At 33.5% G+C, this 72,089-nt stretch overlaps 4 protein-coding genes across 5 annotated transcripts; 3 read left to right on the top strand and 1 right to left on the bottom strand.

The window, feature by feature from the left end:
• Window positions 1–14,214: 14,214 nt before the first annotated feature.
• LOC133201324 (transmembrane protein 145-like) lies at window positions 14,215–40,799 on the top strand. 2 transcript variants are annotated; one of them, XM_061337124.1, is made up of 13 exons: window positions 14,215–14,444; window positions 14,556–14,630; window positions 16,748–16,822; window positions 21,231–21,431; window positions 24,204–24,297; window positions 24,429–24,500; window positions 24,972–25,121; window positions 25,616–25,788; window positions 25,883–26,055; window positions 28,469–28,589; window positions 29,085–29,144; window positions 39,440–39,682; window positions 39,831–40,799. In XM_061337124.1, the coding sequence occupies exons 1-13, from the start codon at window positions 14,343–14,345 to the stop codon at window positions 39,993–39,995; spliced, it is 1,704 nt and encodes a 567-aa protein (XP_061193108.1). In that variant the 5' UTR covers window positions 14,215–14,342; the 3' UTR covers window positions 39,996–40,799. The 2 variants fall into 2 exon arrangements, with proteins under 2 accessions (XP_061193108.1, XP_061193107.1); XM_061337123.1 differs by lacking the exon at window positions 28,469–28,589 and adding an exon at window positions 26,300–26,420.
• A 1,290-nt stretch (window positions 40,800–42,089) lies between these two features.
• On the top strand, window positions 42,090–58,181 carry LOC133201323 (transmembrane protein 145-like). The gene is made up of 13 exons (XM_061337122.1): window positions 42,090–42,315; window positions 47,852–47,926; window positions 48,032–48,106; window positions 49,320–49,526; window positions 49,736–49,823; window positions 50,127–50,198; window positions 50,782–50,931; window positions 51,371–51,543; window positions 51,786–51,958; window positions 52,095–52,215; window positions 54,856–54,915; window positions 55,033–55,341; window positions 55,730–58,181. Exons 1-13 carry the CDS (start codon window positions 42,208–42,210, stop codon window positions 55,877–55,879), a joined length of 1,761 nt encoding a protein of 586 aa, XP_061193106.1. The 5' UTR covers window positions 42,090–42,207; the 3' UTR covers window positions 55,880–58,181.
• A 2,631-nt stretch (window positions 58,182–60,812) lies between these two features.
• On the top strand, window positions 60,813–64,880 carry LOC133201262 (carbohydrate sulfotransferase 15-like). Its single transcript, XM_061337058.1, has 7 exons — window positions 60,813–61,094; window positions 62,570–62,846; window positions 63,186–63,308; window positions 63,483–63,639; window positions 63,955–64,111; window positions 64,308–64,455; window positions 64,575–64,880. Exons 1-7 carry the CDS (start codon window positions 60,813–60,815, stop codon window positions 64,754–64,756), a joined length of 1,326 nt encoding a protein of 441 aa, XP_061193042.1. The 3' UTR covers window positions 64,757–64,880.
• A 1,008-nt stretch (window positions 64,881–65,888) lies between these two features.
• LOC133201261 (transmembrane protein 79-like) lies at window positions 65,889–66,653 on the bottom strand. The gene has a single exon (XM_061337057.1). It carries the CDS (start codon window positions 66,647–66,649, stop codon window positions 66,086–66,088), a length of 564 nt encoding a protein of 187 aa, XP_061193041.1. The 5' UTR covers window positions 66,650–66,653; the 3' UTR covers window positions 65,889–66,085.
• Between the last annotated feature and the right edge of the window lie 5,436 nt (window positions 66,654–72,089).

The raw sequence follows: 72,089 nt of genomic DNA, 5'->3' as shown, positions 1-72,089 counted from the left end.
TTGTCTCTTGTCTAATGTAGATATTCACACAGAAAAGTGCTTTAGTTTTAAGAACCCTCTATACACTGCACAATAAAGAGTTCTGATTCTGTGGTATTTTTATGAAGTTAGAGTAATCTGCCCTTAGATCTAAAATGAAATAAATTGAAATCTACAGTTTATCAATCAATTTCTAATCAATTCAAGCATTCTTAACATTTTGATAGGCCATGATAAATTAATTGAACACCTCATCTGCATGCTTTTTCCTAACTTAAGTAAACAACAGTGATTTCTGTTCATCAAAACTTTGTTGCCTTTGAACATTTCTCCTGGGGGTAAAAGCCAGGCACCCAATGTTGAAAACGATATAAATAAGCTCAATATTTACACCTTTATACAATATAATTTTTTCAATGTCCAAAAAACATTTTCGTTTAGTGTAGAGAGGGTCCTTAAGTCAAATTTTATGATAATTGTCATCTCGCTAGACTTTTAAGTTCACTTGAAACAAATTTTTGAAAACCCCCTGTCAGTGGTCTCTCTGTTAACTTTTCTGATTCTCGTCATTTCAAGAACCAGTGGACCAATTTTAACCAAGGACCATGGACCATTTTAAACCAAACTTGCCACAAAGCATCCTTGGGTAAAAGGTAATCAATTTTGATTAAAAGAAGGACCATGGTCCTTCCCAAGGGAAGATAATAAAGAAAAGGACATGAATAAGTGTTGTCATTTCAAAAACCCCAGCTCAAGAGCCACTAAGCCAGAAAAAGATAAAACTAATGTGAAAACTTTCTGATAAAGTATAAATTCAAAATTGTACAAATCTATCCCCCTCCCCCCGATCTGGTGATAGGGTGGAGATACAATGAGGAATAACGTTGAAAGGGGATTTTATAGGAAAAATCTTCGAATTTCCTTTTCCTCATAATAAAGGCAGGGCAATTATCAATTAACAAGCGGCCCAAGGGCCTTGAATCGCTCTTCTGATAAATTGACAACCTGTCACTTCTATTTGAAGCCTCCATGTATCTAGTATATTTAGATCAAACCTTAACAATCCAAAAATAGGTCACCATGACCTACATTTTGGCTAAAACACTTTAAGAACTCAAGATAAATCAACTGACAAAAAGTGATGATTCTAAGACAATTAGCATCTGAAATATTGAATTACATGTATCATCATAAAATTGAAAAGGTAAGTCACAATGACCTACTTTTCATTGACCTACTCTGAGGATCCAAAATGCATCAACAGACAAAGTTTGATGATTCTAAGCCATTTAGTACCTGAAATATTTATTTCTATCCATAAAATATCAAAAGTAGGTCACGGTGACCTACTTTCAGTTGACATTCTCCGAGAACTCAAGATGCATCAGCTGACAAAGTTTGATGATTCTAAGCCAGTTAGTACATGAAAATATTTTAATATAGCCATAGAATATCAAAAGTAGGTCACGGAGATCTACTTTTCAGTTGACATTCTCTGAGGACTCATGATGCCTGAAAAATTCAAAAAGTATGTCACTGTGACCTACTTTTTTTATAAATATGTTATAAGGTTCCAAGATGCATCAACTAACCATGTTTGATGATTCTAAACCTAAAAGTATCAGAAATAATGACCTTAAATGTTTTGGAAAAGATTAGTCGTAAAATTCAAGAAGAAGGTCAAGGTGACCTACTTTTCAGTTGACGTACCCCGTGACCTACTTTTGATATTTTATGACCTACTTTTGATATTTTATGGCTATATAGTTATTATTTTTAGACAGGTTATCTTTTTATTCTTGTTTGATATCTGCAAATAATCATCATTAGTCCCCAAGCGGTGAAACCGGTGGTTTCCCCCTCGTCTGTCTGTCTGTCTGTCCCACATATGTTTACTCACTGTTTTTGCTACACGCTTGCAGATATTGAGTTGGTTTTTGGTAAGTGAGTCTATTTTGATGAGTTACAAATCACCTGTATTTCGTTCCGCTTTGGTGATTTGTAAGGTGAACCAGATTACACTTGCTGGTAGGGAACTAGTATTGCTTATGCAATACTCTCAGAATAATTGTCAGTCCATGATTACACGTGAAACCGGAGGGGACCATAGGTGTTCTACTCGTCTGTCTGTCCGTCCCTTTGTCTGTCTGTCAGATTGTCCCACTTGGTTTTCCGCAATTTTTTCTATACGCTTGCAGATATTGAGTTGATTTTTCGTATATAAGTGTACCATGATGAGTTTTGCATTTAATTCCGCTTTGATGGTTTTGGGCAGAATTTTAGCCTTTTTGGGGCAGTATTGGCCATTTAAGTAAACATAAAATTATGCAATGCTGAAATATGTATTTGATATGTAAAGAACACTAATCAATTCATCATCCATTATGAAATTAAGAACAATGTAACGTTACATCATGCATAGTAGAAGTCTGACGGTCATTCTTAGATTTTCATATCACAATGTTGTTAAATTTAAAAAAAAATCTGTTAGAACTACGTTTGTTTTCCTTAAGTAAATAAGGAGCTTTGAAGGCTATTGATAACGAATTCGAGTTTGTTGACTTTGTCCTGGTGTCAGCCTATCTTATACTCGAGACCATATACATATAACTCCTCCAGTGCAAGCAACCTAAAGGTGTTGAGAACCGGAATTAAGGAATGGAATAGTTTTGAAAGCTGGACAGAGTTCAAACCAGGCATTTGAAGGTTCAAACCAGGAAATATATAGCCATTTGAAGGTACTAGTAATCTTTTGATAGTGTACATCTCCTTTTCATAAATCTATATAAGATACTTGTATCGCCTCCCTATACGGTGCATATCAGTATTATTCAATGTATACAAGAGTGACAGGGACGGAAGATCTTTTGAGTACAATTTACAAACTTCTTTGCTGGATAAAAAATGTTCTAAATCGTAGTAAAGACATTTAAAGTTTGAAACTTTTCATTGAAAGCTCGAAAGTGTAAATATTTATGGTTAAATCAATTTCGAATAAAAAAATAATTTCAACATATCAACAATATTTTTATCATGAAGGTTACAGTAAAAATGTCGGAGAAATCAGCATCTAGACAAGCTCCAAAAGAGAGCCAGAATTGGATCAGCAAACAAATCATGGCAGGTTTCGCATTGTGCACCACTCTCTTCCTAGGGGCCTACTTCTTACTGCCAATACCAGAGATACACATCCAGACCCCCGTGGACAGATTTGTTTTAACAATCCGGTGTCTCTTTGTGTCCTCACTTCCAATTTTGCTACTTATTCGATCCATTGGAAACGCACGTTTCAGCACTAGAGCAATTGACCCTGTCAAAGGTGGCGGGGAGGATATTGTGGATGTACCAAACAGAATCCTTAGAAACACCATAGAGCAGTATATAATGCACGCAGTGTCTATGTTGACCCTTTGTACATTTCTAGACGAAGCTTCTCTCAAAATCATTCCAATCTTGTCGGTGAACTTTGTAATATTCCGCTTGCTGTTTTGGTGGGGGTATCTCAACTCCCCTTTGAATAGAGCCGTAGGCATGAGTGGGACAGGGTTACCTATGATTTTAACCTATTTTTATTGTTTGTATTGCATCATCAAAAATCTAGTTTTTTGATTTTCGGTTTATGTTGCGAATATACACATGTATTGAGACTCATTTCATGTATTATTGTCTGAATGTATCTACAGTATTAGTTAAATGTACAATATTTTCTAGAATTTTTATGAAATTCATCTGAATTGTAAACATACATGTGTATTTAGTTTAGACGCGATTATAATTTACTGATGTTTAAATGTACACGTTAAATTGAATGTCACCGATGATTGGAACCTGATCTTCCCCACTAAAGAAACACTCAAGTAGTCCCTGCTGTAGGCCCCAGTCCGGTCCTTCTGTAAATACCTTTGTCACTCAGGTATAACATGTTATATTTAGATTAAGAATCCCCCCAAAACAAACAGAGCGTATATAGTGGAAATGGATTAACATACTTTGATTGCAATACTGGTACATTCTTGAAGCCTGAATGTCATTGTGATTTAAGAAAAAATGACATATTAAGAACATTTAATCAAAATGAAATATTTTTAACAAAAGCTAAATTTCTCAAGGGACTGAAAGAAAATGACCTGACCGATCGTGATCCACGTGGGGAGATGCGTTCTTTTCCGGAAGATCGTCAGTTTGTGGTCAGGGCAGGTTTGGCGGGGGTGATCTTTACGATTTTGTTTAGTTCCATTGGATACCTTGTGCTTCCATTCTCTACACCCTCTGCAGACTCTGTTCTTGTGAAGCTGGTGTACACTCTACGATGGCAAATGTTCCCTGCTTTCATGCTTCTATTTGGTGTGTTGTCTGTTATGTATCTGCGGTTTCAAAGTTCTGCAATAAACCCAGTGTTGGGACGGGGTGAGCACATTGTCGAGACACATCAGAGGTACCTTCGGAACACCACCGAACAACTGGGTCTTCATGTGATTGGACAGCTCGTGCTCTGTACTTATCTGACGTCACAATCACTTGCCATTATCCCAGTGTGTTCCACTTTATTTGTGATTGGACGTATTGCATTCTGGGTAGGCTATGTCAGAGAGCCTCTAAAACGAATGTTTGGCTTTATGGTAACCTTTTCTGTGACTTTAGGAAGTCTTTTATATTGTTTGTTTTGTTTTGTAATGTCCGGGCCAACATTTGCTCTACATGATTAATGTTATATTTATACCATTAATCGATCATAATCATGTATTAATACCTTAGGTCACAATTGTAATTGATATTTCTATGATCACATGTTTTATATTCTGAAATTTGTATACACAGGTTGAAAAAATAAATATCCATTCTTCGTGTGAAAAAAATTGTGTCTTATATTTCCAAGTGGGTCTTTAAAATGTTTTCTGATCAACAATACATTGGTGGAGGAGAGGGGGGTGGGTATCAGTTGGGTGCATTTAAGTTTGATTTAACCTATGATAATGATAATCTGTTTTCTCGTGTAGTCGTATAAAAAGCATACTCAGAACAGATGTAGAATGATTGTTACTCTGCAATACTTTTAATATGTGCACAAAATGTTCTTATAAAGCATATTCTTAGTACAATCAATTTTTAAACCAAGACACACTACTGATAAATAAATTGATGTTACAGGGCTTTCAGCAATCCTCATTTTATCATGTTGTAAATTTTGAATTTACTAGGTGTAAGTAAATGCAAAATTTACAGCATGATAACTATAATGTTGTATATTTTGCGTTTACCTTCACCTAGCATATTCAAACTTTACTACATTATTATCATTAGTTCTTATGATATCGTGATACTGAATTGAAATACACTTTAGTTAACTCTTCAATTGATCCTTAAATACTGAACTGCATAATTAGCTAAGCTTACAGAGTATTCCACATAATCAAGCATGTATATGTACGTCTAGCGACCCGTTATCAGAAACGAATTCGAATTCTCAAATGAGATGAATCCCTTGTCATGATAGATGTTTACCAAAACAAAAATACAATTTATAAATTCTAATGACACAGTTTAAACTTTTTGTCTACCTTTTTTTGGCTTGTGTCAAAACAATTTCTATAAAATATTGCGAATTTAAATCTTTCTTCCAGATGTCACAACGATGGGCCTTCTTTTGGTTACAATCTTACGATGGATGTATAGAACTACATGACAGACAAATGACGTGTGATTACCTTTTTATTATCATTAAGTAAAGTTATATATAATCCCACTGATATACATGTGTATTATGAAATAGAAAGGGTTAAGAAGATATCACAAAGTCGGAAGACGTTATGATATAAACCCTTATATGATGCTCGACTTCAGTGAGTTTACGAATGAGTTAACAACATTGTACACGAACTTCGTTCTTCAATTACAATCCTCCTCAATATTTTGGTTTAGTTTAAGTTTCCATACAGTGACCATAGTTTGGTTTATATTTCAGAGCCTCCTGTGATCTGAAAGCTCAATTTATACCTAAAACGCATTATTATATTATAATTTATTTCTAATTACTGAACATAACAGTTGTTTTGAAAGAGAAATACTACATGGGAGAGAATTCATCATACACTCATTACATGTTTATAGGACAGTATATATTTAATTGACCATGACTTACTTGGGTAAGTTTTCTGTAATTCGTCCCTTTGGTTTTTTCGTTGATCTTGAGACATTGCTGATGCTTTGGGGTCATCTGTGACTGTGGGTTTCGCAGATGCAGCATACTTCACACACAGCACAAACGTTACTATAAATGCACACTGCACCAAAATTAGAACGAATATGAATATTCTTTTGCCTTTCAGTTGCATTTTGTAGAATTTTTGGAGTAGATTCCAAATGAAGTGTGGACAGCTAGACAGTATTTGGGTGCTTGCTCCAGCGACGCGACCCAAGTTAATGCTAGTGAAAAATGGTGATCAGGCATGCAATAAGTTGTGATCGTGAAGAGTTATAGTAACTAAATGTTTGTGAAATATAACCAATCTAGTTAACATCTTCTTATCATGACAACTTAATATGATTTGGTTGAATGTTTTTCAGTTATTTCTTATAACGTTTTGTTGCATCCTTCTCCATAAATTAAATAGAGCGGGAAATTTTACTTTTTCATCTTTTACTGAGAAAGGCAATACCACAGATTAAAAAATTCCTCATGATTTTTTTTATGGTCAAAAGCGAAATTTACTCTTTTTCATTCAAATTGTCCCAGAATCATTTGTGAAAATCTGTGAAAAGGGTATAAAACGCAGACCCCTGGAAACATTCCGTAGTCAACTGAATTTAGTTTTAAAAAAAATAGAGGAACTGTAAGCACTGAGCTCACAAAATAATACCTCTGCCTCCGATATGTTTATAATAATTATGGCAATTCCATGTTTTGCTCGCAGGTGTTTGTGGACAGGACCCTGCTTTTACCTTTAACGAATGCCCCCCCCCCTCCCCTCTTTTAATGATTATTTCATAATTATTTTTTTTCATATAACTTTATTTTTTTTTTATCTCTTTCTACTTCATCTATATGTTCCTAATTAAAAACCATTGAAATTCCGACGCAAATGCAAATTCGCTCTTTATATATATACAGAGGTAACGAATGTTATTAGAATTTGCATCTGCGTCGTAATTTTGATGTGATTTTTTTTATCAGGAACATGTAGATGAAGTAGTGAGAGATAAAAAATAAAGAAAATTATATAATATAAATAATTATAAAAAAAATCATTAAAAAGGGGGGATGCATCGTAAAAGCAGGGTCCTGTCTACAAGCTTAGCACCTGTGGTTTTGCTATGGGATACCCGAAAAAAGGATCCGATCGAAAAGAAAAATAAAAGATGCACAAAGGCAGTATGTAACAAATATTCTGTAAAAGTCTCAATAGATTTTATTCAGTGGTATTAGATGAGTTGCAGATAAGAGATGTGTACCCTAAAGCATAACAGACGGACACACCCATCACTATACACTCCCTGCTTTTCAAGCGGGAGGGGGGGGGTGGATAAAAATAAAATTAAAAATAAATTTAAAAATTGAATAATTGAAGTAATATTGCTTCAAGCTATTTTGTTTGCTTCATTTGTAAAGAAAGGATTTCAATGATGCACCAGAACTATTTTGAAGAAAAAAATTCTGGCTCTGAGAGGGGGATACCTAGATAGTTCTATCGTTAATACAGTGTTTACGGTAGTTCCGGATCAGTTTTCATTTATACATTGGTAGTGAAAATCAATAACGAGATTAATATAAATATTTACGTACTTTAAGAGCCCCATTCTCGTACCTTTCATATAAAATGAGATTTATTAATTTATTACTCTGCTTTCATAAGTAACCGATGTGTATTCAACACCTAAAATTACGACAGTTTCGGATCACTTACGACAGTTGCGGATCACGCTAATTACCATTAGGTTCTCCCCAGCTTGATTGTTTAAAATATATATATTACTATACTATATAGTATAGTAGATATATATATTTTAAACAATTAAGCTGGGTAGTGTCTATTCTTATTACCAGTAACGGAATGTTTCGCACCGGTGCATGGTTTGCTACATGATGGTTTGCGCCGATTCTCTTTTGCGCTGATATTGTTTCGTTCCGAATACATTGATATGCTTTTTATGTTAAAGTTTATTACAAGTTTAGCTTTTAAAAAAAGCTTAGAGAGTCAGCCAGTGGATTTTTCTTTTTAGTGATAATGTTTAAAGCTTTAGGAAACCGAAATTTTGAATAAGAAAAAATGATTTCAGCATTATCTGTAGCCGATTTAGCCAGTTGATCCTTAAGTCTTGATAGTTTTTACGCATGGGAGCGGAGAGTTTGGGGTTAAAACGACCCCATGCATGCAGGTTCTCGTATTATTTTGTGAATTAAATACAAAAATCGAAAAGTTTAATTATTTATTTTCAAATATACATAGCATTATTTCATTAAAAGTCAGTAGCCGCTCACATCAGGCTGATCTAGAATTTTATGAAAAGGGAGGGGGGGAGGGTTTCGCCACAAAGACTTTTAGGCAGCTTCCAAAACCCCATACACTAACCTCGGACCCCATTTACATTACTTTTGCTTTAATACGTAACATTCTGTAGCCAGTTTTACAATTAATTTTCTATTTAATTTTTTTTGACAACTTTCATTAATTTTAAGACTTTCATTAGTCTGAACCCCCGGTACCACCAACCCTCTGGATCCGCCCTCTAATCTTGACAAAGTTGTTTACTCAAACTTTATTATTACATTAATATTTAGGGAAAAAGAGCGTTGAATTATTCCCTTTGTCATTTTCTTCTAGAAGGAGCTTTGCAAACTTCACTAACGGGTGTTAGTGAAACTTGCAAAGTGCTCTCTGGTAGAGATTGTCTCGGTAAACTTCACCCAGATAAAGGACATACGGAACCCCCTTATTAAGATTATAAATTAATGACAATTGCAAAATAGTGTTGTAACTTTTAGAATATAAAAAATAAATATTTACTGAACAACACAGGCATCATGCATGAAACATCATAAACGTCATAAACATGTAAGCTTTTAGAGCCTGTACTTTGCGTTTTATTTTATATTTTAGTCTATCGACTTTTCTTATTTTACCTAATTAAATTTAATGTTTTACTTGACATTTGAAATAATGTAGAATTTTGAAAATGAAATAAAACACTTTTACAAATTTATTACCAATCTTTTCATGCTTGCCAACCTGAATTTCCACAGTTTAATTTAATGATAGAAAGACGAAGAGACCCATGGGTCACAACGCTCACCTGAGTAACTTTAGCCCTCCTGTTCTTCACCAGGTTTTCCTCTTTGTAATACCTATTGTGGCCCCATCCTTTCCCCTGGGGGTCATGATTTGAATAAGATTCTACACTACCCCACGATGCTTCGACACAAGTTTAAGTTTTTCTGGCCAAGTGGTTGTTGAGAAGAAGTATTTTAATGATTTTTTCTATATATTTCAATGTAAAACTTGGGTTGCCTATTGTGGCCCCACCCGATCTCTGGGGGGTCATGATTTGAACAAATTAGATTCTACACTTCCCCAGAGTGCTTCCACATAAGTTTCAACTTTTCTGGCCCAGTGGTTCTTGAGAAGAAGGTTTTTAAAGATTTATTTCTATATATTTCAAAGTAAAATTTGGATTCCCTATTGTGGCCCCACCCTACCTCCGGGGGTCATGATTTGAACAATGTAGAATCTACACTGCCCCAGAATGCTTTCACATAAGTTGCAGCTTTTCTGGCCCAGTGGTTCTTCAGAAGAAGATTTTTAAAGATTTATTTCTTTATATTTCAATGTAAAATTTGGATTCCCTATTGTGGCCCCACCCTGCCCCCGGGGTCATGTTTTTAACAACGTAGAATTTACACCACCTCAGAATGCTTCCACATAAGTTTCAGCTTTTCTGGCCCAGTGGTTCTTCAGAAGAAGATTTTTTAAGATTTATTTTTATATATATTTCAATGTCAAATTTGAATTCCCTTTTGTTGGCCCACCCTATCCCCGGGGGTCCTGATTTGAACAATGTAGAATCTACACTGCCCAGAATGCTTCCACATAAGTTTCAGCTTTTCTGGCCCAGTGGTTCTTGAGAAAAAATTTTTTAATGACCCAACCCTATTTTTGTCTTTTCTTGATTATCTCCCCTTGTAAGAGGGCTTGGCATTTCACTTTAATAATTTCAACTCCCCTTCAGCCAAGGATGCTTTGTACCAACTTTGGTTAAAATTGGCCCAGTGGTTCTTGAGAAGAAGTTGAAAATGTGAAAAATTTTATAGACGGACGGACAGGTAGACAGACGGACGGACGACGGATAACGGGTGATCAGAAAAGCTCACTTGAGCTTTCAGCTCTAGTGAGCTAAAAAAAGAATGTAGCAGGCGAAGCCAGTGTGTCTCTCCCGATCTATCCATTGCATGCCTTTACAAATTATATTTGGTCAATTTGATACTTAACATCGGGATCGTATGCTTTAAATGAAAACAAAAATTAAACCAATAAAACTGAAAAGCTTCAAAATCTGAAATAATAAAATATTTATGCTGCAGAATTGAATACACATGTAAAATTGATTTAAGATACTTTTCAAAAGAGTTTTAACTGACGCGAAACTCTGAGTAAAATGAATTTATACAATTTTATGCTTTCTTGCGTAGAACACACGTTTTATGAATAGATGCGAACCTGAGTTACTGTTGAAAATGCCAGTGGCGGATTTAAGGGGGGCGCACCCGGCGCGCGCCCCCCTAAAATTGTCAAAGTTAGCGTAAATCATAGTTTCGTCGAGAAAATGTAAAAATTTCTACTTGGTAGACCTCATTTTTACCCTACAAAACCTCTAGAATCCAGGAGCTTCCTGGGGGCTTCGCCCCCTGGACCCACACCAGGGCTCCGCCCTGGACCCACTGGGGGCCTCAAGGCGGCCCCCAGACCCCCTGCCTACTTTTTGCGCCCCCTCTAACTTCAAATCCTGGATCCGCGCCTGAATGCAAACTACAAAACCCCAATATAGGGCGTTTTTCCAAAGAAATCAGCGCCAAACGCCTTTACTGTTTTAACCTGTATTTACATTTTATAGGTATATGGTGTTAAAATAGGGATTTCGTTGTTTAATCCATATTGATTTTACCGAATTAAGCGAAATCAACAGGAGTGACTTACTCTACGTCAATGATGACAATCTCCCAGAATCGCTTGCGCTACTTAGATTAACCAATGTCAGGGTACCAGTCTACCTCCCAGAATTCCAGGACACGCAAGCGCAATTGAAGTTCTTCGTATGATAACTAGTCAGCCCGTGGGCTGACTAATAATATATGTAAATAAATATAATTTTTTTTCACAGATTGGAATAGAAATTAAACTCTTTATCTAGGCCTTATTTAGAAAGATGAAGAAATAGAAAGTAAATTTCCACTGTTATATCAATTTGTTTTTTTTTTATGGGAAATATTTCAATAATTTGTCATTATGTATAATTATGAATATGAATTATGCAGTAAACGTGTGATAATCATTCATCTTTTAGGAAAAAAAAGTTAAATTAATTTAATATCGAACACCTGATCAGATTCCAACGAACATGACGAACCAGGCCATATTTTAAGTTTTGAAGCTGGTGATATAAAAAAAAGATATATATTGGTGAATTTATTTTAACAGAAGTAAATGTGATTTAAATTAAAATAAATATCAGACATGCATGTTTTTCGAAAAATAGATTGAAGTATAGATCGAGGCATCCATGCAATTCTAATGAATTAAGATTTTAAAAAAATCATTTATTAGTTGAATATCACCAACAATTTACAGTGGATTATAGAGGTTTAAAAAACAACATACAAAATGATAATTACGGAGTTTACTTTTTCTTTAAGACATAAGAAAATTATATAATAAATTTTTCTACATTGCAAATCCTTTAAAATACGCAGCTCTGATATGTACGTGACTGTGTTTGTTGTTAGTATTCTGTGCTGGAATGAGATTAAATAACAAAAGAAAATAAATATTTTATTTTAATTTTATTTTGATAACGTGTTCACCACATAAAAGTGACCATACAAAATAATACAGTTAACGTGATTAAACGATGTTTGAGACAATCCTTCTTGCGGAGTGAGGTGATCCGGAACTGCAGTAACGGTGGGTTCACAGTGTTTATTTGTTTTAAATATAAGGTTTAATTGATATAAGTTTCTTATATATGGTGAAGTAGAGTATATAACAAGTAAACATTTTATGAGGTTCAATCAATTCCTTACTCGTCTAATGTATAACAAAAAGAACAACTCTTCTTAAAAAGCACGTGTAAAACTGTCAAAACAACGATCTTTGTCTTTGGGGCGCTTTATTTCTGACGCAACTAATTAGGGCGAATTTGTTGCGCCTAAACTAGTTCAGGTTTTGGTTTAAGGTTTAAAACTAGTTTTCAAACTGGTTATAAGTTTCGATCCGGTTTACCTCGGTAAAACAAATGAACAGTTTATACAAGATGGCGTCTAAAAGATCCATGCATGATTAATTTCACAGGGACTTGAGACAATCTTAGCAAAATTGGGTATATAGTATAATATTATTATATATTAATACTATTATACTATATACCCGATTTTGCTAAGATTGTCTCAAGTCCCTGTGATTAATTATATTAATATTAATCATGTTAATTGGAAATTTAACGCGGAAATAATGCTGTTGATGAAAAAAGAGATAGAATTGCAATAATTTTATGACGTTTTTCATGTGCATTTACAATGTAGGAACTTTAATATGAAGAGCTAGAACAACATATTAACCAAATTACACATGCAAATAAAGTTAAAATCTTTTTCTTAATAAAAGAATCCAAGAAATTGTATTTTTTTTGTTCCTTGTTTATCTTACTTAAAAATGTAGTATTTACATTTATAATGCCTCAAAGATTCATCAAATGATCAATTTCTACATTTTTAACACATGGAAAGATAAAAACTTGGGTATTTATAATTATACTCTTTAGATTTCCAACATTAAAACTGTTTTTATAGTATGTTCTACAATTTACCATACATGTTAAAGTTTGTTCAAATGAATCAGAACTAATTTTTGAAAATTATCATTCAACAAACACCATTACAATATGCAGCATATATCTATTCTCTGAAGCTTTATATAAAACATCAGAATGTGTCATTAAAGTCAAAAAGATTTGTTTGTCCTCGAAAAAACAATCATCTATAACTTTTTTCTTTATTAAAATAGTCACCATCTTTCATCACCGCCATACTGGAATACTTCCCGCTCTTTCGTAAACCGAATAAACCACCATCGGAGGTGGTTTGGTTGGTTTAACGAACTGGTTTCAGTTACAGCAAAAACAAATGGAAAACCGGTTCTGGGTTTAAACTAGTTTAAAACCAGTTTGTGGAACAAATGAACAGTTTACAAAACTAGTTCAAAACTAAAACCAGTTTTTGAGAAACAAATTCGCCCTTAGTATCAAAATCGTGCATTGTAAAGTTGAACTGTTCGATTTTTTATTGGAAGTAGTAATGCCCCCTATTCTTCGCATGTGATATATTGATAATAATTTTTCTTCAACAATTATTTTTAAAAGAATTATTACACAGAAAAGTGATCCGGAACTACCGATGATCCGGAACTACCGTAAGCACTGTAATTGTCCTACGGACCCTGTTTAAGGGCTTGTCCCAAGACACAGTTAGATTATTGTAACTAAGGGATACCCCTCCCCTCACACCCATTTTCAGAAACCTGGCGACGACCCTTAAGCTTAGGACTAATTATACATGTACTAAAGCCTAATCTGGTGACAAACACGGGGACTGGAAGTAATGTAAATATTGAGTATGTGCATGTATTAAAAAATGTCCTTTTTATACACACACATTACTCAATATCTTCCAGTGCCCGTGGTGACAAAGGGGCTGGGGGATACGTCCCCTTCCAGCTGAATTTTTCACTGGACATGCTACTGGCTTCATAGTACCAGAGTACTGTGTATCGGGACAAGCCCTCGGTCCGTAAGACAATATCATTTTAACGATAGAACGTTCTATCCACTGGCTTCTTCACAAAATTGGAAATGTGGTCATTAATTAAAAGAAAAATATGCTTTCTATAGCTTATAATCTGAATACGTGCTCTTTATAACTTGTTGAATATCGTTGCTTAACGAATGTTTAGACGTACAACTTACTCTAACTTTTTTTTAAACTTACCTGCGTCATGCTTCATTAATTCTTCTCTACGCGACGAAGCGTGTAAATACCCAGCAAGTAAGACACGGATGGCGGTCGACAGAAGATAGGGTTGTTAGATCACAGGACTGTCATCATGACTATGGATCTTCTGCTGTTACTAATAGCCTGTCTATTGTCGCTAACGATTTTTCCCGCCAAGTGTCTGAGGCTGGATGGAACACTTTCAACCAAAGAGGTTTGGAAAATATTTATATTTGTTTACATAAACCTTCACTGTCGTTAGCTTTTGTAAAAATTAAAAGTGAATAGTTTGGAGATACTCAAAATAATTTTGTTCTCGTTGTAGGACTGGGAATTTTTAGCAAGATTTTGTTTTCTTTCAAATAAAGGGTCTCTAAGATTTGAGTTTGAATACCCAGTGGTAAGTTCAATGTTTGAATTTAAATACAAATAACTTAAATCTTAAAAATAATGTTAAAAACTGAATTTAAAAGAATTGGTGTTTTTTGTTTATTTTGTAAATTAGTATTTTTGTTTAATAGTTTAGAACCACAATGATTTATAATATGTGTAGAATCATATACTTTATTCCATTTTTTTCTATGAACTGAATGTACCTGAATATATGTCTTTTTGTAATTATAATAATTAAGTTTACTCATCTATGATTGTATTAAGTTGTTCATTCTGTTACCACTTTATACAACTTGGATGACCAAAATCTTATTGAAATGTTTCAAGTATACCTGTACTAAGGACAAAATTACAAAATAATCATTCAATGGTGTATTAAGTCTTTTTCCATAAATAAGTTTGATCTCGGTGTGCTATATTGCTCAGGTTAAACAGCTTTATAGAATTCAATAGTTATGCTTCACCTGATGAGAGGATTAAGTTTTCATTCTTTATTAAGAAGATTATTATATAGATTGACACACTGCTCTTAGATGGCATATTTTACCATTCCTTATAATGTTCTCAATGTTAAAGAACTGTGTATTGATAATTGCTTGAATTCTCTGGGGAAAAGGTTAATCCTGGGTTTTTTTTCCATTTTGTTTTCAAATTAAATTTTGGGTCATTCTTAAGAGGAACTGAAAATTGAATGTTGTAAACAAAATTATACCAAAATTACACAGGAATTAGATGATTAAATATTATTAGGCCAAACAAAAAAATATGTGTGGTTCCGGTTACACTTCCAAAAAAAATTAGGGTAGGTAGGTAGGGATTTTTTTTTTTTTTTTTTTTTTTAACAAAATGATTTTCTTAATTTTTCTAAATAATACCTATCACTGCTTTGCAAATGGCATTTAGATGTGATGTTATAATATACTAGTCAATATTGGTAGGGGACACCTACATGCTAGCTTGCTTTGGACTTAATACTATTAAACACTTGCACTATGTTTTGCAAGGAGGCCGTCATTGCTGAAACTAAAACTTAAACCGGAGCCATTGATGGAAATCGGGGAAAATTCCAGAAAAAATATGAAAATTGCCAAAAAAAAGTTTAGGGTCGGGGGTATAAAATAGGGAAGGTCGGGTAACCGGAACCACACATATTTTTTTATTTGGCCTTAACTAAAACTTTAAAAAATTATGTGCCTGAAAAAGTTTTTTAAAGATAATCTTAAAATTAGTGTGTCTTAAAAACAGTTATGTGCCTTGTGTTTTCTACTCACAGATTTTGAGTATAAAAGTTTATACTATGCTGTCCAACATCTTCATTTCTTTAATGCGGATATTGGATTATTAAAGATAGAAAGATTGATTGATTGTATGTTGTTTTATGTCCCGTCGAGAATTTTTCACTCGACATATAGAGATGTCACCATATACTGGTGAAGGGCTTCAAATTTTGACCTTAACTTGGCACTCAGGGCCATTGAGCAATGAGGGATCTTTATTGTGCCAACGCCTACCGTGACACGGGGCCTCGGTTTTTAAGGTCTCATCCAAAGGACCTGCAACTTTCACTACAAAGTGCCAAGCGCTTGGCAAAAGAACAGTTGCTACCAATTTTTTTTATCCACTTAGGTCAGTCACGGCCGTGATTTGAACACATAACCTTCTAATCACGGAGCGAGCGCTCTACCGACTGAGCTACCGTGAGGGTTAGATAGAAAAAATAAACAGACACCATGTACTTCTAGCAATATTTGCTCATTTTTGGGAATTTGCAAAGATGATGCATCTAAGGATGCATGTCACTGCCATATTACATTTAATGCTAAATTTTCCAGAGGATAAGGATACCTAATAGGTATGTATGTAGGCACATACTTTTTATTCAGGCAAGTGAAATAGTCCCTAAATCATGTAAATTAAGCACATACTTTGAAAACATATAATATTGATCTCTGTGCCAATTTAAATGAAACTTGGCACAGGGCATCCTTGAGTGAAGGGAATTCAAATTTGCATGTTCAAATGAAGGGTAACTCTTTCAAGTGGAGGTCTAATCATAGATATTAACAAAAGCTTTTTCCATTTAATACTTTTGTAATTTACATGTATAACTTTATAATTTAACAGGAATATAAAACACAGAATGTATTGCTGTACTTTGATGAAGCTAGTCAGTGGGAATCTGTATATAAAAAATCTTTGGTAAGTATACTCAAGTGTCAGTTATGGACTGAGGCCATCAATATCATTACAATTTTTTGTTTAATGTACATTACTCTTATGTATATTTTCAAGATAGGTTGGAAGGAAAGTGTGTTTGTTTGTTTGTTTGTTTTTTTTTATTATTAAATTATGAATCAGCTAACAAATTGATAAAAGTTATATACAAATTAACAAATTTATTCCTCCATAGTTCTTACCTAAACTTCATTAAGAAGGTAGATAAGATTCTGATTGTGGATGGATTTAAAATGAAAATGTAACTATGGTTATTAAAAAAAAGAATAATCCATAGGTGAGAATCTTTCAAAATGCTTCAGTTGTACAGTTTTGGTTTTTTTTTTTTTTTTTAAGAAAACATTTACATTCATAATTCTGACAATCTAAAGATAAGTGTTTCAAGTCCAGATGCATCTTTTTTGTTTCATACCTAATTACAGACCAGTAGAGCAACAGTCTCATCAGAGACATTTTGTTCAGATAAGTTTCATGTCTGCTTGTACCTATTCATTGTCTCAAGCCACGATCCGGAGTCCGCATATAGCTCTCTCCTAGCCGTGACTGCTTGATCACAAAAAGTGTCGTAATCTTGAATATTTATGCCTCTGTATTGTGACGTCATGTTCAGCCAATGACAATATTTGTTTCCATCGCAATTGAAATCAACAATTGACATCAATAGTATACAAGAAATGTTTCCTATACTGTGATTGGATATTGATAGGTCACGTCAAAGTTCATTATCCGACTATGTTTTACTCGCACTGGTCAATATTTTAATGAGCTATGAAATATTCTCTTCTCATTCAACCATGGACAGAATGGGAGAGGATCGTACATTTTGGCCGTGGTTTGCGACGATGGTACCTATTGTTTAGGTACCTTAGTATATAAACCATTTTTGTAAAACACTGGTGCTATTTTGGGAACCAACCAATCGAAAGTTGACCAATAAATCTATGCATGATTAATTGTAAGAATTTGTTTATTACAAAATTGCTTGCTGAGCTCATTGACACAAATTGTTAAATGTTCTTCTACATTGATTGTAAAGAGAACCTATTCTTGAGTTCAGTCTAACCATGCATTTATCAATCATGGCAGCTCTGCTGGCATTACGTCTTTTATGATGCAGTTTGTAAGTTTCATCTTTTAGGATATACAGTTACCGGTATGTTTATCATTGGCGTATATTCCTTACTGTCCATGTATAGGATAATGCGATGTCGGAGACTTAATAATTCACCTGAGGGGTGAAATGCCAGGTATGGGTTTATGTGTGCAAGAAGGGGTATCCCCCAAGAGGGTGACCAGTGAATATAATTATATAAACTTGTGTACTTTAAGAAACCAACATGAACATAATTTACAACTTTGAGAAAATTTTATTCCCGTTCAATTAAACCATTTACAGATATGGGGTTTAATTACCGGTATATGTGCAAGAAGGGCATGGGTATCCCCCCAGAGAGGAGGGGGTGGAGGTACTACCCAAGAAAAAGATTGAAAAAGGGTTATATCAGGGTAGATATTCCTCTCCAAGCACCACAAGAAAAAAAAAAAGTATTTCCTTCATCGATAGAAATTCTCAATGGACTTGCATGAGGACATCCATAATTGTAATTTGACCAGTGAATATACATGTAATTAATATATAAACATATTATAATACTTTCAGAAACCATCATGAAAATTTTACAACTTTGAGAAATTTTACTCCCGTTCAATTAAACCATTTTCAGTGCTATAATTGGTAAATAGGGAAACTTCCATATAGAATAATCCAAATTTGAACAAAACTTTTTTTTTTGATTTCCAAATACACAAAAACATCTTTTTTTTTTAATTTCTGTTCAGTTTTTATAATGGTCGGATAAGTAAAATGCCGTTTGCTAAGAATATGTGCGTCATAATACAAAATGACAGTATTGACTTCTCCCCCTTTTTTTATCCATATACAACAGTATTTGATTTTAACACCTTGAAAAAATTATGTGTAGACTACAGCGCCATTTTGCCTGGATATGGATTTACACCACTGTTTATAAAACTGTGTGTTCAAGTGGCCTGTTTACAATTGGGCTGTGGGTTATTTCTTTTATTTCATGGACAGTTAATATCCAGATACTAGACCACTGATCTAACAGCTAAACCCTAATAAACACATTTCATAATTGTACTTACTTAAGGGATTAGAAATCTTAAATCTTAACAATGAAGTTGTTTCGTTAACTTAACGTGATCAGCTGGTCTGAGTTTGTGAAAATCATGTCATTGAAGTGAAGAGAATGCCAGATAATCAATTCACTACAGTTTAAACCATCAACAGTCATGAATATGTATACACACAGGTACCATGCACCCCCTTGACAATTTCTTTGATTGTATATATACATGTATCATAGTGTACTGTCCACAACAGTTTTTGGTTTTGATTTGATCCTCGGTTGATATCAAAGCAGGAATAGAGCTAGTGACATTTAAGGGTGTATGCACATTCAAGAGGTGGATGTATTTGCTACATGTATATATATGTATATAAATTGATTTGATTGCATTTGTTGGAAGGTTTTTCCACCCTCTTACCTTAAAAAAAAAGAAAACGAAAAATGGTATTTTGCCTTATATTGATGATTATTTCCCAATGATAATTAATGTAAAAATCATTTTATATTTTTCGACTTTTGTTGTTGTTGCATAAATAAATTAGTTTACTTGTTTGATGATACAATTACTGATATGCTACACATATTAAAATATTGATTGCTTTGAAATAATAGTGTTTAATAATAGTACCTCTCCATGCAGAGTTTTCATTCCCAAAACTTAACGAAACTGAATGCAATAGATATTAAACATTGAGGATATGGGTAAAATCAAAGTTACATTATAGACATAATGGAACAAAAATGTAAAATTAAATAAAATTTATCTTTCTTGTAATTCATTTGTGTTCATATAAACTTTAATTGCTATGAAAATGCACTGTGTCTAATTTAATATCTATTTTTTTTTTTTTACCTATATTACTAATCTTTGGCAAGTTTTGTTCCACTAATTATATGTATATTCTCCATAAGGCCAAACAAAAAAATATGTTTGTTTACTATTACATGCTGAAATAAAATAGGGTTGGTAGGTAGGATTTTTTATTTATTTTATTGAAATTTTTTATACACAAATTCACATGAATTGGTTGAAATACAAAATAGTTTTACCATTATGTGGTGCTTTTTGATTCTAGTACTTTCAGTTTCGATTTCAAATGCTTGATCGATTAAGATGCATGTAAAAGTTAAACTGTCCGGCGAGTGACTTTGGAAAAAATTTGAGTCGGCGATTAAATATAGGGTCGGTTGGGTAACTGTAAACAAACATATTTTTTTTATTACGCCTAAGACATTATTCCTTTTGAAATTGACTGTCTACATATGTATGTTGTTATTTTAGAATACCAAACTCTTGCTTTAATTACTGAGTGCACCATTAAATTCAGCTTGCTGACCAAAGAAAGCAGAGATGTGTAGATAAATATAGTAATATGTATAGTATACAGTAAAACTCAGATACAAAGAATTCACTTATAAGGAAATCTTGGTTATGAGGAAACTTTTTTGAATTCCATAGAAAACCTTTCACAGTGTTTTCCATACTGATATAAAGGATCTTGATTATAAGGACACAACATTTTAGGTCCTAGTGACTTCCTGATGACCAAGTTTTACCTACATATCAGGACAGTTGTAGAATAAAATGTATTCATACACTTCATTGGCCTATTCTTGAGACGTGCATAATATTATATTCATAAGTCCTTAGACCAACCTGTTTACATTAAGCAAGGACTTAAATATACTCTGCATTTAAAGATGGTAAAGTTGACTGGAAGTGCTTGCATTAGGTTCCTTGGAAGTATTTCGTGTCACTGAAATGGAAAATATTACTCTCTATCATTGGAAATATTAAACTCTTAGGTTAGAATATTTGTAGAGATATTTAAAAATGACAAGTATATTTTATTTATCTTCATCTGGTAACCCCAGAGTCATATAATATTTGTCCTTTTTGTCAGCATGTTCAAGGTTTTACTTGAGAGGGAAATGGAAAGATATGAATACAACGAAAAAATGTGTGGAGATAAGAACCATATTGAATATTGATCCTCATAGTTAAATTTAAGACATCAGCAAATTTAATTTTATTGTACAAACACCCAGCTTCACCCCACCCATATATGGCCAATACATTTTTTTAGGTACCCCATTTCATACCCTTTCTACGAGTGACTGTATTTCTATTAGAATTGATTATATTTAAGTGATTGTTTTTAAATATGTATTTATTATGATGAGGAAAATGTGATATAATAATTCAATGATTAATCTTGCAGTCATGTGATCAAAAAGTTGCCGTATTAAATCCTGCTAATAACCAGATCATAGCTCTCTCAACGCTTTACACCTGGTCTGGGTGCAAAGAGGTCACAGAGAATGGGGTCACAAAGGTCAAATGTACTGGAGGTCGAACATTCAGGTCATCAAGGGAACGGTGGTGGTTCATTGCCATAAGTCGCTGTGACCCAGGAACGACGGTAAGTACTGATATACCAGTGTTTCTGCTACTTTTGAAAACCAAAGGTCATTTATAACCCTTAATTTTTGGGAGTCAAAGAGAATTTTTTCAAAATGTATTCTGGTTTTGCCTTCAGTTCTTATAAGAGATATGCTTGCTTACATCATAATTTGATGTTTAAAAAAATGAACATTTATTTACACATTTTACCAATTCCGCCATTTGGGATTCTTGGAATACACGTTAATCAAGAGCAATATATATACATATATACCTGAAAGTTGTTTGAATGTTTTACAAAACTGTTCCTCAATGATTTAAGCTTTGCTGACCTTTCTACTAAAAATATCAGCCTTTTTGACAAAGCCAAACTGAAATTAACATGTCGATTTAAGAAGCAATAATTTTTATTTGGACTTCTGGTTTAATAGATCGTTCGAAAATTTAGACAGATTGTTGTCATTTAAATGTCATTCCGATCACTGCCGATTTATTCCTAGAAACTTTGGGCAACAATTTATTCCTAGAAACTACGAATGTATTAAGTTAATAAACTGGTTCAATCCAGGCAAAAACATTGAAAAATTTGTTATTGTATTTTTTCTGTGTCATGATGACCTTTAGATGAATTTTAGTGGGTAACAAGTGTTTTTTGTGCTTAAAATACCCAGAAATTTGTGTTAACAGAAACAGAAAACACTGTATACATTCATTCTGTTTGTATGATTTTAATGGGATATGAACAAAAAGTCCTGTACTAAACTGTACTAAACTAAACGTGACACAGGACAAAAGTTCCAGTCCTAAATGGTGTGAGTTGGACAAAGGCATATCTTAAGAAACTGATGGTACTCAGGTAACTGCCAGGACTTGAATTCATTCATCATATAAGGATGTGAATGCAATAGCAGAAGGCTCAAGTGAGCATTTCTGATCGAAATTTGTCTGTTGTTGTCATTGTTGTCATTGGCATTGTCGTTGTAAACTTTTCACATTTTCATCTTCTTCTTAAGAACCACTGGGCCAATTTCAACCCAACTTGCCACAAAGTATCCTTGGGTAAAGGGGATTGTTCAAATGAAGGGCCACGCCTTCTAGGGAAGATAATTATGAATTTGTGAAAAATTAATGGCATCATTTAAAAATCTTCTTCTCAAGAACCACTATGAAAGTATGAAACTTGTGTGGAATCAATGGAGGTAGTGTAGATTCAAGTTTGTTCAAATCATGACACCCCCCCCCCCCCCCCTTAAAAATCTTCTTCTAAAGAACAGCAAAGCCATGATTGGTAATATCTATATGCAAGCATCCTCATTTTATGTAGATTCGAGTTGGTTCAAATCATAACCCCTGGGGGTAGGTTGGGGCCACAATGGGTGATCAAAGTTTTACATAGGAATACATAATGTACATAGGAAAATTCTTTAAAAATCTTCTTCTCAAGAATAGCAAAGCCACGATTGGTCATATTTATATGCAAGCATCCTAAGGTAGTGTTACAGTAGATTTAAGTTTGTTCAAATCATGACCCCCGGGGGTAGGGTGGGGCCACAATGGGCAATCAAAGTTTTATCTACAGTAGGAATACATAGGAAAAAAATCTTTAAAAATCTTTTTCTCAAGAACAGCAAAGCCATGATTAGTCATATTTAAATGGAAGGATCCTCAGATAGTGTAGATTCAGGTTTGTTCAAATCTTGACCCCTGGGGGTAGGGTGGGGCCACAGTAGGGGGATCAAAGTCTAACATAGGAATACGTAGGAAGAATCTTTAAAATTCTTCTCAAGAACAGCAAAGCCATGATTTGTCATAATAATATTAAAGCATCTTCAGGTAATGTAGATTCAAATTTGTTCAAATCATGAGAATAGAGGGACCATACAGCGTTTTTTTTTCCTTACATAACTGGTATTGATAAACGGTACCATTCCCAATGCCAAAAAACGTTAATTTTTCCCAATTTTGAGACTAAAAATTCCCAATTCAACGGCCAAGCAACAGACTACGATGACATCATATTTCTTTTTATATGAAACATTGTACAATTTGACTAATTGTTCCACTTCCGCTTAAATCGAAAGTAGAGATTAGTCGTGGTGTAGACAGCATAGTGTCTTACATTTTGACAAATTGAAAGCATGAAAATGCGAAAACAAGGGACATTGTAATTAAAAAACAATAAATACTTGTTGTTTATTCATTTAAACACGGAGTAATAGGTAATGAGGTTGGAATAGACGCAAAATATGTTTCATATGTTTTTATGACAGAAAATTTTTCTTTGTTCTACTTTGATGCTATTTTTCCCAATTGAACCGGTACCAGACCCTTTCCCAATGGGTAGAAAAAAATCGCTGCCATAACAGGGGATCATTATAAGTTATACAAAGGAATATAAAGGATATATCAATAAATATTTTCCTCTTAAGAACAGCAAAGCCATTTTGTGTCATATTAAATAAATTCAAAAGCATCCCTAGGAAGTGTAGATTCAAGTTAGTTCAAATCATACCCCCACACCTGACCACTTTTATATTTAAACTTCTCAAGATTGAACTGATTTCTGCTTTTCCCAAGCCAAAGTGTTCAGGTAAGCAATGTGGCCCCTGGGCCTCTTGTTCACAGTATACTGTTGATTCTCATAACTTCATAGGCAGGGGCCTACACATGGTCCCTAAATTTCAACTCTACCTTTACACATGGTCAAGGTTAGAGGGGAAAAAGAATGAATAGCAGCATACTTGTATCCTTTTTTGAGCTCACACAGTCTCTAGTTTTGTTTCTCTTTCAGGGAACTGTTGGTTTGAACCTAAAATACTCACTACATATGACCAATGCTAAATCTGATGATATCCTAAGGCATGAATTCTCAGCTGATGAATTTTGTATGTACTCTTCTGGTTCATTTATTGATTTTCAGAACTTTGAGATTTTTATTAAATTCACTCAGTTGTTGATTTCCACTCCATACCCCCTTGATACAAATCCTGTAAAGAGTGTATTGTTTGTTTTGTAGATATCCTGCCCATTGATATTTCCTTTACCATTATGTATGCTTTAGTTTTGGGTGTGTCCATATTGTTTGCACGTAAGTAGAAATATTGTACTGATGAATATTTAAAGCACCTGACAAGTTTGAAAAGAAAATGTTCAAGTTACAAATGCACATCATAATAAACTCTCTTGGAAAATCTGTTGTACATTGATTTTCAAAACTTCAAAAATACTGGACCATGCAGTGATTTTTACTTATACTCATTCACTTATTTAAACATATAAAGTGTTCATTGAAAATCAATTTGTATAAGTTAATGCATGTAAAAAAAGTACTTCCAAGTTCAATAAAGACATCATTTCAAGTTACAAATTATGCGTCAAAATTATTTATTTGTTCTTGCAATGTATTGTTCTTTTTAATACGTACATATATTAATATTCTTGCTAGAGTTTTTTAATTTTTGGCAAAACAAAACCAAAAAGACAGCTAGTGTAACATTCTATAAAGAGGGTGTCTGAGGAATGTTGATTTAAGTAGATGATGAATGTAACCTTTTGACAGACTTGCTGAGACAGAGACAGTTGTTCCACACGACGTACAAGATGTACATGGTGTCCCTGGGACTCTGGACCTTCAGTCTTATGTTATACAGTATAGCTTATGGAAAGTACGCCAACACTGGTTATAAAGAGTCAGGAACGGAATATGCAGGTAGGTTAGAAATCAGTCTTGTACAGTATAGTTTATGGAGAGTACGCCAACACTGGTTATAAATAGTGACAGAAACGGAATACACAGGTAGGCTAGAAATCAGTCTAATGTTATATAGTATAGCTTACGGAAAATATGCCAACACTGGCTATAAAGAGTCAGGAACAGAATACGCAGGTAGGCTAGAAATAACTCTTATACAGTATAGCTTATGGAAAGTACGCCAACACTGCTTACAAGAGACTGGAACAGAAATCATACAAGTGAGCTGGAAATCATACATTTGAATTACAAATTCTAAAGTAAAAGTTATTTCATAATTGTCATAGTCTGTATGAAATGATTCATCAAATGATAATGTGTCTAATTTAATCAAGAAATTATCTCCCAATTAACTCTTTTAAGGTATGTAATCAATGAAGTATACAGCTGTAAGTTTTAGTATGAATGTATTTTAAAGGGGAACAACTCTTACTTCCTTGTTTTCTTTCCAGCTCGAGGCTTTGGGACTCTGAGTTACCTGACCTTTATATTGCTGTTGATTCTGATGGCCAAGGGTTACACAATCACCAGAGGAAAGCTAACATCAGCCAGTACAATAAAAATCTCTGTCTTCTTTACCCTGTATTTTGTCACCTTTGTGATCCTGTTTATCTATGAGGCTTTGGTAAGTGGAAAATTAATTAACCTTTTCAGAGACTGATTTCCATTGGAAACATGAGTTTACACTCAGTCTTATTTTCTCCCATTATACCTTGCAGGTGTTTGACCCAGGTGAGGTGCTGTACCTGTATGAGAGCCCCCCTGGGTATGGACTGATCACTATGCGCCTGCTGGGCTGGGCCTGGTTCTGTTATTCTGTGTTCTTCACCCTCAAACATTACAAGTCAAAAGCCATGTTCTACTATCCATTCTTCATCTTCTACACTGTCTGGTAAGTGATTAATTTTGTATCTCTGTATTTATCTTAAATTCATTGTTATTTTTTTTTATTATAATATTGCTTAAAGCTTTTTAATTCATTTGAAGATATTTTGAGTAAGGAAAATAACATTAACTCCAGTACTAGTTTGAATTGCATTTAGATTTGTTTGTATTTACCGGGTAAAATTTGAAGTTGCTGACTTATTTCAGTGGGAGTGTCTACCTTCTAAATTAAAATATGGATTTTTTTAAAGGTTTTGGGCTAGTCCCATTGTAGCTATAATAGCTCTAACTGTCATGGATCTCTGGGTCAGAGAAAAGACTGTTGTAGGGGTAGAAAATCTTGTCGCATTTTGTGGACACATGTTCTTTTTGGTAAGAGCTTAGTCAAGTCTAGCATGCCTCTCTGTATAGAGCTTGGTCAAATATAGCATGCCTCTTTGTATAGAGCTTGGTCAGGTCTAGTATGCCTCTTTGTATAGAGCTTGGTCAAGTCTAGCATGCCTCTTTGTATAGAGCTTGGTCAAGTTTAACACGCCTCTGTAGAGCTTGGTCAAGTTTAACATGTCTCTTTGTATAGATCTTAGTCAAGTCTAGCATGCCTCTCTGTATAGAGCTAACTCTATGGTAGATCTAGACGTTTAATTTTAAAAACAAGGAGAGTTTTGCATACAGAAATGATCAAACTCCATCATGGTAGATGTACACATTGTAGTTTAAATGTTCTCTCTTCTCTTTTTAATGTGAAAGCTTTGTTATAAAAATGCTTTTTAATTTTTTAAACAGTTTGTCATTTTAACGTATTATACATGTTCCCATGAGTTTTGTATAATATGTGATTTTAGACTTGTACAAACTTGAGTAATTAGTTAATTAGTAGCTTAATTCCTTTATTATTTATTCAGTTTACTACAGTTTATTACAATAATATTGTAAAAATTGTTTAGTTCATCTGTTATAACTTTATTTTTTATTTTACATTTAAAGACAGAGATTTTTTACCGGGTGGTAAATTCCAGGTGAGGGAGGGGCTTATTTTGTACAGGTGTGAATGCCCTGAGGGCTAGCAGTCTACCTGCGGCCATTTGTCTCCTAATCCCTATACACAGGAAGTGATTTAATACACAGCAGAGTACCCAAGAAGTCAAACTTTACCTGTGTTGGGATTTTGAGATGATTTTAAAATAGAAATAAAAAGTTGTAAATAAATTTTAATCTCAATAATTTTTATTAATTTGTAATTGAATATGTGTCAAAGTATCCCCGCCCATTAAAAAATATTATTATTCAAAGTATTTGTTGAGCTATGAAAAAAAAAGTTATACCAAATTTTAAAGAAAATCATAATTATTTCAAATATTAAAGGTGTGTATGTATATATATTATCACGCTAAAAATTTCATAGTAATACAGCTTCTCCATTGTTTATACCATGTGTGGTAAATATCAAAGAATCAAAAGTAAATTTGATGGACACCAGGAGTGTCAAACAAGGTGTACAGGGTATACACAGGGACTAGTAAGTAAATGTCAATCAAGTTCTAGCACCCAATGATGTACCTTAACGTACTTGATTGACAGGGGTACACAGACCAGGTATTTTTGAAGGCGGTGCTTAAAATCTCTGCCTTTAAGGGAGCTCTAAACACTTATGAAAAATCTTTTTTGGACTTTGAGGAAATTTTATCATATAAATGTATACATACTAAATTTGACTTTAGTTTATTTCAACACAAAGTACCTGCAATATTTCTCAGGAAAATTCTTCAAAGAGAGTGAAGTATTAAAGAATGGATATCCTTGTCTGTTACTTACATTGGGAAAATACATGCATATTAAATTATGTTTTTAGTTCCTTTATCTTGGTCGAATATAATGTTAAGAATACTTTATTCTTTTTCAAGATGTATCATGTACTTCTGGATTCCCATTTAATTCATTTCACATCAAAGGGTAGATCACTCTAACTGCATTAAACTAAAGTGAGCAGGTTCCGAGCTTCCTTAACTCTATGAATTCGAGAAAATCTGAAAAAAATGAAGAATGTAAATCATGAATGCTCATCATGCAGTTTGCATCCATAATTTTTTGTTAAGTAACTACCCATCTTTTCTGTGTAAATGCTACTTTAAGCTCCTACAGAATATTGCAGTATGCAAAAACCCAAATCATTCACTTGCATTCCTCATAAACTGGGGTTTATTTTTTTTTCAATATTTGTACTTTGTTTAATGCTAATGAGGACATGTTAACATATTTCAGCTTATTTATTTATTTATTTTTTTTTTTTAGATATTAGTTTGTAAATACTGATTAGCTAATTGCTAACATCTTAGTATATATGTAACTTAGATTTTAGTTAATAGATAGACAACATTAATGCTTTATAACTCACTAAACCCTGCTTACCTCCCCTGATTAAGGTTCTGGCTTGGGCCCATCACATCACTGTGTGCTGCTTTTGCCATAGATAAGTGGATCCGAGCTAAGACCATTCATAGTGTAAATCTCTTTGTCGAACTTCTTAGCCACTTGTTCTTTTTAGTAAGTATAAACTCATGTATGTTTAGTTTATTTTATGTATAAAACTAACAGCTTGACTATTGCTTAATTTAAAGAAGTGCTTTTTAAAATCCATTCTTCAATATTAATCTATTTACATCAAAAGTTATTTTACGAACATTAGATTGATTTTCTTCATTATGATTTTCATGCATTTTTTATGAAACAAAAAAGTTCAAACTCTGTAATTTTTGTCATGAATATACATGAATATGTAACATATATAAATTATGTAGTGAAATTGTGGATTTTATGCTGTAAGTAATTCAGTTTAACAAATCCCGGGCAGTGATGTAGACACCTAACAAATTGTGATTCAGAGGAAAATATTTTTGAAAATTGAATTATTTTTCATGATATACATAATATTATTAAATTAATGATTTTTTTTTCATAAGAAAAACTTGATCATTTCTTTGTGGATTTTATGATAATTATAGTTATTTTCCATTATACAATTTGTAATTGTTCCAATAGATACTGACAAGGCCACAAGCTGCCAACAAGAACTTCCCTTACCATGTCAGAACAACACAGGTGAGCTAAGTGTGAAAACAAACACAGGTGAGCTAAGTGTGAGAACAATTAACACAGGTGAGTTCAGTGTGAGAACAATTTACAGTCACAAAGCACACTGTGCTTTCACAAAGCACAGTGTGAGAACAATTTATACAGGTGAGTTCATTGTGAAAACAATACAGGTGAGCTGAATGTCATAAAACTATATGTTAGCTAAAACCACCAGAATAGCACAGGTTAGCTTAACATCAAAATTAAAACAATTAAGGGCACCGCAAAGCGGAGCATCCCCTCACAAAAGAGTATATCAATCCTGATATGAATTGTTACTTGCTAAACTTTTGCTACACACCCACTCACTCCCAATCCCCCAACCCCACCCCAACACACACACAACACACGAGCGTTGCAACATCCTCTCCAACTTTATTGTGAGGGGATAAATTTATTTACCGTTTTTTTTTTTTTTTTTTTTTGCAAGGGAAATACAATTTTACTTTTTATATTTTCCTTGGAGAATACTTTTATAATTGCAAGTAGATAAAAAGTTGACACTAAGTTTTGAATATTGAGCATGCTGAGTTTTGATGTTCCATGTCATGAGGAATGTGGACCGCTGCTACAATTTAATTTATGAATCAGTGTTAATTTATTTTAGCAGTGATCATTATAAATGATTTCTGAGTAAGTGCCATACTCTGCAGCTATTATTGTTTAACTAAAACTTTTGCCTTGCTGCAGGAATAAAAACATTAATATTGATTTTCGAAATTTTGTACTGATTACAGACAGAACAATCAATTCCAATCTGATTAAAATCAGAGATCCATTGATCCGCTCACATAGATCGCTACACCAGGATCTGAAGAAACCCCATTCAGGGTCATCTCCTGGTGACGTTTCTAATAAAAATATTCATTAAAATTTTGACCAGTCAGAGAGATCGTACTTAAGCGACATTCGGAAAAATGAATGTAGAAGTGAAAGTAGCTGTGGAGAAGATCTTACCATTTCGAACAAAACAAAGAGCTAAAAAACAAGGCAAAAGCAAGTACTAAATATATTTCTTTTGACAGGCTACCGATAACTAAATTCCGAGATACTTCTAAATTCTTACAAGCAAATGTTTGATTGGATAACTGAAAGGTCACCGGGAGATGACTCTGAATGGGGTTTCTTCAGATCCTTGTGTAGCGATCTATGTGAGCGGATCAAAGGATCTGATTTTAATCAGATTGAATCAATTCTTAACCAGTGTGTTTATTAATTTTTCTGTGCTTCAATTTAAACAATATGGCATAAAATACATACAATAAATCAGAACTGAGACAACCCGTAATTGGCGACTTCACTGTGCATAGGCAAGCTACATGTATGTAGCTAAATAAATAGTGATTTAAAGCTGTTAAGAAGTAAATGTTTACATGCGTAAAAAATACCAACAATAATCGTGGATACGTAAACCTGTTATTGACCACTTCACTGTACGTAGGTAATTTAAGCTAAGTAGCTATATATGATGTTAACAAAAATTCAAACCAGATTGCACACAACTCAATTATAATTATTTACACTTGGAAAAGCAAAATGCTGTATGTTATATTTTATTATCCCCCTCGTTTAGTTTTAGTTATGCAGGGGCTGACAAAAAGATTTTTAAAGCACTTGCCCACGGGCAAGTGCATGGTCAAATTTCACTTGCCCTACTTCAATTTTTACTTGCCCCACCGTAAACTATAAATTAAAGATCACACTTATGACAAAATAATTTCGATTTCATTTAAAACAACAAAACATACTTCCTTTAATTCTTTTATTGTTGTGTACTATCCAGCACTTTATATTCATCATTATGAATTAATTCATCACCAAATCGAACAATTTTGCAACTTCGAATGTGTTGTTTTGAATATTAATTGGCGACATTTAAAACCACCTGCCAGTAAATTTGTACTAAGTACCATACAATCTGCTGATTGATTGATTGTATGTTGTTTTACGTCCCATTCAAGAATTTTCCACTCATATAGAGACGTACAATATGTGTCACTATCATATTTCAGCTAAAGTCTTGATACCTGCTATTTGTTAAAAATAATTGTTTCCGACCGTTGTTTTTCTTTTTTCATACTTGGTACATGTATGCCTAGACGGTAGTTATGGACGATGTACTTATCATCAGCTTTTGATCGTTTTCTGCCTCATAACTGTTAAAACATTCTCCATTTCTCCAATGCCAATTTATCTCTTTCAATTAAGTACAAATACATGTACCAAAAACTTGTAATGGTATGATGACACAATTAAATTGGTTTGCATACATGTACGAAGTGTGATAAGCAAAGGAAGATAACTCTCACAACAAAATAATTTCAATTTTGTGTAAAACTATAACGTTTTTAAAAATATTTATTGATTGGTTTTATTAAAGTCACTTGCCTACAGACAAGTGCTTGTTAAAAATTCACTTGCCCGCCTCTAAAATTCACTAGCCCCGGGCGTCGGGCAATGGGATTTGTCAGCCCCTGGTTATGTGATTGGAATATTAAAAGGTCAGACAATAGATGAATAAATTAAAAATATTCATACGTGTACATCAAGGCAACATTCGATCATGGCCGGTGCAAATTCACTTCTGTTTCGCACAGGAAAACTAACCCACCCACAAACAAAGACACACAATTGCATTACTACACTGTATATCCCTTCCAACTCCGTTGCGAGGGGATAACAAGCTTAAAGTCAGAAGAACATGGGTAAGCTTAATAACAGAACAACATAAGTATCTTTATTATTCATTGGTAATGATTGTGGGTGCAGGAATTGCTGAAATGAATGTTAGAACAATACAACACATATTATCATTCATTGATAACCAGGTCACAGGGGAGTAGAGATTTGTGAAATCCTTACCATGTTAGAACAACACAGATGAGCTAAAGAAGATGGGTGAACAAGGCATGCAGAATGCCTTTAGCTTCAGATTTTAAAAAAAAATCATATTCAATTTGTGAAATAGATATTTAAAGTAAAGTTCTCATTATTGAAATTTATGAAATTATGATCAACAAAACTTTTCTGAGAAAAAAAGATCTCAAAAAAATTTATTCTTTTATTAAAAAAATAAAATGGTATTTGTGGGATTCGAACCCCTAACAATAAAAATCTGGAGTATCATATTGCTTTGAGACTAACGTGCTAACCACTACGCCACACAGCTCCTGATTAATAGTGGCATTTAAATCATGTTTGTGATATGACGCTTGAACCCTTGACTCAATGGACTTAAGTATTTCTTGGAAAGATGCGAATGCTTTTTCATAAAAGTGTACTTTTAAGGTATAGTGGGTCTTTGCTCCATGTTTTTGTAAACCAAAAAATGTATATTTTATGCAAACTTTTAGGATTAACTTTCAAAAAAATGGAGCGAAGACCCACTCATATCTAAAAATTTTGTTAAAGTGTGAGAAAATGATCCTTTTTGTCTTCTTTAGTGCGTGTATGCAATTTCGTAGGCAAATAATTATACCCCCGCTCCGAAGGAGAGGGGGGTATACTGTTTTACTCTTGTGTGTCTGTCCGTCTGTCTGTCTGTCCGTCTGTGTGTCTGTCTGTCCCTAACAAATTTTGGTCGCAGTTTTCTCAGCAACTACTCATTGCAGATGCTTGAAATTTTAGCACAATCTTTGTTTAGGCATGCCATATGGTGGGATTCATTTTTGTATGAATCCGATGTCAACTTCCTGTTTATCTGTGCGTCTGTCCGTATCATACCTAACAAATTTTGGTCGTAGTTTTCTCAGCAAATCAGTGATTATTTTTGGGTCAAAATGCTACCGATATTCGGCTGTTTCCCCTCATAAAAATTAGCTATTTTTTCCCAATTATTAGTATATTTTTCCCAATTTCAAACATACGGAAATTACGTTTTAATTTTGAACAGAAGTCGCTAAATTTGCTGACAGAGTAAATACGTTTTTAGCCGGGCTTTGCTGAAAGCAAAGTCCTGGCTGTAGGCATCGTGATCGACTGCCTTACTATAAATAGCACATGTTCAGAAAAGTAAACAAAAAGCCTAACAGCGTCAAAGCAGACGCTTCCGATAAACAAAATAGTCACATTGAAAGACGATACTTAAACAAATATATTTTACATCTCAATCTACGGAATTGTTAATTGATCAATATTTTTGTTTGAGAATTAAATTGTATTTACTTTATTAGGGTAATCGTGATATAACAATTTGTGCACATACGCTACTGAATGCAGATTGTAAGCGAACTATTTTCAATAAGCGCGGGCTTTTCGACAGGTTGCCTATATTTCATATCGTTTTCGTCGATGTTAAGTGAGTGGTTATATTCTCTGTTTTGTCTTTCAGCAAATAAATAGATAAGTAAATTGGAGTTTAAAGAATTAATTAATGTGCGTTATGCCTGAATTAGGTCGCCTGGCAATTGTACATGGTGTATCTGGTGTATCTAGTCGGCGATAAAAGGACTTTGTTTGAAACTTTAAGAATATCTCTAAAAATATGTGCATTTCTTTAATTATGAATTACATAAATTATTAAACCAATATGAATATAATTTTTTAAAATTAAATTCTAATTCAAATATATCTAAAGAAAAATCAGCAAACCATATGGTTCAACAATCTTTTAAAAAAAAGTTTGGCAATTGACAGACAAACATTTTTTGTAAAAAATTAATTGTTTTCTTAAAAGTTAAAGTAAGTGACCTTAAATGTTTAAATTAGTGACATTAAATAAAACAAATGACTTATATATTCTCCTCACTAGCCATATGTTATTGGTAGAATTAAAAAAAATTGTATGACATTTATTGTTCGTTTACTGATATTATAGTACATTGTATAATTAGTCTGAATTTACGTCCGTGAAGCATGTATAAACAGTAAGCTCACTGACAATGTCGTGATATCTGTAATTGTTTTTTAAAGATCAGTATAGCATTAAGGTGTCTTGAATGGCAAGAAATTTAATGTAATAATGAATTTTAAAAACATCGGTGGTCATTTATCAGATGTAATTTGGTACGATACCGTGTTAATTCCTGCTGATATTTTCAGGGTTGATCTTGTGAAAACGGCTTAACAGGAGACAATTTATTAAATTTTTCCTTTCAAAATAATTGCAAAAAGATGATGATTTTATGATTATATTAACGGCATAAAATAACAGCGAACACCGACTACTTGCAGCAAACAAGTGCGCCGCCATTACGAATTCGTAAAACAAAGAGACAGTTACGGATACTCGTAATTTTCTGAAAAAAAAAATGTGTAGGAGGTCAGTCGGGTATAACCGGAAACAAACAAATTTTTTTTAGCCTAATGATATATGTATGTAAAAATCTTACAGTTGTAATACTAGTAATGCTGTAATATTTTCAATATATTACTACTCAAATAAAAAAGTTAAAATTTGAATGCGTTTAAAGAAAAGGGTTTGAAAATACGGTATTACTTCGATAACCCTGAATGCAATTAAAATAACTTTCTCCTTTCTAATAAATAATTTCGAACAAAAATCTTTATGATGGTTAAGATCTTGTGTTTGTTTGTTTGTATGTTGTTTAACGTCCTCTCGAGAATTTTTTCACTCATATGGAGACACTACCACTTGCCGGTGGAGAGCTCCAAATTTTGTCCTATACTCGGCACTTATGGCCATTGAGCAGTGAGGGATCTTTTTCGTGCAATTACCTATTGCGACACGGGACCTCGGTTTATACGGTCTCAACGGAAGGACCGGTCTCCACGTCCCACAGTGGGATTCGAACCCGCAACATAAGGATTAACTCCTTACTTCGCGACTCTAGAGCAGACGTTCTTACCACTGCGCCACGCGAGCGACTAAGATCTTGTGTAAAGGTGATGTAAATGAAGTTCAAAACTATTTGTTTTCTTTCATAATATGAAATAAACAATGCGATTCCATTTGGTTAATATTTTAATTTAATAGTATTAATTTAAATGACTGGGATAAAGATTTATATTCTGTGAAGCATGGAATATAAATAAATAAAAATGTAAACTTTAAGATAGAAATTTCATGTGAATATGTTTATGTATAATATATAAATTATTTATACCCATTTAACAATCAATTTAGCGTCGAAAAAAAATTTTATGCTTACAAATTCAGATCAAATTTTTAGTGAAAAGTCAATGGTATGTTTTGAATGTGAAAATTTTGTTCGAGACTTCTCACCTTGGATTCATCTCGCATGTGCTCCCAAAGCGCTTTACAGTATATTGAGCGTGCGCGCGCATTCCAAAAAAAAAGTCTTAAAACACATGCAAGCTGTCAAGGGTGCTGGGAAATAAAAATCGTTTATGTTAATATATAATTAAAAGAAAACAACATATAAAAATGTTCATTAGTCTTTATCTAAATACAACACATTATAATTTTTCAGAAAAAGTTGGTTAGTCTTTGCTTCAAAACTTCCTGTTCAGAATGAAGAGCCATCTATGTACGAGCCATAAAGACCTGAATACATCATGATTTTCTCAGGCAATGACCATTATGGCCGAACCTGGAACTAGAACTCTAGAGACTCATATTCATGTCATAAAGATTAGGTAATTGTAATTTTCGTGCAGCTGGTTTCCTAGAGGACCAAAAATAAAGAATATTTCTTTTCTGATTAATACAGGCATGTAGTATCATTATCAGAAAAAAGGAGAATTGTCCAAACCCGAAAATCCTATTCCGTTGGAGAAGGAGTAGGGGTGGGCTACGACTTACTTTCACATTTCGAATTTCATTAATTCATTACCCAATTGCCGTACTTTTAATATGCTACAATAAAATGATGGTACAATCTAATTAAAATTAGATTATCCATTTTGCTTTTAGTAAATCTGTTCGTCGCTCGTGATAAATACCTGGTTTATATTACGAAGAGTGAGATGAAGGTTCCAATTTAAATTTGATTGCGAAGAGTCAATCAACCTAATAATTCAATGAACATTGTCCATAGTAAAAGTTTATGTTTGAAAAATGGTGACACCCCTAGCTCCTCCAATACTATATATGTGCCTGTATGAATCAGCAAAACCACTCAAAGTGCACTGTTACCATGCATAACCATTGTGAGCTTAATGTTTAGAAAGGTATAAATGTATTTTCATTAAAAATATCACCAAGTCCTATCCTGGGGTCTTAACGTTGGGTTCTGGAACGTAAATTATTGGTAGATGGGTTATTGTTAATCATAATCATACAAACTCTACCTGTTAAATATCAATGGTCAGAAAGAAAGATTTTCAAATATGTACTTATTTAGGATTAGACAATACACTCGAACATATTAAAGCCCGGACCGTTGACGGTAGCTCAGTCGGTAGAGCGCTCGCTCCGTGATCGGGAGGTCGTGAGTTCGAATCTCGGCCGCGACAGACCTAAGTCGATAAAAAATAGGTAGCAACTGTTCCTTCGCCATGCGCTCGGCACTTTGAAGTGAAAGTTGCGGGTCCTTCGGATGAGACCTTAAAAACCGAGGCCCCGTGTCACGGCAGGCGTTGGCACGATAAAGATCCCTCACTGCTCAATGGCCCTGAGTGCCGAGTAAAGGTCAAAATTTGAAGCCCTTCACCGGTATATGGTGACGTCTCTATATGAGTGAAAGATTCTCGAATGGGACGTAAAACAACATACAATCAATCAATCAATATTAAAGCCCGGCTTTCAGTACTTTCAGTACTTTGATTATTCTTCAATTTTATTCTCCAAATCCATGCATATGCAGCCGATTTTTTAATGAATGTGTAAAACAATGCAGATATCCATATAAGCAGATAAGTAGCTTATAAAATCCTAAATGAATTGGTAAATAGATCCCAGACACAAGTCATGTTGCATGTTGACATAATGATTTTGGTTTGACCGCCATTATTACATAGAGGACCAGGCTAATATCAGGAAATGGTCAACACTACAGGGTTTCACTAAAATAAGGAACAAACAAACAGTAAAGACTGTAAACTTGATTACCAATATAAGACAGTTTACTAAATTATGAGTCTAAATGCTGGTCATTTTTTTATGAAATTAGACAAAGCAATTCCAAGAAAATAGATACAAGGTGTGACTGATATTTAAGCCATGTTCACATTCAATAAAATATTCATGTTAATTTTTTTTTAAATGATTATTTTATGAATTTAAATCAAGTTTAGAGATAAAATCAAACAAAAACTGTTGTTGTTACTTATGTTCGATTATTTTATGTAATTTTTGGCATTCTAATTTACTATAAATGATTTTTCCCAATTTGAGGAAAATGTCGCTAATTTTTCCCAATTCAAAAGGAGGGGGTGGTGGTTTAAAAAACAAAAAAAATCACTGCAACTACTTATCGCAGGTGCTTGAAATTTTAACACACTCTTTGTTTAGGCATGCCATATGGTGGGATTCATTTTTGTACTAATCCGATGTCAACTTCCTGTTTATCCGTGCGTCTGTCTGTACCATACATAACAAACTTTGGTTGCAGTTTTCTCAGCAACTACTCATTGCAGGTGCTTGAAATTTTAACACACTCTTTGTTTAGACATGCCATATGGTGGGATTCATTTTTGTATGAATTCGATTTCATCTTCCTGTTTATCCGTGCGTCTGTCCGTATCATACCTAACAAATTTTGGTCGTAGTTTTCTCAGCAACTACTCATTGCAGATGCTTGAAATTTTAGCACAATCTTTTTTTATATAGGCATGCCATATAACGGGATTCATTTTTGGTACAAATCCGATGTCAACTTCCTGTTTATCCGTGCATCTGTCCATACCATACATAACAAATTTTGGTCGTAGTTTCTCAGCAACTACTCATTGCAGATGCTTGAAATTTTAGCACAATCTTTGTTTAGGCCAAATGTTGGGATTCATTTTTTTTACAAATCTGATGTCAATTTCCTGATTATCACTGTGTTTGTTCATAACTGAACTTGTGTATTCGCATCAAAGCGGGGGTATTATTAGTGAGCATTGGCTCACAGACTTCTTGTTTCAGTCTTTGTGAGTTTTTTGTTAATTGTAGAGATTTTACCATCTTCGCTAGCCAAGGGTTTCTGATACGCTACTCTCCTCATAAGCCCTTGGCATACGGTGTTAAAAAAAGTTGGGATTTTTTTCTCAAGTTGTGATTGGAGTTGATCGACATCGTTCGACCAATCAGCAATTGTTTTTTGTAAATGACGATATTTGCGTTCGGGATATTTCTGGACTCTTTAATATCGAGGATGAAAAACGCAAGTAAACAACGATCCGTAAGATAACATGCCATTCTATGAATAGCTATATGGTGCCAACCAATATCTTAAGCTACGTGCAAAATATGTGATTAAGAATCAATACTGAAGATGTAGATTTGCATTTTAACATGTTTAAATAACAAATTAATTATAACATAGCTCAATACCTTCTTGTTAATTATTCTTTAAAAACATTATTTTTTTAAATATGCTTTTTATTTCTGTCGATGACGCAATCTGTGCGTACCTGGTAAGAACCGTGATCATGTGACGAAAACAATCCCGTCTTTTGTCAGCACCGTATGCCAAGGGCTTATGAGGAGAGTAGCGTATCAGAAACCCTTGGCTAGCGAAGATGAGATTTTACATAAAGTATACTTTAATGTTAGATGAAATATCAAAGAAAATTTTTATATAATTGAGATTTTATTTTTCACTTTATGTTTGTCGCACTATAGGCATTTTGCCTGCCTTGTTCACCCATCTTTTTGAACAGTCACATAGTCACATTTATCATTCATCTGCAACTTGGTTGGATGCAAGATTTATTAAAATCTTTCATATTGGAAAAAACAAAACAAAAAAAAAAACAGGTTGGATTGTTGTACATTGTCTTTATTACATACCCAACTGTTTGTCACTCAGTTTTACTGTTGAAATGCAATCATGTGATGGTGTGATCCGACGTTCCGGATCACCACACTGTGGTTTTCTGAATCCATATCACCCCTCTCTGAAACTGATGACGTAGTACACAGATAAATGACATTTATATTTTCCCGCATCAAAAAGTACCTTGACAAAATAGTTTGTTTAATGGATAAAAGTTATGTAATTGATCCAAAAAAGTTTTCTTTTATTATATTTTGTCTATATCATTCACTGTCATAAGGTTGATTTCAAGAACTGCTGAAAGCTTGTCCATCTTTATATGTAAATTCTGATGTAGAGTTCTTGCTTTGAAAGAGGTTTTCTTGTACATGTATCTATCTAATTATAACACACAAATTATATCCTATCTCTGTGTAGATTGGGTCGTTAATGGGGACAGGGGACAGTGAGTTGGACAGCTTCAGTTCTCATCCCTATGCTGAAGACTCCATGAGTAGAAGGACTTCTGTTGACTCAAAAGGCCCGGATTTCTCTGGCCTCTTTATAACGTCCAACTCTCGCAGTACAGACAGATTGGTGCCCAATGAAAGCTTCAGCGAATTCCCAGACTCTACTATCAAAGTAGAGAATGCTGCTCCTCCTTCTTATAATACTGTTATGGTAGGTATATTGTACAAATATTACTTTTGGAGGAAATCAAATTTGTTGCAAGTCCAAGGCAAACAATTATTATGAAATTGAGAACCTTCACAAAAGTATCTTCCTCATAATATGCAGTATCCATGCAAATTTCTGATTAAATCTTCAGAGTCCTAGACGACATAGTGATAATATCGTACGTCGACCCAGCGGAGCAGTGCTGCCACCTATTAGGCGTAATACAATGACCTCTACATCCCTGGGGTCAGACATGTCCTCGGAACCTTCCTCACCTCAAGGAACGGCTGCCCTCTTCACCATTGGAGAAAAATAGACATTTTGATTATATGTTAACACTAAAGGTATTATTGAAAAGCTGTGTAATTTAAAAAGGAGACTGCTCTTAAGAACGTTGTTACCTGAATAGTAAAGCTGATTTATCATCAGAGAGAGAATTGATGGCTGTACATTGTTAGCCTATCACTAGTAGTTCATTGTACAGAGAGTCACTCAGATGAGCTATAAAATAAATGTACAACAAACACAATATGGCCTGCTTATTGCAATTTTTAATGAGAAAGCAATATATGTTGAAAAATGGGAATACAGATACTTTCCATTATCCATTTCTTAAATGCCTGTTTATTGATATTTTATTTGGAAATTTCTCACTGGGAAAAAATAAGAAACAATGAATCATGTATTTCCTAGAAAACTATTTGGGCAGGTGTTACCAAAGTCTATAATAATCACAGTCTTGTGTGATTGGTCAAATTAATTGGTCAAGTTTGTACTCACCAATGCTTGTCATATTAATGTATATTCTTGATTTGATTTGAAACAAAATGTAAATTCTTAAAAGATAGCTGGTACATGTAAATGAATGCTGTAACATACTGCAGCTATATTCATAGGAATATTTTTAAGTATTCATTGTTCCAGATGATAAATTAGCAATGATTTAAGGAAAAATTATTTTTTTTTTGGAACTGTACAGGGCATGCCTTTTTTTACAGTTTTTTTGTGGAGTTGTATTCTTTTCCATTGTTTACCTTTGTTATGGGATTTTTTTTAATGGACTTTTTTTACATTACATTTACAAATCTTTGATTTTGTGCTTTTAATTCCGTCCTACATTAAGAAGTATTATCTGTATACATTGTTTTTCTTTGTATTTATACATGCCCTCTTTCTGTTGTTGCTTGTGATTTTCTGAAGTTCTTTTAAGCAATGATATATCCTTTGTATCAATAACATATTGTATTTCTGTTTTGTATTTTATCATAGTTATCAATTTTAAAAAAAATTGTGAAACTAAATTGACCAAGACATTGTATTACTCACATGAGGTGTAAATATAATATATAAACAGACTTGATTGTTAAGTTTCAATGTTGGATTTCCATGTTTTATTTTATATTCCCCATATACACATCAACAGTGTCTCTAGTCCATCTCAGTCGGGTTTGGAGATTGTTGCTATTTATTTCTTGTCTGATTAAAAATATCTATATGACCATGATTTTCATTCCAATAAATTGTTTTATTCGTTCTTGTTCCTTTTTTCTATATTTAGCCTTTTAATGAGGTGTTGATTGACCACCACAAAGGTTAAAAATGTCCCCAGTATACGTAGACTACCAAACTTGAGCTTTAATTCAACTAAGTACATGTACATGCATTTCAATTTTTGATGCATCGTATAGCAGATCGATTATAACTTTCCGTGCACTTTCTTTTTATACTTCTTTAAGTCTTGATGAGCGGTAGACTCCGTGGAGATTTTCTGTTTTTTAAAAAGCTCCATTTCAAAACATATATTTTCGTGATTGGAATTGTATGGATGCATGATTACACAGACTGCATAATGTGTATCAAATTTAAAAGGGTTTTTTAATGGGGTCCCAGAGGGTAATTTTTCGTGAGGTACATCTAATAATTTTTAGGAAATTAGAATAATAAATATTTGTCCTACATTTACAATCTGCCTATGAAAGTTTAAAAATTTTTAAATGACAAAAATTCTGAATTTTCCCCTCTTTTAGATAACAAAGCTAGCTAACACCTGTCCACATTTCATAAATAACCAAAAGTATGGTATTTTAATTTTCTGAACTGTTTAGTATTAATATTATAAATGAATGTGCGTGTGTGAGAAAAGTCTTAATTCCCTTTTGTCTAATGGAAATGAAGAGCAACAATGTCATTTTCATACCGAACTCATTAAGATTAAAGGATTTATTGATTAAGAGATTTTTCTAATTTGTATATTGGGTTATTCCACCCAGCCAATCGATTTTCACCTGTGGGAACCCCATTCAGTCCCAAAAGCACAAATCGATAATGCCATTCTACCTTTAATAACATTTAACGCCTAAACACGTTAGTGTTTGGAATAATCCATGGTAAAATACTTGATTCTACGTGATCCTACGGAATAAAGTATGATTTTATAGGTTTATAGTATACAAAACATTCGAGGAATAGTTGATGGGATTGTTAAATTGTTCGGGTGATGTTATATTTTTTATACATAGATACTAAAAATGGCGGACACAGTTTTTAATTTGACCATTGTGGTGTTGTTTTATGTGGCTGTTTCTTGGAATGGCGTATTGGCTCTGCGAGTCGATGGCAGTATATTGACTTCAGAGGTAAGATTAACAATCGGTTATATGTCATATATGATTGCCATTATGTGTACATTCAGATAACTCGTAATTAAGTCTTAATCCAAAATACTGATCTACCAGTACAGCACTACATAACACCTAAAGTTGGAGGTACACGATGCAAATTATTCAGAACAAGAGATGAATGTAAATCGTAGGACCTCTAGGTGATGGGGACAATAAAGATACCTTAAAACGAAGGTCGTAAAGTTTTCCCCCCAAACGAATTTTGTGTTGGATAGCTAGTCATAAAAATGGACAGTTAACCTGAGTGTCCTCCCGAAGGAGAAAACATATAATAGCCGGACTCAAGTGACACTAAATCAAAGGACACGAAATGGCGAGACGGTCTTTTGTCTTACTCTCCTCTCTTTTAAGAAGTAGTGCCATAAATATTAAGGATTTCCTAGACCATATCAGTGCTAAATTGCAATATCACTATTCAAGCAGATAATGTAATAAATTATCTATTTGTTTGAATTTCGAAAATACCGAAATAAATCTTAAAATTTAACTCGATACTTTACCACACAAGTGCACAGTGACCATTATAATGCTTTGGTTTATTTTCAAGGACGTTCTTCATTAATCCGCTTTGAACGTTGGACGTAAACACACTGCTTTCTTATAAATAAATCATTCAAAGAATTATGACATAAACAACAGTACCAAGTTCTATGGTGCCATAGAAAGGGCAAGGGATTAACGCATAAAGAAGAAAGAGGGCTTGGAGAGAGAGACGAGATTGATATGAAAATTGATGTAAGAGATGGGGTTAACGTTGGTATCACCTTTTGTGGTACAGGAAGGGGATAAATCATGTCCTGGGTATTAGTCCGAAATATCTGAAGTTTTCCAGTCTTTTTTCACGGTTTTGATATTTTACGTGCCAGGAAAACGGGCACGTAAAATATCAAATCGTTAAAAAAGCCAGGAAAACGTCAGATATTTCGGACTACCTGGGTATATGTCTGGAACTCACCAAGAAGATGTCTGGAACTCACCAAGAACTACTTTACGTTAGAAGAAAAGAACAAAGTATGTAATACATGTTTGTTGAAATACACATGTAGCGTGGTGGTATTTTTCTGTTGAACAAGCATTCTGAGAGTATTGCATTAGCAATACTAGTCCCCTACCGGCAAGTGTAATCTGGTTCCCGTTAAGAATTGAAAATGCCATAAATCCGTCAAAAATCAATGAAGCGGGACGAAATGCAAACTTGACCTATAACTAATCAAGGTAAAGTGGCTTACCAAAAATCAGCGCAATATCTGAAAGCATTTAGAAGAAAATTGCGGAAAACCCCTAAAAATTGAAAAGGCCGTAATTCCGCCAAAAATCAATGAAGCGGAACGAAATGCAAACTTTATCTGTAACTCATCAAGATACACTCACATACCAAAAATCAGCTCAATATCTGCAAGCGTTTAGGAAAAAAGTGCGGAAAACCAAGTGGGACAGACTGACAAACAGACAGAGGGACAGCTAGACAGACGGACAGACAGACAGACGGACGGACGTACGGACAGACTCAGAGGAAACCTATAGTCCCCTCCGGTTTCACCGGTAGGGGACTAAAAAGGAACCAAGATTTGGTGATGGAAAAAGCAGATTCATTGGCTTCAGCTAGTGTTTACGACAGGGTTTGAACCACGTCGTTTTACGTAAGGGACTAAGGGCAAGGATTTAGATCATTTCTTTTAGTGCAGGAGAAAGAGTTGAGATTACTTCCTACATTAATTGAAGTGTGTTGGATAGAAGGTTCTGATCATGTTCTGTATTGTATGACAGAGGGTTTTGATGAAGTTCTGAAGTGCTTAAAACAGAAGGTATGACTCATGTTCTATATTTTATGACAGATCGGGGGTCTTGATCCCTTGCCGCAGTGTATAGGAGAGAGAATTTTGATCAGGTTCATGAAATGTAGAGGAAAAAGGTTTGGATCATGCCCTGCATTGTAGGACAGAGACTGTGGATCTATGGTGTAGTGTAAAGGACAGAAGATTTTGATAACATCCTGAGCTGTATTGAACAGGTTTGGGTCATGCCCTGTATTGTAGAATCACGGTCTGTAGTGTATAGTACGGAGAATTTGGATCAGACCATAAAGTGTATACATGGGACAGAATGTTTGAATCCTTTTAATCACGACCTGAAGTGTATAAAACTGAAAGCTTGGATCACGTGTTGTAGGGAAGGACAGAGGGTTTTAATCAGGTCCTGAAGTGTAAAGAGCTGAATTTAAGGTTTGGATCACATGTGGTCGTGTAGGACAGGGGATCTAAATCACGTCCTGATGTGTGTAACACTGAAGGTTCGAATCACATGTTGTAGTGTACTAAGTGTAGGCTAGGAAAGAAGGTTTTAATCGCGTCCTTAAGTGTATAGGACTAAAGGTTTGGATCACATGTTGTAGTGTAGGAAAGAAGGTTTTAATCACGTGCTTTAGTGTATAGGACTAAAGGTTTGGATCACATGTTGTAGTGTAGGAAAGAAGGTTTCATTCACGTCCTTTAGTGTATAGGACTAAAGGTTTGGATCACGTGTTGTTTTGTAGGACAGGGGTTTTAATCACGTCCTGTAGAGTATAGAACCGAAGGTTTAGATCACGTGTGGTCGTTTAGGACAGGGGATTTTAATCACGTCCTGAGGTGTATAATACTGAAGGTTCGAATCACGTGTTTTAGGACAGAGGCAGGCCCGTAGGAAGCAAATTCAGTTTTTTTTTTGGGGGGGGGGCACAGCCATACATTTTCAGTTGACAGTTGTGGGGGGCACCCCCCCCCCCCCCAAGCGGTTCCTACGGCCATGAGAGTGTTTATTCACGTCCTGTAGTGTTTGGAACACGTGTGGTAGGGAAAGACAGAGGGTTTTGATTACATCCTGTATTGTAGGGGATAGAAGTTTATGATCAAGCCCTAAGTGTATTGGACAGAAGGTGCAGTGTAGGACAGAGGGTTTGGATCACACCTGCAGTGTTGGAATTGATGTCGTGCTACATGTATAGGAAAAGGGTTTTTTTAGTCACATTATGAAGTAGGAGAGAAGGCTTTGATCGTGCTCCGTAGTTAGAAAAGAAGGATTTGATCAAAACAGTCAGCGTATTACAAAGGGTCGGCTTAGCTTTGTCCTGTAGAGAACAGTGTTCGAGAAAGACCGAGTCTCGACCGTTCTTTAGTGTAGGACAGAGGCTTTGGACCATCCTATACGATGGGAAAATCAGATCTCTCCCCTGCAGTTTTAGGGAGAGGGATTTTTGTGCATGATATAATACTTGGGTATTATTTATAGTATAGCAGAGTAAGGTGTGCAAAAGAAGATTTAGATATCGCTCTGTTGTGTGATAATAGGGGTTGAGCCAATCCTGCTGTATCGGACAGAGGGTTGGTTACGTAGAACAGAACGCTGAATCCACGGTCAATGGTCACAATATAGTAGTCACTTCGTATAGTACCAGGGAAAATGTGCAAATAAGGAATATGATTTATCCTCTTTAATTGGTCAACATAAGTATCTCTGTTGAAATATTGATAGGAAAATCCCTAGCTTCAATCCAGCTTTATTAGCATTACAGAGAGGATGAAAAGATGGTCACATAGTAGAACATACAAAGAGGTTCATATATCAACACTATGAAAGGGGATAAACATTTTTAAAGACCAAGTTGTTCTTCATAACAACGCAGTTATGCAACGGATATGAATGCTCTCGTCACTCTACCCAAACACAATGGATGTTTGATCCTGATTAAATGCTGTGTTACTGGAATGTTACTGGTTGAAATGATCGATTAGCAAATGATTGATTTTGGTTGAAATGCTGAGATTAGAAATATTTTTTTTTTAAATATTAGTGAAATTTATTATTAAAAAATATATAGAAAATCCCTCTATAGATCCACGGTACTGCTTTCATAATATCTCGTAGTTCAGAATGTGTGCATGCCTATTTAAGTAGTCATGTACGTTATTGAAAAAAATGAAAATGACAATCGGTAAAAACTGACAGTAAGGTTCATTAAATAGACTCATCATGTTGTTATTGGGTGCAGGCCAGGGATACGTATACCTCATCCCAAATCAGAACTCGCAATAAACCACAAATTAGAACTTATTGTGAGAATAGAAACCGTTATTGAACTTGAAGTATTTTAAAATGTCTAAGCTATAAAAAGCTTGAGTATTGTGAAATATAGGGGTCACTAATTCAGAACAAGGGATATGATATGTTAGCTGTATTCATCTGATGAAGTTCAAATATTAATATTTATACACCGTTCATCTAAATTCTTTTGACAAACAGAGCGTGTATACTCACGACTTTACAGCTATTATCATCACGAGCTTAATTTACATTTCTTCTAGATTTCATCATTAATTTTTGTCATAAAAAAAATGCCTTTAAAAGTTTAACTACGGAGAAATTTAATGTAGTCACTGTATATGTCCAAGACTATAGTTGTTTTAAATGCAAATTCAAGAAACTTATTATTAGATCTCTCAGTACCTACATTTATTAGGTTTAGTCGTTTGTAGCAGAGACACAAATGTCTGTGTTAGGTAGATTTGTATTAAATTCATATGATGGCTGAAAGTGATGTAAAAATTGAGACATGTAAATCTTGATTGCTTGTGAAAGGGATCATTTTCAATCATGATCTCTTCACCACTTGACAATAGTATATAGAGACTTACAACATATGTGTGATTTAATACATAACAATAACATGCGTGAATAATAAAGAACAAAAAATTAGTCCGTTGCTATAAATGTGAAGTATGGGAATTTTAGGCCGGGGAGCATATTTTATTTTCTTTATAAACGAACACATTTTTCTCAGAAAACAGTGTTTTTTTTACTATTCAGGATGTTTTTAAACTAATTATATTCTTAAATCTTATGTGTTTTTCTGTTAAACATAGCATTCTTTCTTTTTGTAGTGAAGTGAAGTGCACATTAGTATACAATGAAATTCATCTCCGATTTCTTTTAGATTACAATGGGAACAAATTCTGTCTTGTCTTGGAATATTAAGCCAGAGTCCGCTTTCAATTGGTAAATGATGGTTACAAGTTCGGAATATGAAAAGTTTCTCCCAGACCTGAAAAACAGGCGTCATTATAAAAAAAAAATATGATGAACGTGTACTGAAATTGATTGAGAAAATACATTGACCCCCCCCCCCCTCCCCCTCTCAAAAAAGGAATACAATAAACTCAGTAGCACACAATCATAAATATGAGAAATAAAAAAAATCCCTATATAAGCGTACATTGTGCTTGCGGTTTGTCTTGACTACTGCTATTATTGGTGTACAATATTTACATCCGTCTTGGTCTAAAAACCACCAAGTCCCATTGTCTTTATTACATAATCTGCCGTTTTATTTCAATCTAATTTCTTAAGCATGAGAATATTTCTATATAATCCATTGAATTTTTACAGCGGCAGTGATAAATACATGTATAAACGATACTCTAGAGTGGATACACCTCTGTTTTACATCCTCTTTCAGGACTGGGTATTTCTGAGCAGATTCTGTTACATGAGCAAAAATGGTGAATTGGATTATTACATCCAGTTTCCGCAGGTAAATTACGTGATTGCTTTGACATGTTTTTTCTAATCATCAGAACTAAACCCACATTTGTCACACGCTATGAATGAAACCTTTATTTTTCCATTGATTTTTCAGTCCTATGAAATACAGCACCTTTTGTTTTACTACGATCGACCAACTATATGGGAGAGTGTCTATCCAAGTTCCAAGGTAACATAAATCCCCATTGTCAAAACGAAAAATGTAATAAACCATGCTTATTACATTTTGTGTTATTACATTTTGCATCTAAGTAATGCAGAATGTAATAATGAAAAATGTTATAACACACTTTTTTTGGTTTTTATATTTTGCATTGTTACATTTCGCGTCGAGATAAACACAAAATGGAATAACACATGTTTTGAACAATTACATTTTGCATTGTGCTGGACATTTTTTTTGTAATAACACAGTATGTAATAATCGCTTTATATCTTCACAAATAAATGCCCTTTTCCTAGAAAGTGGAAATATATAGCACCAATTAAATTTTTAAATGCAAATTTTAACACAAAGGGTAAACAGTATATTTATAGTTTTTTTTAGAACCATATCCTATTGACATATTTTTGAAATGTCGGGAAATATGATTTAAATCAACAATTGTATCTTAATTTTAGTAATTAATCCGTGAAGTATGTAATTACATTTTGTGTTAATCTCGACGCATATAATAGCATAAAATGCAACAATCCAAAAAAAGTGTTATATTACAATTTCCACTGTTGCACATTGAGTTAACCTCAACGCAAAATAAAATAATTCACAAAGGATTTTAATGCATTCTTTGTTATGACATTTGCCGTTCATATCGACTCAAAATATAATGTTTCGGGTTCATAACATTTTGCGTCGTAATAAAATTTTGCCTTGTAACAATGTTACATATTGCATTGTAATACCCCATTCCTGTGCGATGTATCGTGAAAACATCCTATGATCTACTTTAAGAAAAAATATCCAAGCATATCCCAGTCTACAAGAAAACAAAGAGCTTGACACAAAACTAAAACGCAGGGAAATATAATTTTTGCTGCATTGAATATGAAGTTTTCAGACTTAACATCTAATATGCTAATTTGACAATAATGAATGTCAAACATTGGTGACTGAATATTTAAAATGTAAATTTTTCATATCTCTTTTATGTCGTTTACATGTATTACATGTATTTAGTATATTTTTTCCAGCAATTTATCGCAATCATTATGTATGTTAATGAATTTTAAACTATAGCACTTAATTTACTTTCAACACAGAATTTTTTTTTTCAAATTTCAATCTCCTTGTTTGAAATTAAACCAAGGTCATGTATTTTTCAAAGTTCTCCACTTCTTTGGTAAATTGTGAAACATATTTTGCTAAAATGTGATTTCTTTAGACATGTGAGCAGAAGAAGGCGGTTTTGGACATCTCACGGGGACAGATTCTCCCCCTCAATCCTCTGAATTCCTACTCCGGCTGTAAGTACATCACGATCAGTGGCGTCCAGTATGTGGAGTGTCAGGACAAACAGCGGTTCAGCTCGTCACGTGACATGTGGTGGTATCTTGTTCTCAGTCGCTGTCCTAGTGACAGAAAAGATAATGTGAGTAAAATTGAAACAATGATCTCACATATTTTCAAAGTGTCCTTCTGCAGCAGTTTTATTTGTATAAATTAAGAACTTCAATAAATAGTAATTAAATGATCTATAGATAGAAAATATGCCAACAATCTAATGAGTGTACGTTTGCTCCTCTTAATTGATTTGGAGTTGTCAGATTCAAATTGCACGAGTGTTATTTGTTATTGCAGACAATTACTGGTTTGAATATTACCTTCCGCTTCCATATGACAAACGGGGACGATCTGTGGCACCGAGAGTTCTCAGCAGACGAGCTATGTAAGATTTATTGTGAACCTTTGAAATCTAGTATCTTGTTTGCAGATTGATCTCATATAGGCTGACAAATCCCCAGCAGAAATAATCAAGAATCAATCTACCAATGACCTCGTCTCTCAGTATTTTCTTTATTGTAGCAAATAACATCCAAGTGTTTTTACCTGTCATTTGTAACGTTCTATGCAATACATGTACATGTATTTTATACATTCTCTAACAATCGAACAAGGCACTGACATCCTATAAACAAATGTCTAGATATATCTTTCATTATTTATTTTATATCATTTCTTTTCCTTTCAGATATTTTGCCGACCGACATCGCCTTTTTAATTTTGTATTTCTTCATCACCTTAATTTCAATGGTGTTCGCAAGTACGTACATGTACTTTGATGTTTATGTAATTCTTGTGTTATCCCAGGAAATTAAGAATTGTTATGGATGAAGTCTGATTTGGCTTGTTTAAAATAACTCTTAAAAATTTTATTTTTTCGCTTTTGAAAACGAAAGATTCTATATTTATTCAGGTTCAACGAGTATCTCTATTATGCTTAATAGAAAGTAAATGGAAACAATTCTAAATATATAAATATATACATGTACATATATTTTTCACTGGTTTAAAGCGCATATCTCGACACCCTAAGAAAATACAATTTTCTTTTAAAGAAACATTAAAAAAAACAGCTGTTTTGTTTTCCCTTTATGCAGCACTTGAATTCTGAAATAATTTGAATTCGATATTGCATTCAATGTATATATGAGTGGGGAAATTGTTCAAACTGATATAAAATCTGCTTGGGCTCTCAAACGTTATTTCAGTAATTGCATTGTATTAATATTTAATGATGAAATCAACTGAGAAATCCTATACTTGTTATTATATGTGCTCACAAATTAAACCAGTGAATGGATTTTCTGTTCAATGATAAATTATTTACCAATACTTTATTACAGTAATATTGAGGTCCAGACAAATGTTCCACGTGACCTATAAGATCTACCTAGCATCTTTGTGCCTATGGTGGTTTCATTTGTTGCTATGGTGTATAGCTTATGGAAGGTACTCGGCGTATGGGTATAAGGAAACGGGCACCGAGCGTGCAGGTATTATAAACTACAGAATTACGCATAATGTATTAATATTAAACAAAAAAACCAATTCCCGATAAAGAAAAACAAAGACTTGGTTATTATTGTATATAGAATACGTTATTTATGTAACGAGGGTGACAGAATTTTTTTCTTCCGTTGAGTGAATAAACCCTGCAACTAGATAATATAAATGATAAAAGATTATAGAAGCATTGAAACACACACGCGCATCAAATTATGTTTGAATTTTTGATATTACTGTAGAGTTAGTCTACCTACAAGTATACTATTACCAGGGACCTATATACTAACTATATAGGTCCCTGCGATTTACAGTCACTTCGTACACAAACCGAGTCGTGTTTGTCAATATCTAGGCCCAATGTTTAAAATACATGGCATGTCAATACTATAACCATATATAATTTATCAATCTTTATTCTTTAAATAGCCCGAATCTTTGCCGCCTTGAGCTCACTGTTGTTTATGTTGATGCTACTGCTGATGGCGGATGGATACACGATTATAAAGGGCAAAATGGCTGCTCGGACCTCCATTTTGTTCTCTGTCTTCTTCACCGTTTACGTCATAGCGTACGCCGCTCTGTACATAGTGGAGGCAAACGTAAGTGGCACTGACAGCTTACAAGGCAAAGAAAATAATAAATAATATAAAAGTAATTAAATTAGGAAAAAAGCTCCATCTTAATTGAACATTATCGAAATAAAGAGAATTTAAAAATCATAATATTGTTTGCAGAGGATATATTCAAAATGCCGAATACTTCAGATATGGAATGAATTAAAATATAACGCTTGAAAAAACAGAAATTAATAACAAGTAATTATGTTCTGTGACCCTTGTAGACCTTTGACCCCGGCACCGTTTTGTATATTTACGAGTACTGGCCTGGTTACGCCCTCATCGCCCTCCGCCTCCTGGCCTGGATCTTTTTTGTTGTCTACCTGTTTATGACACTGAAGAAACATCGGAAAAACGGGAAATTCTACTACCCTTTATTTATTATATATACAATATGGTAAGAACAAATTTGACAATTTGTGAAGGATATAAATTTTGCTGATAGCGTGAGAAACGTGTCGTCATTTTCCAGATTTTGTTAAACACTTTATATGGTTGTAGTTAAAATCAAAACATTTGGACTGTAATTTCAGGTTTTGGGCAGGCCCCATTGCTATTATAATTGGCATGTTTGCCATCCGACAGTGGGCAAGAGAAAAGATTGTGAATGGCGTGGATCAGTTGATCATGATGTTAGGTCACGTGACATTCTTGGTGAGTTTCTTTTGCACTTGTTTCATAAATTACTGTTGAGAAGTTTCCGAAAATTTTATGCAGGGAGAAAGAAAATTCAATGTAAAAGTAAGAAAATGTACTTTAAAGACAATAAACGTTACTTGGACAACATCAGGTTAAGACCTACATGTATACAAGAATTTGAAATCAGGTTAAAATGATGCTATCTTGACGTATTCATTTGGTATACTTGCAATTTTATTGAAACAAAATTTCTAAGAAGACGGAATCAAATTTCGTCGTCCTATACAGATCGTGTACATTCTTAATAAAATCATGACTCGGGAATTATGGTATAACACAAAATGGACAAATACTTATTAATATTAATATCCATGTTACATATACTATCTATACAATAATAATAATGACAAAGCATTCGAGCCAGCGAATAGAAAATGCTGAAGTTACTGAAATATTAAAATTATATTAATGTTAATAACAACAATACTATTTCTCTCAATCGAGAGAGAGAGAGAGAGAGAGAGAGAGAGAGAGAGAGAGAGAGATATTGCGATGGTAAGATATATTCCTCCATCTGTCTAGCTATCTGTAATCAATTTTACAAACTGGTATTCCTCCTACAGTTTTAATCCGAAGTCAATAAAAAAAATAATAAGGCCTATATGCACAAGTTGTATGAAGTTACTGCCATGGTTACTAAAAAAATTGAAATTCTTTCAAGATTTTTGGTCTGAACCTCAATAAAACTTGGAAGAAGGGTATACTACACCAATGTGCACAATTAAATACGGTATATCGGTTTTTAGATTACCAGAGTCACTCATATGACCTACATGTATTGGTCTCTGTTTTTGTCCGTCTTTGTGCGTTGTTAATCGTGTGTCACTCGTAAATATTTGAACATATTTAGTTTCTTCTCTCAAACCAATGAACCAATTTCAACCAAATTTGGCACATAACATCTACTGGCAAAGGGAACCAAAATTTGAATTTCATGGTCCATGCTGTCTGCCACCCTGGGCCTGAGGGGTGGAGCCTAAAACCATCAATATTAATGTAATCTTCAAAGGTCTTCTTCTTTACTCCTGAGAATATTAAGCAATCAAACTGTTAGAATACTTAAATAAGCAACGGGTTTTCTACCTATTGCCTAAATTGTGAAATTCATGGAGGGGTTCTTGCGTTAAGGTGGGCTCTATTGACTTTGTAATGAAAATGCAGTAAATCTTTAAAAATCTTCTCTTTTCCCGTATAATAAGCAGACTAGCTAAGTGCATTGTTATAATGAGCAAGGATACTTCTTCTAAAATTGTGAAATTCATATTCCCTGAGTCAAGAGTTCTGGTTTTAGGGCGAGACTAACGATTGATCAAATAGTGAAAATACATTAATTCTTTGAAAATCTTCTCTCCCCCTTATATACTCCTATCTAAAAGACAAACTAAATATATGGTTTTGATGATTGCCTCTTCCAGAATTTTGAAATTCATGGTCCCTGGATCAGGGTTCCAGATTTTGGACAGAAATCTATTTATCATAAACATGTACTGAAAATTATTAAATTCTTCAAAAATCTTCCCTCCCCTGTATATTAAGCAGACAAACTAAATGTATGCTTATGATTAGCAAAGGTGCCTCTTTCAGAAACGTGAAATTCATTCATTTGCCCCTGGGTCAGGAGTTCTTGTTAGTGTAGAGCTCTATTGATCGAATGGTGAAAATGCATTTATTCTATGACAATCCTTTTCTCTGCTCCTGGGTATTCACAGACAAACTAAGTGCTTGTTTATGGCGAGGAAAGGTGTCTCTTTCAGAACTCTGAAATTCACATTCTATGTAGCTGTAGACTAACTCAGAAGTATATTTCAGAGAAAACTATGCAGATAGTTCAGAAGAACTCAGATAAAAGAAATGTTTGAACTTATAGAATCTTTAAAAATTGTTTTTTAAATTACATATGGGAGTATGATTATAGCACAGAAGTAAATAGATCTACTTGCAGAGTTGCTGCAGATTACAGACTATTTTGTTGATTCTTGATTGCATTCTCTATTTTGAGCAGCGTATCTTCCTCTATCACTTATTTTGCTTTATTATATAATTACTGAATTACCATTCTATGGATTCTTCAGAGGGCTTTATTTTACTTAGATGACTGTTAGAAATTAATAGTGGAAAAGTGAGACTGAGATCAAAAGTGAGCTCGTCTAAGTTTTATGGCCCCGGGACCTGGGGGCATATTGTTGATTTGACAAACCGTTTTGCCATGGTTACTTAAAATATGAGTGAAATTATTTCAAAATGCTATTCCTCCAGGTTTGGTTGGACTTCAATAAAACTTAGTAGACCATAACAAGAATCAGCTTTTGATACATGTTGTCATGTGAAAAAAAAATCTGTGAAAGCTTTCTATAAAATGATAATACTCCAAAAAATTGTTTTGATTTCAATAAAACTTGATACAATCAGGATATACATGTGATTCAGTGCATGAAAAACGTAATTTAAAAATGTTTCAAGTCCAGGTGAAATCTAGGGGAAGGTTTTCTTTTCCACTTTTACAAGTAAAAACCAGTAGAGCTACACTTTTCAGTTTTAATAGTCTTAATAAAACAATAAAATGATTTTAAATTGAGTTGTACTTTATTCTTTCAGATACTCACCCGACCGTCTGCTGCGAACGAAAATTTTCCTTACACAATTAAAACATCGCAGGTATGTATCACGCGTATACATGTATGTGGTTTTGATTCCAAAGACATTATTTAAATAACCTCCCAAAATCTGTATTTATTTCTAATGGCGGAAGATGATCTATATTTATAATTGTAGATTGGTCTTATCTCGGAGGATGATCTTGAGAGGCCAACCAATTACGAAATATCAGAGGAGGAACTACAAGAGAAAACAGGACCAAACTTAAATGATATTTTTACTGTATCTCAAACTCGGAAAGAACCATCCGCGCCGCAGGAGAGGCCATCTTCTCGAACACGCTTATCCCGTCCATCACGTGAAGACAGACCGTCATCTCGAACCCCACTCACAAATTCCACCAACCAAGAAAGCGAAGGTTCTGCGTCACCAGCAGAAAGTGACAACGATTCGCTGCCACCACCTTATTCAAGTGTGACCTCTAGGGTAAAAATCATTATTCTGTTTAGTAAAGTAAGATAAGTCGGGATTTAACATGTACATGTATATGAGAACTGTTAACTTATGGGAATCGTGCAGACATTCATTTTTTTAAAATACTAGACAGATATTTACTGCTTGTTGAGATTTTTGAAATTGAAATGACTAACGTATACGTACTAGTGTTTTCATACAAAGAATAAAAAGTAATAGAAGCATAGAGATAGTCAGGAATGAATATGCAGCAATATACATAAATTTGCTTACGTTATTATTATAGACAGGGTCATAATCAGCATAATTCAAATATTAACACTTAAGGAAAACAAATTACAAAAAAGGATATTAATTCTATATGTTTATTGCTGAAGCGGAACTTGTCTTTCTTTTTTAGGAACGATCAGTGCCTTCTTCCTTACCTCCCCTGAATCATTTCGTCACAAGTGACTCGACACAAGGAACGCAGAGGAACGCACTCTCTATGCTTCCGATGGAAGAAAGACTGGGGAGACCCAACGCTCTACCACCAATAAAGCCTAGATAAACGTGATAGAAAATGTTTAACTTGTTTAAAGTGCACAAAACTGAACCGGAAACGGATGTGCTACCTTTATAGATGGGCATGCTCCGAAGAGAGTGCTGAAACAAGTAAAATCTGGTGCTGATCAAACAATGTTTAACTGTGATATTACAATTGTTAGCATGGTAAGCAGTTGTTCTATGTCTGCTTTGAGTGTTTTAGAATATCTTGACTAAGATACATTGTAATAATGTTAAACACTGAAAAAAATATTTCTGCAATATGATTTTGACAAGAAAAAAAATGTGTATTCTCCATTTGGAGTGTGTAAAAGTTGTGTTCTGTTCGGCTTATATGTTGTAATGGGTTATGTTAACGTTTATTGTACCAATACAGGATATATTATGCTGAGTGAACATACTTTTATTACCTTTTTAATGTTAACAGGCGTACATGTAACTCTATGACTTATTGTTATACTGTGTTGTACTTACGCAAGAATTAATTTATGCAATTTTTTTCTTGTTCACATGTGCCTTACTTTGTATCATACAGTACTTAAGATAGGTATATTTAAGGTTAATTGATACTCCGATAAGAGAGATAACTCTTAATGGGGTGAATATCTGTTATTTGTCAAGTTTAAAAGTATTTTGTCGAATTTTGCCCCGCAAGCTGTGTTAAAATTATTTGCAATTTACTTATAAAAGACATTTCTTTTAGAAAAATCGTAAGCATTGAAGGAACATTTACCTATGAGTGGAGGATTAGGAACCGTAATTGTGTTTTTTCTTTTTAAATATGTCGATTAAATATTTTATTGTCAGATTTTAAATTTTTTAGTGTTGATCATCGGCGTGCAATTTAGTGTAAAGCCTTGTTATTCAAACTACTTAACAATATTAAATTCATATTAATGTGTTCGTCTCCGCTAATTGGTGGCTGGCTAGAGTACCTTTTGGAAAGAGGGTGGATATGGAATGGATTTATTTAAGTGGCAGAATATAAATACAAATGTATTAGCGTCCAACTCAATTTATTAATAAAAATGTTTAAAAGAAACCATTTTTTAATCTCTATCAAGTCGCAAAGGGGGGGGGGGGGTCAAGATTTGAAGTTCCTCGATATAATTACTTCAAAGTAATAATGTCATGGATTTGTGAGAAATTCTAAATCGTAATTTCAGTATGATGAAATCATTTAAGGTCATATGCCAGATTCGAATTCAAACCAATATTATAGCACATCTCTTTATATCTCACGACTGTATATATTGATTGTTTTAGGACGCTACATATTGCACAGATGCGAGGGAAGCATATGTTTCATCAAATGAAGATTTAGTTTGATTTAGTTTGTATGATTTATTTGTGTTTTTGATTTTTGTTATTTTTTATGCCCCGTAATCGAAGATTTCGGGGGCATATAATTTTTGGTCTGCCTGTCTGCTTGTCCGCAAAAATCCTAAACTTGGTCATAACTTTTCAACGGTTGTTGCGAGAGCTTTTATATTTCACAGGTACTTTTCCTGTACCAAAATTTTTGACCTCATGACCTTGGAGTTTTACCTATTTTCCTCCCATTTTAATAAAACTTTAACCTTGGTAATTACTTTTGAATGGTTGAAGCTAGACCTTTCATGTTTCACATGTGTATTCCTTGTTTGGGTACCAAGTTTTTTGACCTCTTGACCTTGATCTTAAAGTTTGTCCTACTTTTGTAAAACTTTAACATTGGTCCTAACTTTTGAACAGTTAGTTCTAGAGGTTTCATGTTATACTATTGAAGTTTTGTGACAAGACCTTCCTTTGGGTACTACGAACAGATTTTACCTCACGACTACTTGACCACGGAGTTTTACCGACTTTTGTAATTTTTTTTACCTTGGTCATACTTCTACGGTTAGTGCTATTGTTTTCATATTAAACTTGTGTATTTCTTGTGACAAGATCTTTCTTTGAGTACGAACATTTTTTTCATCATGACCTTGACCTTAGAGCTTGGCCTACTCTTTAAAAAGCTGTCATACGGGGGCATCAGTGTTTCACAAACACATCTTGTTCTTTTTTGTTTTATATGATCTCCTTATGTTCACTTGATATGTATAAGTTTTACAAACTCTGTTTTATAAGAATGGCATACTTTTTTCTTAAATTAATTACACCCACCCTATATTTTACTCTGTCCCAATTCCGTCAGCTTTAAGTATAAACCGTCCATTGAATAAGAACTCCAACTCTATATGTTGGTTAAGCTTTATCTCAGCTGTCAGTTTTGTTATATATGTTAATTTTGACATTTTTCAAATAAAACCCCCAGAATTCTATGATTTTTGTTCGTTTCTTCGATTGCATGAGCATAGAGAAATTGAGTTTTACATTACTTTTTGAAACTGGAATTTACATATCACGAAAGTAATTCATTATCGCAGGGAGCTACTCACCATTGAATTTAGTATTTGTTAATATGTGTAGAAAGCACCATAACTGAAACTTCTGCTATGGCTTGTGATGAAGATGACGACTGTGTCCTGATTTATAATTTTAAAACGCTGAAAGGAAATTTGTATAAAAGATTTGCAAGATTTTATAAACAATCTAATTTTTAGTCTTTTAATTTAGTCGTAAGTTCTTTTGTAAAACACATCCCTGATTTTAACTCAGGAAGATAGGACTTAACCAAAATCAGCTCAATATACGCAAACGTGCAGAAAAAATTTCAGAAAACCACTCTTTACTTGTAGTAACATTAAAGAGAAGCTAGGACAGTAGTGTGCACATAATTGCCTCGACAGTAGTTATTACATAAAAAGCTTCTGATAGGGTTCGTTTATAGATCACTTATCAACTGGGATCTTCATAGAACCTTCAGCTGATCTTACCCTGTAAAGAGAACCTTCCATGGCACCTGTCGTTTAACATGGTCGCGGACTTTCTCACAGATAAACTGTGTTCAGAGGCACGTGTATTTATCATCCTATTATCCCACATATTATACAAAAGTTTATACTTATATACTTAAAAAAAATTCATAATAATTGATTCACGGAATAATTTTCTGCATCTTGTTGCCAATGTAGCTTTCAATTAGTAAAGAATGGTGCTGCTTAAGATCTAACTGGGAATCAATAACAGGGCGATGTCTCCCTTTTTAGGTAGCTTGAGAAGCAGCTATATAACCATTAAATACACTAAAATTTAACGTCACTGATACCTGGTTTGTTTATTGCCTCCACCCTCTCGAACTCTGGACACAGGGACATGACGTTACTTGTTTTTTTTATTTTAATTCAAAAAATATACCCCCTACCTAATAATTAGGTAGGGATATATTTTTTTATTAAAAGAAAAACAAGTAACGTCAGGAAGCTGTTTCTCTGGAGTCTAAACTTGCTGCTTTCGATTTAACGTCAGGAATTGCTACCAAACGTTTTTAAAACACCACAAAGACGTCGAAATGGATTGTTTTGATGTGTTGTGTTCAATATATATGATGACCGTCAAGCGAAAACCACCCCCATGTGTATTGTGACATTATCGAGAAAACGAGTGCTAAAGTTGAATGTCAATATTTGACTTTTAATCTCAAAAAATTCATTCTAAGAACGTCAAACGTTATTTCAACTGCTAGTGGGACACTTCCGAAAGACATTTCCATTCGTCTGTTTGTTTTGTTTTGTTTTAAACATAAAATGCATTCTTTGTTTGATAGTATGTTGTAGCATAAACTGCCTATTTTTTCGAGAAATAAAGCGTTAATGAAGGCGTTTCCTTGTTCCAAAGGGACAGCGCAGGAAAACACTTCATTCTTAAATATTTGGGCCTTTCAATGTATTTATACGTAAAAAATAACAGTTATTTATTTTTGTTATAATATTATCTGTTAAAAAAAATCCTTAGTTTGATAGTAATAAGAACTGTTCTAGAAACTCTAGCTGAGAACAGATAAGTACATTATCTTGTTGGTAGCAATTAATGATAATCTGGATTTCCCGATAAAATGCTCGATACCATAACACCTGTAAATGTAATTTCTACCCTTGTAAAGTGTGTGGATCATAGCATTAGCATATTGAGAATCCGTGGGAATTAAGTGGATTGACCCCGAATTCCTAGTCTGGATATCATATTGACTTCTTTCTTTTTATGTCTCTAAATAGCACAATGACTCCTATTCTTGCAGAATCCTTGAATATCATATTGACTCCGATCCTTGATGAGTCTTTGGATACCTTACGTAAGTTTTTTCAGCAAAACTTTATCGTATAATATTTTGAAGATTTTTTTCTAATATTTTATAAAAATAGAATACATATGTACGTGGTTATCATGTGCAAATATGTATGCAGTTCTGACAAAAAACTAAATTTAGTCAAAATGTAAATTATTGCCCAGATATAGTTTGCAACACGACGAGAGTGGAAAGCTTACCTTTTTTAAATTGATTTATGTAGAAGATCTCTACGAAGAATGACATTTAGCGTTGCTTTGTCTTTTTTTATTAAAATATACAAAAACATTTGTATACATGTACTTCGTAGTAAAATGTCTAGTGCGTACAAGCTCAAGCAAGCTAGTGCCTGATACAAGGAGTCTTGTTTTATTGTCAATCTTTCATTAAAACATCCATCTTAGCTCTATTCTTGGTCCTTTTATGGAACTAAACTTCATTTGGAACGTCTGTATGATATGACGCCACCTGGCGGTGGGACTGTATGTTAATGACCTTTGACATCAAGCAAGGTCAAGTTAATTACATGTGTGACAATATATCAACCACAAGTGTTGACCGAGCTTCTTGTGGGAGATTTTGGCCATTTTATTCTCATTTATTTCTTGACATTGATAACAAGCACTGGTATTTGTAGCAACATGGCCGTAGGGTGAACTTACACTGGTTTGTTTTAATTTGGACTTCAATAGAATGATGAAAAGAGTTTTTATTATCAGTAAAAAACATGAAAATTATCGTGTTACATAGCTTTAAATTACGGAAAACCAAGAAAAATAGAATTTGGAGATCAGTCTTTGGAAGAATTCGAGGAGGAAATTTTCGCACTACAGTGCTCCTATCCCTGTTTTCTCTTATGATAACAACTGGATTTATTATAAAAGTGACCAATGATAACATTAAATATGACGTTAGAAAGGCATCCAACAAAATTCAAACTTTATGTAAGAAAAACGACGGATGGAAAGATGTGTTTCAATGTCGGAAAGGTGTTCATTATTCAGATAAGGTATGTTACTGTGAATCGCATGATTGACAAGAACATTTTTGTTTTATATGTCTGTGTGTTTGTGATGTTGGACACCGAGTATCCAAAAGTTACATGTATGTCATTTTTCCAGAAATTTCATTTATAGAAAAATATATTTCATAACAAAGGATATGTACAATTTGAATTATACATATTCATACTATATAACGGTAATGCACTCCAAATCATGATCAAAATGATATAGATACATGTACTGAATTTATGCAATAAATGCACAGATACTTTTTAATGTCTAAATGCCATGGCTGATGAAATTTTACAATGTAACAAGCTGATATTCTCTAAACAAACGTTTCTAACTTTTGAAATATCTATCACAATAATGAGAGAAATAAAACTCGTCCGAAGCAAGGTTCATATAGAATTTCCGATCGTTTGGGAACGCAATCAGTGACAGAAAGTGTTTAGTATTACAGAAAGACAACCATTTGCCTATGTCAAATCCCTGACACTATAAGAGCAGAGTTTTGAAAAGTAATTCATACAATGTTAAGGAACAAACTTTCTTTGGCGACAATTTCATCAGTTAATATCATTGCCATCCTCATCTGATAGGGTAACACAAAAAATGTCTCAGAACCAGTATATGATCAATTTAACAAGGGAGAGTTTCTTTCCAAAAACTCTTCTATTTTTATATGATCAATTATGAAATGGAAATGATAAAACTGTTTTATAACATGTAAATTTATGTATATATTTCCTCCGTCTATTAGCATGCAATAAATAATGCTCTTACTCTTTTACCGGGGTGTGATAATGGTCACTCACAGTCTGATTTTAAGGGGGGGGGGTGTAAAGATTTTTTTTTTGATCAGCTTTTTATTTAGTATATAATGTCAAGGTTCAACGAGACATATGGGCTCTTAATTAAACAATATAAATGATGGATAATCCTACAGTTATTCAAAGACAAAGATTATTATATCTGTCACGAATATTTCCTAAAAACAATGAACCACTGAGTAGTAATGAAATTACGGTGTAATAAATTAAGACCGCATTGACCAGGACTGTCCCCTTATGTTCTGTCCAGGTAAACACAAGTAAGTCATTCTTTGTTAATAAGATGTCCTCGGCCATATAATGAATCGGTCCTTCATTCATTTCTGCTTGGTCGGTTTTGACATAAAGGAAACATTCACAACAACATTATCATTAATGGCATAAAATGAGACGGATATTAGCATTGAAGTGAATGTTAAAACAGAAATTATTTGTATGTATAGGTTTTACATAAAATAAATATTTTTACACTGAGGCATATCATGAAAGTTTCCTGTAAATGAAGAAATAAATTTGGGGTGTACATTTCTTTGCACAAAACACAAGTTCACATCACAAATAAATAATACATGTAAATCAATCAATCAATAAACAAACAAATAAATAAATATTTCAGTCACGAGCCATTAATTTTTGTCTTTTTGCAGACATTGCGTAAATTTTGGACGGAAGGCCATAAGAATCCCTGCTTTCGAAATCAACGGAAACACCCAAGGGACCATTCATCGGAACTCCTCCAGTGTGTCCCTTACTTCTTTGTAATTGGGTTTCCGAAATGTGGAACCACAGACTTGTTTGACAGGATGTCACATCATCCAGAATTCGTGCAGCCTTCATTTAAAGAAATCCACTGGATATCGCGATATCGCTTTATTCCGCCTAGAAACGACAGACTGAAGTTCATCGCCATGAACAAAACATATCGTGAGTGACGCTATCCGTAATTATGAAATCACTCTTTGTTAAATAATCCAATAGATTTTAAGTACAATTATATTTATTTTTTTTTTCAATATTCTTGGGTGGCGTTTCTTTACAATAAAATTAGAAAAAAAAAACGTGTATTATCTATGTTTTTGAGACTTCTCACTTTTTAATTTGCATGTCTACATAATTTTATTGAATAAGGTAATATAATATCTGAATAATGTAATAAATTATAGCGTTAATATTTCTGTATTTTCACACTGAATATAGAATCATGATTCTTTTAAATAATGAAGAAGGTCGAACGATGAAAACTTTGTGTTATCTATATCGTAGGTACGAGAGATTTTGACCATGGTTTTCTTCTGTATACTAGAGTGTTTTATCCTATGGTACTTGACGTGGAACTGGAGAAATTATTAAAAAATAGAACAAATATAGAATATCGAAAAATAACAGGTTAGTTATCAGCAATTAAAAGGGTAAATTATCTTATTAACATACAAATGTTTAGATATGAAAATACATGCAATATTTTTAAAAAAGTGACATATAACTCATGAAAACGTAGATTGTTTTTGTCGATGATTTCAGTCCTTGTAAAATATGGAATAATAATACCTATATTTGCAGGTGATTTCAGTCCGTCTACAATATGGGATAATGATATATATTCCTCGCTACCGAGAAATTTTAATCTGACCATTCCAATGTACACTACAGCTGATTTTGTACAGGAAATGAACGCATGCGCAAAACTGATCGTAATGATTAGGGACCCTGTCCAAAGGTAAAGAAAAACCTGAAAAAAACCCCATATTTTTTAAAGTAACTCAATTTTGGATCTTCTTCTTCTGTCCATTTGGTCTCACAGAATTCCTCTACCAGAGCATCTCTCTCTCTCTCTCTCCCCCACCCCCCCTGCCCAAAATGAATTCAGTTAACAGTTTGTTGATACATCTTGCGACACACAGACAGAGATAGAAAAGAAAAAAAAGCATACCCACCTAAATTTGGTTGCCGATTAATTGGATTGAAGAAATTCTTTTACATACAGAACTAAATGCCTATAGCCTGTATTGTACATATAATTATCTTTTTAAAGGTTGTACTCGGACTACCTATTTTTCCATGCTGCAAACAAAGGTCCTTTTGACTTCCATAACAAAGTGACGTCAGCAATAAAACTTTATAATGATTGCATTAACAACAAAGGAGTTGACGCTTGTGCATTTGATGCCCCATTGGCAAAAATGGCAAAGGTATTTATAATATTGCTTTATTTATATTGGGATAAATTTCATTACTTTTAGAGTAAAGAACTGGTGAAAAGTTCATTGACTCTATAGGTAGCAACATTTTACACATACATGAACATACATCTACTGAGCTACATGTATGTCAGCCTTCATTGCTGGTGATGACGTCATCTTATTAACTACTTTTGTTGTCTAACAGGTTCGTTTACGCCTGGGTATTTATGTGGTTTACATAAAGCAATGGCTGAGGAGATTTCCCATGGACCAGTTCCTGTTTGTTAGACTCGAAGACTACGCGGCAAGAACGAGTTCCGTGTTGAATAATGTCTTCAGTTTTCTACAAATGGGTAGGCATGAAAACTGGTTTCACTATTCTATATTTCTTACAAGATTAAAACATTTTTTTCCTTCAAATTCTTGGTTTTCTTGGTTTTAAGTACATTCAAATAATGATTTTTGTTTTCAGGATCCGTTGATACTGAAATAATGGGCAAAATGATTTTCCAAAAGCCAGTAAACACACGCAAAGTAAACGTTGGAGAAATGCTACCGGAAACTCAGAATATTTTGACAGATTTCTACGAACCATTTAATGAACAACTTGCTCAATTGTTAAATGATCATCATTATCTTTACCATCTTTCCTGATCCAGTCCCCTAGACCTCGATTGTAATTCAAGTTGAATATTATTGTAAAAGGACCTAGAATGTCTCAATTCATCATAACGTGCCCCTTCAACTTAATAATACCAAACGTGTTAAATGTTTTGTTTCTCTGGACTAGACTTATATAAATCTATGTAAATCTATGTATAAAGCATATTCTATGTATTTATGATATATCTATAAATTTACACATTTATTGGAACAATTTTTCATCCCTAATTTACAAACTGTATAGCAGATGGTATTACTAACAATTGTTAAAAATCTATAATTTAATAATGTATTTTTTTGGTTTTATTTTATTTTGTTTTGATTTTTTTTGTTCAACGTTAAAGCTTCTGTTTAAGGCAAAAACGAGAAGTACCGACGATAGAATACATGTATGAATACGAATATGAATATGAATACAATTGTACAATTCTCTCAGTCTCATGAAGCAGATGAACGGCAATGTTACTGTGTGGTTGATTTGAGGGAACTGTCTTCCCACAAATTTTTATTAATATAGAAAATTTGGTGATTTTCTATTTTAATAAAATTTGTGGGAAGACAGAACACTTTCAGTAAACTTAATAAACTGTCACATGAAATAGCATACTTGTAAAGGAGATTAAATTTCTACAGTAATTCTGTAAATTATTTAAGTATTGTTTAGGAAGGGGTTTCTTCTTTCTGGAAAGCTGTATCATGTTGTAAATTTTGAATTTACTAGGGGAGGAAAAAAAATTATCATGTTGTAAATTTTGCATTTACCTCCCCTAGTAAATTCAAAATTTACAACATGATACATGTAGCTGTCCAAAGTCTGAAAGACACTGGTAACAAAATAAGCTTTTTATGTTTTACCACCACAACCTCTTGTCTGGAATAAGATGCAGAAGGAAATCAGTATTCATGTAGTTAGACTAGACGATCTATAGTTCTTACCAGATGTTTGTTATACTTTGAAATGACGGAGAGAAAATGAGCTTATTGTTGTCCGTATCACATACTCTCTTTATGAACTTCATTGTAAATAACCCTGCGTACAGTGTTCTCTATTGTGCCTATTGCCAACGTCATCTGGACATCAAGATTTTAAAAAATGATACAAAAATGTACACAATGTGAAGTGTCGGATTTGAAAATATTTTATTTCTAAGTAATTTGAGGGTCTCATTGTTAAACAAGAGAATATTAATATTATTTTTTTTTTCTGAGCGTAAGCATGAACCTTTATAAATTTACATCCAAAACGAAGTGATCTTATACTATGTCCTGTCAGACGACGAAAATTTCATTCTATTCATCTCTTCGACAAAAAATCTACAGTCAGACAACGTACAACCTCACGAAGGAGAACAAACAATAAATGTAGACTGCAATAGTGGGAAGGTTTGTCGCTGCAAATCCGTATCCCCTGTTCAAAGCTGATGAAGATGTATATCCTTTCCAAAAGACGACTCGACCGAGGAGGAATAAACCAACTAGGATTGGGATAGCCTTTAAAGAACTTGCATCCAAAAGGGTAGACAATGTCAATAGACCAACGGAGTGTGTTATAAACTGTTCAACCGTGTTTCTGAGGACGCGATTGGCAATGTCCACAACTTCTTCGCCGCCGCCTTTGATAGGATCTATGGCATTAGAGTAAAATCGAAGGTTTCCAACCTTGAGTATGAAGAAGTAAATTGAGAGTGACGAGAAGAACAAACAGCGAATTGCAAATGCCATCCGATCACCAATACTGATCAGGCCTGACGTGTCGAAGGGTGCGTAGCGAAATGAGAAAAAGAAAGTGGCGCTGGTCACAAACCCGGATGTAAATATCTGTTTGAGTACAAATTTTTCTTTCTGTCGTAAAGATCGCAGATCTTTGTTGTCGTTGTCACCCATACTACAGATGCTGTAAAGTGCAATTAGAAAACTTCATTAATCCAACATAAATGATGTTGCTTAATTTAGACGTATTCAGAATATCCATTTACTAATTACTTATGGTGCTAATTTGATCTTATGAACAATGATTCATTCAGAGTGTATGACAAAACATAGATGTAAATACATGTAGATATCATGTAAATATTTCACAATAGAATAAAACTATTACATCAAAAAAGTTTTTTTCTGTGAATATTAGGTACAAATGAGCATATACATGTATAAAAATAGAAATTCTCGTTGTACTATCTTGTTTACAACCTGGTACACATTCAAAGGTTCTGACACACTTATTCAATAATCCAGTTCAGAGCACCTTTTCAGAAAAGCACAGTTTACATACATAAAGACTTTGTAAGATTTTATGTGAATATTTCTTAATAAAGGCTCAAATTATTCAAAGTTGCAATTAAGTTCTACGTACCTCCAAGTTTTCCAAATTACGGTAGCCTATGATTACCTTTAATGTAGAATATATATCAGATTCCTTGCAGTCATAGAACGCGACGATGGGAAAAGAAACTCCCGGTAACGATCATTGTGCAATGTATCATCAGAAATTTTAGTTTATTATCTAAAATTATAATTTAATAAAATAACAACATCAGCAATAAAAAGACAACAAAATAAAAAAAACACTAAAATCAATTTTCATTATTTAAAAAAGGTAGAATGTAACAAGCTATAGAGTAAAGTAGAAGAACCAAGTGAAAGAAAATTTGTTCAGTTTACAAAGAAACAAAAAGTAAAATATTGTAATTATAGCTGTTTAAGTTTTGAACTATCTACAGGATTTTAAATATTAAGCACTGCTTGTTATCTTTACTCCTTTCATTATGGTGAAAAACTAATGTTCCTATCTTTACCCCTCTATGATCGATACAATGACTTTTTCAGCAAATGCAATCTACCATTAAGTCGAAACTTGCCTGACGGTTTTCATACAAATTATTAGGCCATTATTTTCACACTGAAAGGGGACGGTTACTTCGAAATTCTCCACGGCACCTGATCCCACCTCTGACGTTTTTAGAGGTCCGTTTTCTCTGCTCTAAATTTGTATTGTTTCAGTAGACTTTTGAGTTTGATTACTGTTCGTTATCTTCGTATATAATCAAATATGCAACCCAAACAGAAGACCTTAATAGATAAAAAAAATGAATCCCAACACTTCTATTTTAAAATATAAATATCACTAAACACCAATAATTGCATACAAAGTCACAGGTAGGTTGCTCCATTGTCTACAGTCATTGGCTTTAATTTTTCCTGGATTTCCCAATTTTTGTTAAAGAATGCATGCATATGCAAATCTACTTATATTCACTATTAGTAATAATGACAAATTTTATCAATATTATATTATATAATATCATATATAAACATAGGACACATAAAAAAGTGCATATATATATATATATATATATATATATATATATATATATATATATATATATATATATATATATATATATATATATATATGCACAACAACCAACGTTGCGAACAATAGAAATTGTCAAATTTTCGGGACGCCCTGTCCCTTCCTCTGGACAAAGAAAGAAATTAGAAACTAATTGTAATAAAGACAAAGGAAATAGAGAAACAGAAAACAACCAACACTGAACTAAACTATCAAACACTATATATTTACTTTTATTCCTGTTTAATGTGAAAGTTTATAACCAAATGTTTTGAAAGAATTCCGGACCATTATGAAATGCAACCGGCTCAGTCTCTATCGCATAGAGCAAAGACAGGCAATCTACTGTTTTTTAGGATGGTAGTTTTGAATTTTTCATTAAACTTTTATATGAATGAAATGTATGGAGATAACAAACAGTATTCAAGCTCAAAAGTCCATTAAACAATAAAAATTTTGGAGCAGAGCAAACACGGACCTCTAAAACATCAGAGATGGGATCAGGTGCCATGGAGGAGTGAGCATCCCCTGCCAACCGGTCACATCCGCCGTGTGCTCCTTGTCACGAAATAACAGAAAAATCCGTCCACAATTCAGTGTGTAAATCATGGCCTAACAATTAGTATGAAAAACGTCAGTCAGCATTTGACTTAAGGAGGGATTCTTTTTATATTTATTGTATTTAAGAATTAATGAAAATTTCACAGATTTAAGATGACAATATCACTAAGTACTGGTATCAATGAGATTAAATTTGACCGTTTTGTTTTAGGTGCAAGGTCAGGTCAAGGTCATTATCTTTTTCCTTGACATTAAGAATAAAAAAAATACTTTTGCCAATCATTTGATGCCTTCATTTATTTTAAAAGATTAAATGTTTTTCTTTTTGCATAAAAAGATTTCACCATATAAGGTCTATCAGATGATACTACCAAATTAAGATAAAATATACAACTAAAATAGAGATATTACTAATCCGAATTTCCTCTATTTTAATTAAATTTTTAGGGAATAGTAGGTATTTTGATATACTTCATATGTTTAAATTTTTCTTATTTTCACATATGAAAAAGTAGTCATATCAAGTTACAATATTTTCATACGCCGCTATTCCGCCGAAAATATAGTCCCTGCTAGATATCAAACTCAGCCTACCATTTGTATTTAAAGTAGTACAATTTAGAGAAGGAAAGAAAAATATAATCTTTTAGATCCTTTACATCTAAATATATTAGACATATGGCAAATACACTTTGAATATTTCATTTAGTCAGAAACCAGACAAGAATCCCTCCTTAATGATAAATTGTATTTGCTGACAAGGTCATTGTATCGACAATTAAAAGAACTTACGAAACGACGACTTTAAACGAGACTGGTGATGTTCTTGTTTCATCAACTTGTTTGTCAGTAACTTACCTCGTTTTAGAAATTATTCATACGTAGAGCATGCTCTTGCGTATCGAATCAACTAAGAGATGTTAACCCCGTATGCAGGTGATGAAGGTATATTGCTGCATAAGTAAGGGAAGTTGACGATTGAAAAGTGAAAGTCATCACGTTTATCGTAAAGCTTGGTTATTAGATTACCATTAACGTCTTGTTTTAGTAAAATATCCAAATATGAAACAGATGTGTCAGACTCTGTGGTATCTTTTATTTCAAGCTCACTGAGATATATCGTATCGACACATAAAAATGGACATAACCATTGATAATTGACAATACATCTTCGATATATCTAAATGTCGAGTTGAAGGCCACAATGAGAGTTTTCTTCTTTTCACGTACATGTATAAGATTTATATGAGGTTTTATAATCTTCATAGAAAAATACTATGCTATGCCAGATTAATGCGCTTACTCTTTTACAATTTTGGAGTAATCTGCTCAGAACAGACGTGCCATGTTTGAAGACAATAACTGAGATTTGACATTATGAATGAGTGATATGTTGTAATTTGGCCTAATGTATTTAAATGCTTTTCTATTCGTTTAAAAACAACTAATTGACGACCATATAGATCAAACCAGACCATTTTGTCATTCTAATGATTAAAGAAATGACAGTGAGTGAATGATAAATTTGATCAAGGAATAAAACCTAAGCACAGGAAACAGCCTTCTGATTAGCAATATTTTGGAATAAATAATAAGTTACTTAAAAATTATTGATTATTATTTTAAAAGCTCATAATTAATGAAATGACATAGAAAGTGAAATTAACCTTCCGAACAGTTTTGTTTCCATTTTGATACCTGAATGTTATAAGCCAAATAAATTGATATATATATGGAAAATAAAATGGAAAGATCAAACATCTTCCTGTCGGGATATAAACTTGTATGGAAGGGTTTCAGGCTTAAAAGTTGTTTGAAGTTCCAAACATAAATCCTTGAGACACTATAATATACTTAAAACATCATATGTAATCTATAAGATGTTTTTTCTTTCTTTAAGTTAATTTAAACTACCAGTTTTCCTTATATTTTAATCTCCAGCACCATTAATATATATGGTACAATAAATACAACAATACTTCTGAATTTGTTAGTTCTTTTCTTTCCTTTTTTCCCATTTTTCTGAGAATCTTATTTTCTATTGTAATAAAAAAATTGCAATACATATAATGTACTGTTCAGAATGATCGTTATGTCTTTTTTCATTACTCTCTTGACAAGTGATATATTTAGGAATTTTTTTGAGTTTTGTGAGTGATACTGGTGTGTAGATCACACAGAGACTTTCCACGTATATGTAGGCACATGCATATTCCATTAAGCGAGCAAACGCTTAATGAAAATTTATGCCTACGTGCAAGCCTGTGTGATTTAGATACAAATAACAGTCACAAACGTAAACCATAAATTCAAGATTTAAATTTTTTTGTGACCATATATGGTATTTTCATTACCAAATCGGTAGCCTTATTGTGGTTTTACTTTATCACAAGTTCCTATGTGTATATTTCTACATGCAACATTTCATGGAATTGTCATTCAACGCAGTAGTAAATATATATAAGTAGTTATCTTTCTTCTCATGAACACATTGAATTTACAACTTTCAGCGAGCCAACGCATAGTACTAGTATGTACGATACAGGTGAATATTTATGAAGACAGTCATGAGTCGGTCAGGTAAGTTGTCGTATAATAATGCATTTATTCATGACAGGGGCCAAGATCAATAAACAAAGCAATAAACAATGATCTGTGAAGAAAGAGGAATAGAGAGTAAAATCTCTCAGGGACGGTGAGTCAGGCCGAAAAAATCTTCGTCTTGCTAAAAAAAACCCAACAAAATATTTTCTTTTCTGCATCAAATAATAACTTTTTAATGCACGGCCCGATTGATATTTTTCGTTTTCAAAAACGGTTGACAAGTGTATTCATGTTGGATTTTATAAACAGAGTAGCGGATATACTCTTGGTAACTTTTAAAACCAATTTAAAATTGTCCGCGTGTTGTCTTTAAGAGACCCTTCCTTAAATTACCATCTTAAAAAAATGTGAATAATTTAATATCAACCGAGAAAAAAAACCGGGGGAAAATATAAACATTTCAATTTTTTTTTTATATTTTCTTTTCATATTTTGTACATTACTAAACTTGTAGAGTACAATAGTTTTATTTTATAAATGAAATAGAGTTCAAAATGAAATGTGAGGATAACAAACAGTAACAAGGATAAAAAAATCCAATAAAACATTACAAACTGAGCAGAGCAAAAATAACATCTGAAAACATCAAATATGAGATCTGGTGCCATGCATGAGTAAGTATCCCCTGTCTACCGATCACATCAGCTGTGAGATCCTGGTCGTGGACAATATATAAACAGAGTAATCTGTACATAATTCTATTTGAAAATAATAACTTTCGCCCTTTCTACAGGTTTATTTGTATACAAGGTTTTTGTATCGATCAAAGAATTTGCGAAATGTTGACTTTAATCAAAATTGTTGATA

Source organism: Saccostrea echinata, unplaced genomic scaffold (assembly GCF_033153115.1).
Source record: "Saccostrea echinata isolate AGI-Se365-2 ecotype Australia unplaced genomic scaffold, CSIRO_AGI_Sech_v1 ptg000043l, whole genome shotgun sequence".
Classification (NCBI taxonomy): Eukaryota; Metazoa; Mollusca; class Bivalvia; order Ostreida; family Ostreidae; genus Saccostrea; species Saccostrea echinata.
Note: the sequence above shows the minus strand (reverse complement) of the source record. Positions and strands in the feature narration are given on the sequence as shown.

What these genes read in the sequence shown, in the direction of transcription:
- LOC133201324 (XM_061337124.1), top strand. Translation starts at nt 14,343, where the DNA reads ATGACTATGGATCTTCTGCTGTTACTAATAGCCTGTCTATTGTCGCTA. An exon ending in GTCAGGAACGGAATATGCAG is followed by an intron (nt 25,122 to 25,615) that starts GTAGGTTAGAAA and finishes TTTTCTTTCCAG; the next exon opens with CTCGAGGCTTTGGGACTCTG. An exon ending in ACCATGTCAGAACAACACAG is followed by an intron (nt 29,145 to 39,439) that starts GTGAGCTAAGTG and finishes ATCTCTGTGTAG; the next exon opens with ATTGGGTCGTTAATGGGGAC.
- LOC133201323 (XM_061337122.1), top strand. Translation starts at nt 42,208, where the DNA reads ATGGCGGACACAGTTTTTAATTTGACCATTGTGGTGTTGTTTTATGTG. An exon ending in ATTACATCCAGTTTCCGCAG is followed by an intron (nt 47,927 to 48,031) that starts GTAAATTACGTG and finishes TTGATTTTTCAG; the next exon opens with TCCTATGAAATACAGCACCT. An exon ending in TGTACATAGTGGAGGCAAAC is followed by an intron (nt 51,544 to 51,785) that starts GTAAGTGGCACT and finishes TGACCCTTGTAG; the next exon opens with ACCTTTGACCCCGGCACCGT.
- LOC133201262 (XM_061337058.1), top strand. Translation starts at nt 60,813, where the DNA reads ATGAAAATTATCGTGTTACATAGCTTTAAATTACGGAAAACCAAGAAA. An exon ending in GTGTTCATTATTCAGATAAG is followed by an intron (nt 61,095 to 62,569) that starts GTATGTTACTGT and finishes GTCTTTTTGCAG; the next exon opens with ACATTGCGTAAATTTTGGAC. An exon ending in CATTGGCAAAAATGGCAAAG is followed by an intron (nt 64,112 to 64,307) that starts GTATTTATAATA and finishes GTTGTCTAACAG; the next exon opens with GTTCGTTTACGCCTGGGTAT.
- LOC133201261 (XM_061337057.1), bottom strand. Translation starts at nt 66,649, where the DNA reads ATGGGTGACAACGACAACAAAGATCTGCGATCTTTACGACAGAAAGAA.